The following is a 72,089-nucleotide window of genomic DNA, read 5'->3' on the forward strand; positions in this document are numbered from 1 at the left end:
AACGTAACTCCTGCGAAAGGGATCACCGTTTACGTGTTTGTTTAAAAATGACAAAAGACACCACAGTGATGCTGCCGTAAGTAAACTGCGATATAGCGAGAGAGGCCTGTGATGTGCTGGCTTCTTCTGAGCAGCAGGCAACCAAGAGGACAATGAGTGGGAAGCAGTTTGCACTCTACAGCAACCACCCAGCATCTCTCCATTTCTGCTCTTGCTGGCAATCTCTGGAATGTTTCTCTCCTCTTACTTGCTTTCTGGCCAACCAGCTGATGAGGAGTAAGGACAGCCTTTAGGAATGCTTGTTTCTCAAGAATGTGAAAGAGGAAGCAATCTTGGAAAGCATTCCTTTATTCATGTAACATGCCGGACCCTAGGCTAGGGACTGGCAGTACATAGTGATTTTTTTTTAGACACGATCCCTGGAATGTCTAATGAGGAAGTTTCCAGAAAGAAGGAACACACTACAAAGCACAGAAGGGCAGGTTCTCCCCCCAGCTTTAGTCATCATATTCTAGAGCTTATACAAGTTCTTGTCCCTAGAAATACTGTATGTATTTTTAAATGTAAGTTGACTAATTGCCACTGGATTTTAGCTACCTTGACAGGTCTCTCAATCTACAAGTAAAAGGCCACTGGTGAAATCCGCTTGCAAGAGTAAGCAATTGAAACCAAAAATCTAATAAAAGTGGAATTACTCAGTATTCCTTCCATTTGAGCCCAAAATAGACAAAATGCAAATGTAAGAGTTTGGCTTTGTATCGCTGCCGAGTGGTTTTTCTCCAGGTGTAGCTGTACACCTGCTCAGGGCAATGCAACAAGTCCAGCGGTGAGCCGTCCAGACTACGCTCGCTGGTTTTTCACTTCCTCTCTCTACTAGTACCAGCACTAGCGGGTGAACTGCTGAAGAGCCAAGTACGGAAAGTGTTGCTTCCCAAACACCAAAGGGAATGGTAGAGGAGCTGCCCAGAAAGGAATGGCAAAGGTTCTCAGCCCCTCACTGGACTGTCACAGACGATACACACATTTCCACACTCACCCTTCACACCCATACCCATCCACTCTGCCATTCTCATCCATACATAGGCACCATGTTGTTTTATTTTGAGGTAGGATCTCACTAGGTAGCCCAGGCAAGCCTGGAACTTGTGACCCTCCCAAGTGCTGAAGTTACACGCTGCATCACCACACTCGCTGGGCCACAGTCTTTAATAGCAATACTTATAAGCACATAAAACAAAATGAGTGCCTCACAGGTATAAATATCCTATAAAACTCCATGAAAACATCAAGAGGCCCCAAAGAATAGAGGCATAAACAGATTATAGTTATAGTTATTGCTTAGTAGGAAACACACGTGAATAAAGGTTGTAGCTAGGAAATGGAGGAAAAGTTAGGAAGTAGAAAAAATAAAGCAGAAGAGAGGGAAAGGTGCTTAGGAAATAGCCCCTGGTGTTTATTAAAATCCATTGTTACCATGTAATCTTCCCAGAAGAGCAGAGGAGCCTTATGGAGTGACACAGATCAACTTGGCTTTCAAGGTTTCCATACCAAATTCTGCAGTATTTCACTTTGGTCAACTGAATAGGAAGGAGAAAAAAATAGCAAAATACAAAATACCAACTATTTGGATTATGTCTAAATATTGTAGAACTCCATATACACTCATTAAGCATATAAATAATTTCAGTAGGTAGGTGAGGAAGAATGAAAAATATGTGCAATGGTGGCTCATGTCAGCGAATCTCAGCTACCCAGGAGGCAGAGATTGGGAGGATGATGGTTCAAGGGCATCCCAAGAAAAAGGTTTGCTGAGATCCCATCTCAACAAATAAAGCTATGCTGGAAGACACAAGTAGGAGGGTCTCCCTCCCAGGCCAGTTCTGGGCAAAAACGAGACCCTACCTGATAAATAACTAAAGCAAAAAAAGAGCTGGAGATGTGACTCAAGTGTCAGAGGGCCTGCCTAGCAAGCTTGAGGCTCTGGGTTCAACCCCAGTAAACAAAAGAAAAGTATGTACAAGGCTCTGTATTCAACCCTCAGTACTGCAAAAATAATAATAATAATAAAATAAAAATAGTGATAACAGAATTTTGGCAAACGATATACAGATGTTAAATTAATATAACCCACTGTCCTCTGCTGTTACCTTATCTATTATGCCTGCCAGGAGGCTAATATAATATAACCCATTGTCCTCTCCTGTTACCTCATCTACTACCCCTGCCAGGAGGCGAAGCTGCAGTCTCCTGGGCATGGTGCAATTTCTGGTTAAGTGTCCTTTGCTATTTGGTTTTTACTCATTTTGTATGCCTGAAATATTAAACTGTTATAAACAAATAGTATGGCCTGAGCTCTGAACACACAAAATCCTGTGATCTTGACTCAAAAGAGGAAAAGGTATTTAATAGACATTTCTTCCATTTATGTGAGTCTGATTGTCTATAAAATAGTTCCTTTGACCCTTTTTATGCCTTTATCAATCTGTATTGAAAAAGCAACCATGCCAGGGGAAATTTTTTAAAGGGTAAACAAAAAAGACGTATTTAGCTATCTTTCCTTATATCCAACTACTGTGGAGAAGGCCAAACTCACAGAGCATTTCAGGCCTGCTCCCTCAACACTCTTTGCCGTGCGAACACAAATATCCTTTATTACTAACTGGTAGAGTATCCATCCTGAGAGGAATAAGCACATTAAAACCAGAACCTAAGTCCAGCTAGGCCCAGTTAAATCCTGCCTATGGATCCCATTAAGTATAAACGGTATTATTTCTCATCAACGTAAGGATGGTAATGAGTTATGTGAGGCTAGAGCCTATTTGGAGTTACCAGACTCCAGATATATGGCAAATAGCCCCTAGGGGCAAATTCTTCTATAAGAATGAGGGGGAAAAGTAGCTTTTGTTGTTTTCTTTTTTAAGAGGGCATTTAACACTCAGTATTTATAGCACCATCAGTCCAAGGAACTCTGTTTCGGAGCAATAGCTTTTGGAGTCCATAAATGGGTTCACATCTAATTCAGCATCTTTGAGAAAAATCACTAGCACTGGAAAGCAGTCAATGATTAGAACAATAAATCAGTCTGCAAACCCAGGGATTTAGGTGGAGAAATAGCATCTGCATTTTATCTAACAAAAATCTGAGGCAGTCCACCTGACCCCACTCACTGGGTTAATGGACACACCTCTTCACTGCCATTACTTTGACTACAGACTATTGTATCTCTGAACAGTCAGCCTAGGAGGCTCATAGAACACAGTTTGTACCCAGCAAAACAGGAAAGGCCTTTGTCTATACTTAAAAAAAATAAAAAAAAGAAGGGGCTAGTAAGTTTAGCTGCTGACAGAAGTCTGCAGTTGTGCAAGGGTAATGAGGACCTAGGTAAGCACCAAGGTCCATGCTCCATGTGCTACGCTGACAGTGCTCTTCTTTCTTAACTTACTCCATAGAGGAGAACTAGACTTTGAAATGATCAGCAGAGAGAGGCATGTTCCTACCTGTACAAAGTACATACAACTTTTCTGACACTGACCAACAAGAACATTCATGGGGGGGGAAAAAGGGTAAATTTCAACTCTAGTTAGGATTTGATCTGCTGCTTGTGTCACACACACAATACATAGTAAGTCTATCTCTCACCTGACTAGTGATGACCCCCAAAGCTGCCAGGCAGACGTTTCCTGGTTATGAACTTCTCACAGCCTCACCTACCCAGTTGGGGCCTGCATCCTGGGCTACAGGATGTGACTTTTGGGGTGCTGAACAGGGCCGCTGTACTGTCCAGGCCATCATCCCTATCTTGTACTTCCTAATCCACACACAATCTTCCTTACTAATTGCCAGGAGATGCTGCAGGATTGCTCTAAGCAGAGAAAGTGATAGACAGGGAAAACACCTGACTTTTGCCTGAGGGAGGGGGAGCTAGACATGAAGCGGGCCCACCAATGAGCTCTGGGATCACCAGGGCTCGGCTCATGCAGCACCTGTTTCTTTCCCAACACACCGGAGAAAGTCCAACCCCATTGGGGTCTTGGTTCCCTTGACCAGTGGGTTTCTCAGTGGCCGGTGGTGGCTGGAGTTTCTGATGGCCTGCACAGTGCTGCTGAGGAGTGGAGGGAGACGGGAGGAAATGGGATGTGGCCAAGGATGGCCATGACTGTCATGGGAGAAAACTGTCAGAATAGTAACAAAAGCCACCACTTCTCTGAGGCCACAGACATAAAACTAGAAGCCCTGGGGCTCGGTATTTAACAAGCAAATACAGCTCTAAATCTTTTGGTAGATGAAACAGAAAAGCAAATGTGAAGGCTGTCTGATAGAGTAGAACTAGGTTCTGGGTTGGTTTTTTTTGTCTACTTCAGCGTTGAGGGATGTCTACTCGGTCCACAAATGTGCAGACAGCCACAAGGTCATCTCACGGCTGTGCCTTCTACTTCTGAATTCCCCTGGAGCACACTGCTTCAGTACTGGGAGTCATTCCACTTAACCCAAGTGACACGGTGGCCAGACCACCAGCAGGCCTCCCTCACGCAACACTGCTCCATCTTGCAGGCGGACCTCAGTCCTTCTTGTCATCTTTCTGTGGCTGACTTTTCATAGTCCCTAGGCTGTTCCACACTTCTGTATACAGTAAGGTCCCACAGAAGACAAACGAGGTGCCCAGCCAGTGCCACCGCGTGAAGGGGTTCTGGAAGTACCAGATGGAAACCAGGAGGCTCACAAACTTGCGTAGAGTTACAACGAGCGTGACAGTGAGGGAGGCGCACTCTGTTGTGAGGATGAACACGCCCCGGATGCACACGTACCTGGAGGGGTGGGGTTAAGGTAACTGTAAACTGTACGTGGAGACATGGGACACCTTCTGGAATGAATTCTCAGCTTACATGATCCCATTTGAAGAAAACACGAGTCTCTTCCACAGATCATCCTGTCTCACCATCCCCTTCATGCATCCCAATTCAAAACTACCTAAAACCCTCCCGTTACTGTTCTGGGTTCGAGGGTGACTTGCTCAGCAGGGTGGTACCGTCCAGCATCACATGTCTCTCCACCTACTTCTCCTGAAAGAAACCATATGGCACTCCCATGAGGTGACTTCAGAAGAACAAGGTCCCTCTCAATCTATTTCACTATTCAAAGACTTCATAATTTTGATAATGAACTTAAGGTCATTCAAAGTAACTATTTAAAAAGATTCAGTCTTGCTGGGTGCTGGTGGCTCACGCCTATAATCCTAGCTACTCAAGAGGCTGAGATCTGAGGATCAAGGTTCAACAAAGCCAGGCAGGGAAGGAAAGTCCGTGAGACTCTTATCTCCAATTAACCACCAGAAAACCGGAAGTGGTGCTGTGGCTCAAGTGGTGGAGTACTCGCCTTGAGCTGAAAAGCTCAGGGACAGCGCCCAGGCCCAAAGTTCAAGCCCCACGACCGACCCCCCAAAAAAATTAAAAAAAAAAAAGTCAATTAATTTGAGATTTCTTTCAGAACTTCTTGGCACTTATGACTGATTTTCAGAAACATCCTAGGACACCACAACACTGCAGGTAGAAATGACAGGTCATTCAGATCGCTCACAATAAAACACTAGGTTGTTCTTTTTTTTTTTTTTTTTTGCCAGTCTCAGGCCTTGAACTCTGGACCTAAAGGTTGTCCCTGAGTCTTGTTGTGCTCAAGGCTAGCACTTTACCACTTGAGGCACAGTGCTACTTCCACTTTTGTGTGTGTTGGGGGGGGTTAGGGGGGCGCGGAAGATAAGTGTCTCATGGACTTTCCTGCCTGGGCTGGCTTTGAACAGTTATCTTCAGATCTCAGCCTCATGAGTAGCTAGGATTATAGGTGTTGTGCCACCAGTGCCTGGCTTAGACTCTAGTTTTTAACAAAGCAATGGGCTCTTCACTTCACTCCTTTGTGTGACTTACTGGTCTACTGCACCGCTTCTATCTCTTTTGCTTCTGCAAAGAAGTTCCCTGTTTCCAACTGACGGCAGCAAAAACCAAATTCATGTGCCACACAGTTAGAAGATATAGCACGAAGGTGACACAAAGATGACAGAGTAATCCAAAGGATACTGAGTGATGACATTCATGAGGAGGTAGAACCACATGACAGGCATTGTCACACCGATGACTGGAACTTGATATAATTCTGCACAGATTAAGAGAGGACATGGTCAGATCACTTTTCTTTTTTGTGGGTCATGGGCTTGAACTCTGAGCCTGGGCCCGGTCCCTCAGCTCTTCAGCTCAAGGTTAGCACTCTACCACTTAAGCCACAGTGCCTCTCCCGGTTTTCTGGTGGTTTTTTGGAGATGCGTCTCTCGGACTTTCTTGCCCGCCCCGTGGTCAGATTACTTTTGGACAGCTGAACTTTGCATTGTCTGAACAAAGTAACACAGACAAAGCGTAACAAAAATGGCAGCATTATTTCCCTTGCTAGTCGATTTAGACCAAACATCCTTTTACTTTCCTTGATTTCAGTCTGCATCAGCCACCATCTGGCTATGTGGGGACTTGTGGAGCACTTTACAACTATGAGTAATACAGAGCCTTACAAACTTCCTTACACAGTCCCTACTTTTACCATACAGAATTTGGAAAATGGCAGAAGGCACGCTGCCCAGGCATAGAGCAGTCATAACTTCATAACGTTCTTAGATGGTCACTACCATTCTTCAAAATGCACTTATCCCTGAAGGTATGTGGAACATAAGCTTGATTAGAAAAGTGCTTATTTGTTACATGTGTGTTCGTTTGTCTGTGAACCACTTTATGGTTATTAATTAAACATCAGAACACCTAGTTTCATTTGTTGACTGACCAGTTATAGTTAATCAAATGGCCCTTTAAAAAGTAATAGCTATGCTGTGCCAGGTGACCCATCCCCTGGGACTCACTGCACTGAAGAGGCTCTCAAGAACATGGAGGCCAAGGAAGTTCCCCAGGCTCCAAAAGCCATTGAAGATGCTCAGCCTGAGATTAAATGGATAGAAAAAAAAAAAAAAAAGACCTATAGGAGGCTCAATGGCAAGGCCAGGCTGGGGCTCAGCCCTCTCTTAGCAAAAGGGCCCTATGCCCATAATATACTCCTCAAAAAAGGGTAGTAACTCATCTCATGTCACCTCCAACCTGCCCTCCCCCCCCAAAAAAAAAACAAAACCAGTAATAGCTAGCCTGGCACCAGTGGCTCACACCTATAATCCAGCTACCCAAGAGGCTGAGATCTGAAGACTAAGGTCCGATGTCAGCCCAGGCAGGAAAGTCCATGAGACTCTGATCTCCAATTAACCACCAAGTGGATGAGATGAAGAGCTGAGGGATAGAGAGCAGGCCCAGAATTCAAATCTTACCACCAACAGAAAAAAAAAAGTAATAGCTAGCTTATTCTGTAGATAATTGAAGCTAATTCTGCATAGCCTTGTTGCTAGTCTAACCTGTAACTAGGAAACAAGGTCTGTCATCATTTGCTACTGTCTTGTTTGGCAACAAGGCAGTGGCGGCCTGTGAGCAGCTCTGCCTTGCACAACAGAAAATTATGTCCAGCCCCTCAGAGCTGGGCTGCTGCCCAACTTTGCAGGGCTCCAGTCTCTGCTGGGTACTGTTATTGACCCTGTAAAATCTCATTCTATGTTCAAAGGCAAACAGGTAGGCTCCAAAGCAAAATAAAAACTAAAGATACTCTCTTCATTTGCAAATAATGGAGAAAGCTTATAAGAGCTTCTGCTGCTCTAACTACAAATTAACAGCACTATCTACACTTCTGGAAGTTCAGAGGGGGAAAGATAACTGACAAAAATGTAAAACAGACAAATGAGAAATCCCTGGAAACTGGGAGGCAACTCTGCCATATAACCTTAGACTCACCAGACTTGTTGAACAGAACTGCATGGTCGTAAATATCAGAAGCCAAGAAAATAAAACCAGGAAGTGGAAGGGCATGCTAGAGAAAGAAATAGTTTACAGAAAGTTAAATTGAAAAATAATCACAGTATTTGAGAATAATCACAGTAGCTTTACCTACTATGTTGAAAGCTAGAAAGGTGATAAATATAAAGCACACCTAGTTAGACTTAGTGTCTTTGTCCCTTTGACCCTGTACATCACCCCCAAGTATGGACGTTGCTCTTAGCATTCTGAGGGTTAGAATGGACAAAGCCAAGCAAGCAAAGAACCAGCATCCTTTTGTCTACTAAAGGCGGGGGAGAAATGTAAACAGTCTTCTGCCAAAAGGATTTGCCACAGTTTACTATTTTTAAGAAAGGTTAAGCAAACATACTATAAATAAGGAGTATGTTGGCAGCTTTTAGAGAACTTAGAAATGAGTGGGAAAGAAATCTGAGATCAAGCTGAGGTGAGGGGAAAGGCCAGAGTAGGAAGAGGAGAAAGAAAGGGACAGTAGGTAAGCGAGCTAATGTGCTTGACCACAAACATCTACCCCACTAGGACAGTAGTAATGAAACTCGGGTAATACTTCCCGAGCAGTCACTATGTACCCCAGATTTTCTAAACCAAAGGCGCAAACAAAGTAGGAGGTTCAACATTAAGCTCTGGGCATATTCCAATAGCAAAGAGGGAGAAAGAAGAGGATAACTCTAAGAGGTGTTAGTTCTGTACTTCATGTTCTCAGGCACACATAATTAGCTCATTAAACTAGCCTATGAATAAATCCTTCTGGGGCGACGTGGGCCTCTGGACTCTCCCTCCCTAAGATGTCCAGATATGTCCCGCTGGCCTGCTGCTTTTGGAACTGATTTTTCCTTTCCAGGTTTCCATGTTGGGTTGAACCTGATTTCATCCACAAGAATGCTGAGTCTGGAGCAGCTTCTCATCCCTTTGTGTTGCTCTTGGTTAACAGCCATTTAACCTGCAGATCCTGAGCTCCTCCTGTAGACAACTATGATTTAGCACCCTACCTGAAGTCTTTAGTCTGTGGCTCTGGAAGCTGTCCACTGAAAATAATCTGATCTTCCAACTATATCAGAATCTCACCCAAGCTAGCATAGTGCAGGGTAGGAGTTTCATCTTGTTCAGATTAAAAAGTTGCTTACATTGTAAAATAAAGCCTCCTTGGAGTGTTTCCCAAATTGTTTGTATAGTGTTTCTTGAAATATACCCATCCTGGCTGACATCAGCAGAGCAAAAGTCAGTGCTCCAATACCTAGAAAACAAACATTGGTTAGAAGACACCAGTGTTTGTTACTTTCCACATTTTCCTACTGAAGGGCTGGGGAGTGGGGATTCACACATGTAATCCTAGCTATTCAGAAACACAGATCTGGAAGGTTGTGGTTTGAGGCCAGGCCAGATAAAGTCCCTATCTCAACAAATGTGCCAAAGGTGGTGGCATACATCTGTAACCCCAGCTTCACAGGAGGCACAGGTATGACAAACCCAGTCTGAGGCTGTCTCTGGCAAAAATGATAGATCCTATCTGACAAATAATCTAAAAGCAAGAAAGGCTAATGAAGTAGGTCAAGTGTCAGAGCATATGCCTAACAAGTGTGAGGTCTTGAGTTCAAGCCCCAGCATTGAATATAGATAGATAAGATAGATAGATAATTATTCACAGCTTGAAAATACTATAAACTAATAATAGAACATGTACAAAAACTTAGAATTAAAAATTAACAGTATTACCCCCCAATTCTTTATAGTTTTCTATATCTCTCCTACATACTTATTTGTATATACTTTTTATTATATTTTCTTGCCAGTCCTAGGGCTTAACTCTGGGCCTGGTCACTATCCTTGAGCTTCTTTTTGTTCAATGCTAGCACTTTATCACGTGAGCTACAGCACCATTTCTAGCTTTCTCTGAGTATTTTATTGGCAATAAAGTGTCAAGGACTTTCCTACCAGGGCTGACTTCAAACTGCAATTCTCAGATCTCAGCCTCCCAAGTAGCTAGGATTACAAGTTTGAGCCACCAGTGCCCAGCTTGTACATACATTTTTATATCTTGCCTTTCCTACAACTTTTTTCCTTCAAATCCTTTATTAATTTTTCAAAGTATGATTTAATGACTGTATATTATTCTATTACATGATTGTACCATACTTAAATATCTTACAATAAGAGTTAATCCAAATAATTATACTGTATACAAACATTTAAATGCCAATTATTTTATTCTTTAGCATAAATTCTCATAAACTACTGATTTGAAGGTTGTAGACGTTTGAAAATCCCAATGCCCAGGGGCTGGGAAGATGGCTCAGTGGTAGAGCGCTTGCCTTGCATGCCTGAGGCCCTGAGTTCGATTCCTCAGCACCACATAAGCAAAAAGAAAAAAGCCGGAAGTGGCGCTGTGGCTCAAGTGGTAGAGTGCTAGCCTTGAGCTGAAGAGCTGAGGGACAGCACCCAGGCCCAGAGTTCAGGCCCCATGACTGGACCCAAAAAAAAAAAAAAAAAAAAAAAAAGAAAGAAAATCCCAATGCCCAATGTTTTCCTACAAAGGCTATGCCAATTACACTTCTACAGTTCATACAAAAACAGTTGTCTTACTGACCCTTCAGCAGCAATGAAAATAATCACTTATCATCTTGCCAATATGACTGGGCCAAAGTAAAAAGGTATTTTTTTTATTTTAATGTGCATTTCTTTGATTATAGGACTAGTGAGGTTGATGTAAGATTAGTAGACATTATTTCTTCCTTATTAATTGAGTAAAGTATGCTTTCTAATAGCTTACAGAGATCTTTCTATGTTAAGAATGGTCATCTGAAGAGCTAAAGCTTGAAGCCAAGAGTAAGAGGGACATGGTTCTTTCATTGATATTTCACTTCCATTGGGTAAGTTTTAATCTATTCTTGTTATTACCAAAAACACCAAGAAAGACATGGATTCTTTTGTTAATAAACACATTGCCATGAGGTGGGCATTTTTCTTTTTTATTTCTTGAATACTAAAGTTCAGAGGTATATGGTCTCAAGTGCCCTCTCTTTTATGGCATAATTTGTTTAGCCTAAGTTTCTCACCAACAGACATGTCCCTTGCGAAATCTCAGCAAACACAACTGCAGAGGCCGTGGGCTTTGTTTTAATTAGTATACTTGCCTAGTAACCACCATGCAAATGCCCGGAATCCATCGTTCTCACTCAAGGTGGACTGGGAAGTCTAGGACAGAAGAAAATACACTAGGTAGAGGCCAGAACTGTATGGAATGTGCTGAGATGTAAGAGGAATATGTATGTGACCCATTGCCTTTCTACTCCTGTCTTTCAGAGATTTGAGCCCTTGCATTACATAAACCTTTAAGTCATGTTACAGTCCATAAATGCTTGGTCAATGGGCCCAATGGCTAGAAGTGACTATGGATGATTTGAGAACCGATTCTTACCACCTGTTTTGCTGACATGAAGGTGCAAATAAATATCCCTGTGGATACCAATGCAATGGAGGTATATCTGAAAATGCTGTATCTGAAAAAAATAAGAACAAAAACATCTTAGGAGAGTACACATATAAAGTTCCAAATAGTTACAGTCAGATGATACATGCAAGTATGAATCAATAAAATATCACTGCAAGAAGTGCTTCACAGTTGTTCACACGAATATGTACCTTCATGAGGGAAACACGATGCTGGGAGGTTACATTTTTCCTTGGTGTTGTTTACAACAGCTTATAGCCAACCATGCCAACAGATGGATTGTTTCATCAGAAAGCAACAACAAAAAGACTGGGACCAGTGGCTTTTCTCGCTGTACTGGGGCTCAAACTGAGTTATAACACACATGCCACTCAAGAGGAACAACAGACTATGAAGCTCAAGGAGCACGATTCAATACTTATGAAATCATTAATATTCATTCTCTGGGGAAGGCATTTCTTTAATGTAAGTCTCTGAATAATTTAGGTGTTTTTTGGAAACGCTGATATATACTGTAGTTAAAGTGATACGTGTATGGGGGTAAAACTATTAGCAGCAATTATAGTAACATGTCACAGTACAAAAATACTATCATTACCATCTTTCTTAGATTTTTAGTGGTCAGTGAAAGGTCTCAGGAAAGTGCTGGAAGAAATTAAAATTTATAAAGGGCATGCTTAAGATTTGGTGTTTCAATTCTGGAATGTGGAGCACAAAGTATAAACCCAAAGGGCTGTTGCCCAAGACAAAAAGACAAGATGCTAGTTAATTACATTAGATAGTTAACTTATATAAGTTCCTGCTCTGTGGTTGATAATACACAGAAAGAGATTATAAATGCTTTTTATTCTTTTCTTTCTTTTTATTTATTTTATCCTTATCTTAAGTAGTTATACAAAGGGGTTTCAACTCAACAAATCAGTTTATAAGTATAATGCATCTTGATCAATGTTACTTCTTCCATTACTTAAGATGACACACTCAAGTCACTAAAGGAAACAGATGTTTGAGAAACGCTAATGGCATTTTAAGGAACTATCAAGAGAACCAAGTTCCTTTGGGGATAAGTTCTTTGTATCCCTATTAGAACTAAAATCAAAGGTTGAGAAGGACAGTTCCTTCTCAAAGGGAATTCAATGCTGCAACAAGCACAATGGTCATTTCCAGTATCTGATCTTCACAAATGTTTGCTCAAATACACAGAACCCAGAAAAGAAAAACTGATCTACAGTGGCACTGATCTGGGAAATGAGAAGCCTCAGGAGAAAAAGCACCCATGATAAGGAGCCTAGTAACATGGGACAATGGTCCCTGTCATGACATGGCCTTGGGTAAGAGCTCCAGGTTACGACATTTTGAACTAACAGCCGATATAGAGTTCTAATACTGAGGCAGAGTACTGAACATATTGAAAAGGTGGCACAGCTTACACAATTTTGGGCTTAGCAAGGATGGCAAATTTCTTCCTAAAAGTTTCTATATTGTATGTGCTGTCTCTTTTGGCAGTGAGAAGCAAGACTCAGAATGAAGATACATCGAAGAAGCATCGTTGGTACTTCTGCCTTTTTCCGCCTCTAATACAGAGAGTGGCATTGGTGGTCATTACAGAGAACCATCCTGAACCTGTCCTTCCATCTTCATGCCTACTGGGCCTTTGCTGGGGATTCTCAGTACATGTGACTATTCTCCAGTCATTATGTTATACCAGTAAGCATCTGCTAGGACAGGAGTGTCCCACAAGACAGATGTACTGCAAGAAATGTTCTGTGATCTGGGTTTTCCAAATATGGCCGCCACCAGCCATGTGTGGCTACTGAGCCTTTAAAATATGACAAGTCAAATGGAGAAACTAAGTATTTCATTTTGTTTTATCTTAAAAAAACTTAAATGTAAATAGTCACATGAGGTTAATGGAAGCCATATTGGACAGCTAAATTCTCTATCAATTGGTTCCACAGACTAACCTGGCACTAATGCTTTAGCTCTACACCGAGTCACAGGAAGGGCTGAGACCTCAGGAACCTTCATGACTATGCATCATTTTAGAGGAAAGAACTAAGAAAAAAGGTAGATGGCCAAGAGCAAGCTTATACACTGAGGGAAATGAAACCCAGCATTCCTAGTCTATGGATATACAGCTTACCTTTTCTTCAAAATGATAATTCCCAGAATCATGCTAGCAATTAGAGAACCCTATAAAAGGAGACAAGAGTAAGAGTTTTAGTGCACCAGGAAAAGAACACAGCATAATTCAACAGGAATACCAACATGAATAAACATGAATACTGGGAAAACATGGGATGAAGGAAGTTAGTACAAAAAAATTAATGAGGTTCAGATGTTTTTATGATGGCAAAAAGTACAGCCCACAATGCTTTTCATTAATCACATATTTAGGCCTGAGATCAATAAAAGAGAGCCATCCACTTTCACAATTCTTTTTTTTGGGTCTGGTCGTGGGGCCTGAACTCTGGGCCTGGGTCCTGTCCCTCAGCTCTTCAGCTCAAGGCTAGCGCTCTACCACTTGAACCACAGCGCCACTTCTGGCTTTTTTCTTTTTGCTTATGTGGTGCTGAGGAATCGAACCCAGAGCCTCATGTGTGCAAGGCAAGTGCTCTACCAATGAGCCACCTTCCCAGTCCCACTTTCACAATTCTTTTAGCCTTGTTCTTAGATAAATGCTCAGCATTCACAAACCTATTTTTCTAGCCTAGACTTCATTTATTAGAAGACATTTCTGCTTCTGCCATAAATTTGGTCTACCTGCTTGCTTTTGCTTTTCAGAGGAGCACTTACGGATCGGAATATCATGTGCAGGGGCATGGCAATGTTGAGGTTGAGGGCGTAGTTGTTCACCACACTGACAGTGAAGAACATGGTCACCATGATGGCATAGTACCTGCAACACAGAGAACAGGACCTCACACAACTCTAACATTTCAAGATGATCAGTTAGAGGGAAAGAGGTATGAGAGGGTGGGGGTTCAAAAGCATTTTGCTCATTTCTTCTCTGTTAAAAGACCACTAACTTGTGAATCAAATACTAAGGCATATAAAACTATTCCACAAAGTCAGAGAAACATGGGAAGAGCTTGAATCACCAGAGACTTTGCAGAAATATTCGTCTAATTTGCTAAGTACACAACCTGAAAGGAGGCATTAAAAATGTTACTGGGCCCTGGTGACTCATGCCTATAACCCTAGCTACTCAGGAGGCTGAGATCTGAGAATCACTGACCAAAGGCAGCTTGTGCGGGAAAGTCCATGTGACTCTGTATCTCCCCAAAAAGCTACGAGTGGAGCTGTGGCTTAAGTGGTAGGCCTAAGTTCAAGCCCCAGGGCCACGCACACACACACAAATGTTACTTAATAGTTATCTATAGGGTTTTTTCAAGAGGTGCCACGGCGGCTGGGACGGTGGCTCAGTGGTAGAGTGCTTCCCTGGGTTCGATTCCTCAGTACCACATAAGCTGAAATAGCTGGAAGTGGTGCTGTGGCTCAAGTGGTAGAGCGCTAGCCTTCAGCTGAATTGCTGAGGGACAGCGCCCATACCCAGACTTCAGGCCCCATGACCAAAAAAAAAAAAAAAAGGTGCAACAATACTACTTAGCATATCTTATAACTATACCATCACAGGGAATGGGATACACAACTACTACAAATTTGTGTTCACATCAGACTTTTCCTCTTTTTCTGTTTGGTTGTTTTGCTACAATGTTTCACTATACACTCCAGTTGGACCACAAGATCCTTTTGTCTCCACCTCTGAAGAGCTGGAATTGCTGGGATTACAGGCATACACCACTGTGCCCAGCTAAATTATGCCTTCTGACTGACCCCATTACTCCTCCCGTCCCCCCAACACACACTATTATCTCCATCACAGTTATTTTACCTGAAATGGGCAGGATTTTTATCCTAAAAGTGGGCTCCCCAGAGTCTCAAAATATATTAACTTTTAAATTGAATTATTCTGCGGATATCTTTGATGTAAGTCTGAGAAAAGAATATCACATACAGCCATAACCTCTCAGTTTCGTTAAAAAAGACCAAAAGCTAGACACTTCACCTTATTGGGATAGCTGGAGGCTTCCTTCCCAAATCAGCTTCAAAGAAGAACCCTTCTATAGCAATAAATAAGAATTGTGCAAATGTCACGATGTTCCCACATCCTGGATGCTTCCTGTACAGTGAACAACAAAAAGAAAAAATAAGGCACAAAAAGTGAGATAACTGGCATTAAAATGTGTTATATTTATAATTCCAAAATAACAGGAAGGCTAGATTGCTGTGGTCCACTGTCTTTCCTTACCTTGGCTTCTGTATGGATCATGTGCATTCAGCACCATGCTTCCTCACGTCATTCTTCCTTGAGTATGGCAGGCCCTGAGTGATAATTACTCGGCCACCTTCATTACTAAAACTGTGGTACAGCTCATTTAACCAAAGGCCTGTAATCAGAGGCCTAGTCAGCTTAGGTAGCAAAACTGAAGTTGGATACATGCTGGAATTTCTCCTGGAATGTTCATATATCCCTCCTGACCAGGTGCTGACTAGCAGCTTACTTTAGATAGTGTCCCCAAGGACTCAAAACTGGCCCCTGGGATGGGGGAAATCCCACTGTTTTAAAGTGAGGGAGAGATATACTTCTTTGCATATAAACCAGCAAATAGTACATCAATGGAGAGGTAACTAAGATAAATAGGTCTAGAAAGGGTCCTAGAGGTTTGGGAACAATAAATTAAGGACTGAGAAACATTGCTAGAACATACTCCTCTCCACAACCCTTCATGCCATATTTCAGATCCACTAGGCAGTCAAGAAACAGTTGTGTAATTCAACTGCTCCTATTCAGTGATCTATCTAACAGCTGGGGAGTCTTCCATGCTATTAGGAACAAGATTACAAAGCAGAAATATTCCTTCTAACATCCTCCCTGAGGCACCCTGTGAAAATGAGTTTTGTGAGATGTTGCCTGTTTTGTTGAGCTTGTCCTCCATTCAGCCAAGTTCAATCACCAGAAATTGCCAGCTTAAGCCCCCTAACTGGGTCCTTGGTTCCTCTAGGAATTGGGGAACCAATGATATGAGTTAGCAGAAAAGCAGCCAATCAGGGAACTGCAGCTTTAAAGAACTTGCAGATGGCAAGGAAGCTGATGAACCAATACCTGCCTGGTGGCAGGCCGCCACAAAAGAATAAGTAGAAAAAAATGAGGAAATAAGGGTGGGCAAGACTCAACCTTACCAGAAACAGGAGACCACCAATCAAGAAAACCATCCAATTCTTACTATTTAACTCAAAGCGAGCTGGGAATGTGGCTTAGTGGTAGAGTGCTTGCCTAGCATGCATGAAGCCCTGGGTTCAATTCCTCAGTACCACATACATAGAAAAAGCCAGAGTGGTGCTGTGGCTCAAGTGGTAGAGTGCTAGCCTTGAGCAAAGTAGCTCAGGAACAGTGCCCAGGGCTTTAGTTCAAGCCCCAGGACTGGGAAAAAATAAAAAATATATAAAATAGCAATGCCAAAATATACAAATTATTAAACACACTCATCAGGCATAAGCCATTTTGTAGAAAGTAAGGTTTAACCACTGGAAGCACACTGTTGTTACTCTTTCTTAAGCTCTTTGACTAGGAACATGTCTTTGAAATCTATTCCATTATATGTAATTCAACATTTTTTTCCCCAGTGTTTCTTGTGTTCAACAGACAAGGTTACATTTTGCAGGAACCCATAAATAAGCATGTAAGACCTTTATCTCATCTAAGGAGCTAATTAAAACCATTAGCCTAAATACCAGAGACAGAAGGAGAAAAAAATCTAATGCTAGGTGGTTTGTAGCAACAGTGCTTTCCAGTTCTGTCCTGGATGCTCTTTATAAACTCACAGGTGCCTGAAGATGTGCCCTCTCCCAGTTCTGATTCCATTGATCAAGGGAAAGACCCTTGCAATGAGAACTTCAAAAGCTTCCCAGGTTGAAAGTTACTGATATTGATGTGGGGGAAGGACCAATGGTGTGTGTGTGCATTTGCGTGTATTTAAATGTGCTGGTACTGATCTTGTGTGGTTGGATGGCTGAGACCTACTGTGCTCCACAATGGTTAAATTTACTGACAGGCAAGCTAGGTGCTGGTGATTCATGCCTGTAATCCTAGCTACAGAGGAGGCTGAGATCTAGGATCAAGGTTCAAAACCAGCCAGGGCAGGAAAGTCCAGGAGACTCTTATCTCCAATTAACCATCTGAAAAGTGTAAGGAGAGCTGTGCCTCAAGAGGTAGAGCACCAGTATTGAGTAAAACAGCTAAGAGACAGTGCCCAGACCCTGAGTTCAATCCCTAATACAGGCACACACACACACACACACACACACACACACACACACACACACACACACACATACACACACACTCACACACACACACACACACACACACACACACACAATAAGCAGGCAAGATTCACCCTGTTACTATATGAAAATAGAAACTAATCAATTTATCTAAATTTAGTTTTCTTATCTTTAAAATGGAAACAGTATTAGTATTTAAATGGAATTATATCACTAGTTTTTTAATTGCTGAATAAATAAGCGAGTCTCAGAAAAGCACTTAAACAATGTGTGCTACAAGCACTGAGAGAGGCAGACTGTAAGCCTAACTACTTCAGAAAGCTGAGATCTAGGGAATGCTGTTCAAAGACAGCCCAGGCAGATATATCGAAGAGACGTTTTGTTGTTGTTGGATGTGGGGCTTGACTTGGGCCTGGCTACTATCCTTAAGCTCTTTTGCTCAAAGATAGCCCTGCACCACTTTGAGCCAGAGTACCACTTCTGGTTTTCTGCTAGTTAAGTGGAGATAAGGGTCTCATGGATTTTTCTGCCCAGGCTGGCTGTGAACCGCAATCCTCAGATCTCAGCCTCCTGAGCAGCTAGGATTACAGGCATGAGCCACAGGTATCCAGCTTCTTAGTTTTTAATAGGGTCTCACATTTATGGTCAGTCCAGTTTGGACTTAAGTGTCCTATTTATGCTTGCCCTGAGGCTGGGATAACAGGCATTGTGTCACCACAGCCAGCTGTTATCTAGGAAAATTTTTGCCCAGCCTGGAACCATGAACCTCTCAATCTCAGACTCAGTGGTTAGGATTACAAGTATAAACCCCCTGCTCTACCCAAACCAGTATTTTAAAAACAAGCTAAACAAGTTTTTGTACTGTTGTATAGTTAGCTCTCAGGGGATTTATTTTAACTTGAATAATTCAGTTTAAAGCTTCAGAGTAAGAACTTGAAATGTATTTTTTTGCAAGTCTTTTGCACTCCCAAACCTACTCTTCAGAAACTGAAGACGGCATCTCTTTGATTCTCTTTGGCAAGAATCCAAATTTATTTACTTATTTAAAATAACTTGAGAGATAACAAATTGGGCAGATAAGTTTATGTCTTTTGTAATTATTTTCTAGATATAAAAAACTTCCTTAGTCGGGCGCTGGTGGCTCATGCCTGTAATCCTGGCTACTCAGGAGGCTGAGATCTGAGGATCATGGTTCAAAGCCAGCCTGGGCAAGGAAAGTCTGTGAGACTCTTATCTGCAATAAACCACTCAGAAAACCGGAAGTGGCACCGTGGCTCAAGTGGTAGAGTGCTCACCACTTGAAGAAGAGCTGAGGGACAGAGCTCAGGTCTAGAGTTCAAGCCCCACAACCGACAAAGAAAAAAAAATTCCTTATTCAATTCCACATCTGCCTTCTGGATGAAAAGTTATGTGGGAAAAATAAAATAAAATGCTTCCAACTATTTTCCTGCTGTAAGATATGCAATACATTGCCTAGTTTGCCTAGTTAGCTAAAGTGTGTTTATCTTATTTGCAGGGTAGAATATAAACTCCTCGGTGAGTGAATAGGCCTTCATGCACTTCTGTGTGTCTGCCTAGTACAGTGACAGCTTACAATTTTTTTTTTTACTGGTCTCAATTATACAATTAGAAAGGAAAAAAAAACCTAAATTTGTTTTCTACTTTGGAAAGATGGTTAAAACTGTCCTTTCCTTTCAGCCAGTCACTTTACCCTTTACATTTAGAATTCTGCTTTGTGCTTATAATGGCGCCTAAGTGCTCCAATACCAATACACAAAGCACAGCTCCAGCCCTATAAAAATTTATAAGTTTCCCATGGTGATGGCCTAAGATTAAAATCACAAATTTCAAGGTCACATTTAGAAATTAAGCTTAGAGACCATCTGGCTTAAGCAGGTCTTACTTTATTTTTCTGTAAGAGAAGCAATTGTGTAAAGCTGCTGTTCAGTCTGATGTAAAGTTGATTTGATTAATCTCAAATCAAGAAGTTTTACTTCCTTTACTTTATGAAAACCTACCACTGTATATAAAAATACAGATTTGCAAAGAAGATAAATAAGGAGTGATGATTCACTTGAGTGGTGATTTACTTATAAGTTATTTGAGGATTCTGGAATAGAAGTACCTATAAACATTTTTAAAATGTAGATTTATCTCCAGTTTTCTGAAATATATCATAAAACAAAGTATACCTGTGCTGAAACAAAGATGCAAGAGAGAAAGGTAAGCCAACTACCAGTGTACCTCAGGTGATCCTCACACAGCTCATTTAATCTTTCAAGACCCTTTAAGACCGATAGAGCTCTGGTTCCCTTTGACAGCTTAAGTTAAGTAATTTAGCCAGGGGCCCATAAACTAGTAAAAGGGGGCTTCAGTTGTTAGCATATTCTGACATTCTACAGTCTTTCTCAAGATTTAATAGCATACTCAACACAAATATTACACTATTACTTTCTGACTTCCATTTCCACCTGGTGTGATTATATCACTTTAAACTATATAGTTATGACATCATATTATATATAATATGTATTATATAATATTATATATATACATATTTAGTATATTATATACATTTCCAAAGTGGCATTCCTTTCAACTGTATCAGAATTATAGCCGGATATACTTGTTTCATTTCATATCCGTCACTATCTACTCCCAAGACAAATAATAAATCTCTATCAACATTTCCTGCATGATAAAATTTCAAGCTCTGGAAAAGCAAAACTTAACCCTTTACAGAGCAAAATGTATGTCAACTGGTTGCTTCAGAATAACTTTAGTCGATGATATCAATGAATAATAAAGTACATTTCTTCTAGATACCACATGACAAATTGGATGACCAAAAGCTATGGGCTGTTCATGTTCAAAACAGTGGAGAGGGAAGTGGAGGTGTTGTTCAAGTGGTAGAGGCTAGCCTTGACTGAATAAAGATAAGGGACAGGACCCAAGCCCCATTACTAGAGCGTGCACACATGTGTGCAGGCGCATGTGCATGCATGCGCACACACACACACACACACACACACACACACACACAGGCACACACACACCAAATGACAGGGAAATGGAAAAAGGTTTGTGCTAGGAATTTAGACTCTTGTATTCCAGTTTTTGCTTTGTCACTTCCAAGTTGTCAAAGGCAACCTAAGTTCCCTTTCTGAAAAGCTAACTATAATTCTTTTTCTTGTTTTTGCCAATACTAAGGTTTGAACTTGGGTGCTGTCCCTCCCCTTTTTCACTCAAGGCTGGCACTCTACCACTTGCGTCACAGCTCCACTTCTGGCTTTTTGCTGTTTAGAGATAAGAGTCTCACAAACTTATCTGCCCTGGCTGGCTTTGAACAGCAATCCTTAGACCTCAGTGTTCTTAGGATTACAGACATGAGACACTGGCACTCAGCTAAGAACTGTAATTCTTAAACATAGATTTGTTCACATAGTCAGTGGAGATAATAAATAGGTTCAGAAACATGGAACCTGGTATTATGTTATAGCTGAGGTTGGGAAAGAAGAGCTCAGACAGGCTAGGTAACTTGAAGGCCACAAAGCCAATGGATGACGGAGCCAAGAGTGAAATTCATAACTTTGAACTTTTAAGTCCTGAGCCTTTCCCACTCCACCTGCTGTCTTCTGTAAAGCTTCTGGCCCTGAACTTTGCACATTCTTACTCAACCTTATTTCCCAGACACCTCCACAAAGCCAACCTGCTTCTCCAGGGGGAAATGTCTCAGTCATTCTCAATGTAAGGCTCCTAGAACATGCTTCCCAATTAAAAACAAAACAAGAAACAAAAAACCACATTACGGAAGCTGGAAACGCGCCTGGGTCATTTTGACCTATCCTCTACATACAATTATTATCTTTCTATATTGTTGAGATGTGTGTATGGGCAAAGTGCCTTAACACTGTTGAAGGCCAATAAAAACAGATCGTTCTGTGGGGCATTTGGAAGCAGATGAAACTGCAGTGTGTGCAAACAAGGATGGCTGTGTACTACTGCTGTCTGAAAGTTTTGCTCAAGTCAGGCATGTGCTATTATTAACTGGCCCCAGAAAGGCTTGAATTTGATAGGAAAGGGGGGGGGGAGAGAAGGCGGGGAGAGGGAGAGAATAGAGATGGGGAGAGGTGAGAGGGAAAGAAGAGGAGAGGAGAAAGGGGGAGAGGAGAGAGGGGGCTTGGCAAAGGAACATAAGTTCTTGCCCCCCCCCCCGCCCCGCTGCTCCCTACTGACCTTGGATCAGTCATCTGAAAAACTTTCCAGACTCCTTCCAAACCCCTACAGTGTTGACGGGGGGGGGGGGGGGGGGGGCGGACAGCACTACCCAGAGTGTCGGCCTCACTGGGATGCTGTGAACCCGTTGGGCGGGATGGGCAGCACTGCGCAGCACAGACGACCGGGCAGCTCCCGCGGGGTCCCAGGCGGCCAGGCGCGAGCGGGGCTCGGGCTCCGGCGCCCCGGGGCCCGCACGGGAGCGGCGCGCTGGGGACCGGCGGGGGGCGGCTGAAGGCGGAGGGGGGGTCTTCAGAACCGCCCCGGGGGTCCCGGGGGTCCCAGGCCCGGCAGAACGAGTGGCTCACCGGACCAGCAGCTCCAGGAAGACCACGTTGCTGCAGCAGCCCGCGAACACCAGGCCCACCGCGAAGGCCGGGCGCATGGCCGGTGCAGGCCCCGGGGAGCGAGTGCGCAGAGGAAGCGCCCGTCTAGATCAAACCGCTACCCCCGGCCAGCCGGCGCCGCACATCGCCGGCGTCCCGAGCGCCCCTCTCCGCGGGGTCCGCCGCGGTCCTCACTCTCCTCCCGGGACACCGCCCGACACTCGAAGCCGAGGAGCTGTAGTTCGCCGTCAGTCCCGGCCCCATTCATCCGAGGGGGCGTCCGAGCCTCAAGAGGACTACAAATCCCAGCATGCCACGCGCCCTTACGTCAGTAGGGGACAAGTCGCGCCTCTGCTCGGCGGCCTCACTAGAGGAGCCGGGACTAGCGCTTCGTGAGTATCGCGTGATCAGCTGCCTTGACGCCTGCTGGGAAGTGAAGTTCCACGGCTGTCAAGGTCCTTGGTTGATGGAGAACTACAAATGAGAACTTTTTGTTAACTAGGTCGGTAGAGGTGCATGGCATCTGAAACACGAGCTCACTAGTCTCCCCAGCGTAGAAATGCCTCTGAATTCACCTCTAGGAAACCAGGGTTGGGCCGAAAGTTCTGAGGTTGGCCTTGGCTTATCAGCACTGTGTCTCTGAGCCTCCATCTCAAGTGAGGTAAAGATGGGAACAGCCATGCCCACTTCGCCTGGTGGTTGTAAGAGTTAGACAAACAAAGATCAAACATGTTCTGTGCCTTGCTCCACCATCCTCCTCATCTCAAATACTGGGAGGAGCCACTATGATGCCCCGCTTAAGCAAAGCTTTTAAAAGTCGTTTTTTACTTAAATTCTGTAAGTGTGAACTTGGTTGTTTCATGCTAATTACAAGCTTTGACAGCTCTCGATTTTTTTTTTTTATTAGAAACTTAAAATACACTGCGTTTGGGGGCAGCCTTTCAATAATGGAGTTGTTCTTGGTGAAAAGATTGGAAACTATGGTACTCGGTGCTTAGTGAAGGTCGTTTGAATGAGTGTATGTCTAGGTTATTATCACTTGTTTATTAGATTCAAAACTTATCGGCTAAATGAACAATAATTATCTTAAAAGATATATTCTATAAAAATACTAGCACAAGAAGTAGATTGCTTTGTATTCAATTTATTGTTGTTGCATCCAGCAGGCTAGTTGATCCTGTTAGACCCTTTAAGGTAAGGATTTTCTTTTAGTCATTATTGTCCTTGGCCTATCTTGTGCCAACTTGAAGTGGATGCTCCTTAAATATGGAATTTAATTGGTAGTGCTTATTTTATTCACTTTAGCTTATGTTCCTACTGGCCTTCTTACTGCACACACACATGAATTTTAGAATACATTAGGCTTATCAGATGTGTTTGTGGAAAATATCACTTTCTGGACCCCACCCACAAGGATTCTGATTCAGTAGGTCTGAGGAGAGATCCAGTAATCTGTATTTATAGTTAGGACCCCAAATGATTCTAATATTGTCTCTGGGTCACAAATTTGGAAACATACACACACACGCACACTATTTTGAAGTATATTGTCCATCTCAGGGAAGACTTCAGAATACTTATGACTCACTTGAAATTAAAGCAAATGCAGCATGACATTCCAAAATTCTACCATATACTTTGCTACTGGAATTAGTTGTAACTGAGATGTATGATGTGGTACAAACTCAGAGCATTAGGGATCATATTTTATACTAGGAACAAGGAATAGAAAGGAAGTGTAAACACTTAACTGCCATCAAAAACTAGTCTTGATGGGGCTGGAAAGGCTCAGTGATAGAATGCTTGCCTTGCATGCATGAGGCCCTGGGTTTGATTCCTCAGCATCACATAAGCAGAAAAAGCTAGAAGTGGTGCTGTGGCTCAAATGGTAGAGCGCTAGCCTTGAGACCGACAAAAAACAAAAACAAACAAATGAAAAAACCCAAAACCAGTCCTGCTGGATTGACAAGGTGTTCACGTGTATTTTACAAATAAAAAAGCAGTGCAGCACTATCCTATGTACACAGATTTTAACAAATACCATTTGCTGCTGCTGACTGAATAGGTGGCTGTTTGGTTTGTGATGCTATGAGAATTCAACTGGTAGAAAGAAACATGCCTCCCTTGCACCATTAAAGGTATGATTAATGAAATAGTCTTTTTGAAAAATGTGCCTGGATATTGGTAATTCTCAAAGTCTCCCAGATTAACTATGAAGCTAAGGTTCAGAGCCTCTTTACTTTCTTTTCTTTTTCTTTTATCTCTTAGTGGTTCTCAATTCGAACTAGCAAGTAGAATCACTCATGGGATTTTTAAAATTATTGAAACAAAAAGAAATACCAGTCCTAGTTCAGAAAAAAATAAAGCAGAATATCTGGGTTTGAAGCTCGAGTAATGATAATATCTTCACCTTGACTGTAGATAATCCTGCCTTTTCCTCTGATTTCACTAAAGATAAATTCTTATCCTACAAGCCTTTGTTTCCCATATATCTGAATATTTGGGAGCATATAAATAATATTCTCAACATCTGTCATCTTTTCCCATAAAAGCAAAACCATACCTAAATAATTAAACCAAGAGATAGCTTTAGTCCTGTCAGGTTTATATGTGATATGCATCTTCCCCCTTCTCTTACACTTCAGCCTGTTCCAGGGCATAGTTAATAGGTATAATTATTACCTGAGATTTTGTTAAAATTCAGACTCTAGATCACCAGGCTGAAGATGGGGCCTGAGATTCTAATAAGCTTCCAGGTGATGTTAATGATCCTGGACCACCTTAGAAGAACAAAAGCCTGAAAACTTAGATCACTCTGGGGAGCCTCTATCTCTCCCTTCTCATTGGTTCTGGGCATGCGGGCAAACCCATCCCGTATTCTTCCTTTCCCTTAGCTTTCAATTGTAGAGTCCTGGCTCCTACAAATGCATTTCCTGTACATATATCCACTAACTCAGATAAAAAGGGCAAGGAGCCTTTATTAGCCATGGCGACTATGCCCCACTTATAGAGTAGTGGCGCATAGCAGCCATGCTGTCTCACATTATGGCTTATATAAGGAAGAGGCCATGTGCAGGTGGTGGTGTACAAAAAAGGGCCTTAAGCAGGTGGCCAGTGACAAATAGCAATTTCCAATAAGACAAAGCAATACGTTGAAAACAAAGACCACATTCTAGGTTTTCCTTTTGTTAGGGGTTTAGCAGATGTTTACCAAAACATGCTCCAAACTTCCTATTTGCAAAAACACCTTTCACACCTCCCCCCCAAAACATCTTATTACTAAGTCTAAGGCCAAAGTACCTTCTTGGTTTCTGGGCTTTTCCTGAGTCCTGCTACTTTTCAGTAACCTGATGTTTAACTTGTTTATTATTTAATTGTTTACTTTGGGTCTTCTGGAATTTCCCTTTAATGCTTTGCCCTATGTTTAATAATTAATACCTTTTTTCTATCTCTGATTTCACATTTTACACAATTATGCTAAAAAAAATGAACTTTCCTTTCTTCTTCCTTCACTTGAACACCAAATATTGTTAAAGACTCATCTCTATTAGCCATCTGTTTTAAACCTCCTATCAGCTTCTTTAACTACTCATCCCAAAGCCAGATTATTGAAAATAGTCCCGTGGGAGGCCTAATGACCATTTAACAGTCAATTGCACAGTCTCTTGATCTTCCAGTGAATTTCTGAAGACAAAATCCCCCTACTTCTTGACAGTCCCTTGCCCTTTAAGACAGAGGTCTGTGCTTCTTTTTCCACTTCACTTTTCTCTTCCCTTTGTGAAAAGAAAAGAAAAGAAAACAAACAAACATAACTTTGGCCACTGTTCTCTTCAAATTTTGACCATTAACCTCTGCCTTTTATTGCCTGAGCATTTCCTCCTGGTGATTTGTGCCCTGTGACCATCGTTGTCACCTAGCCAACTGTGAGCTTGAGCTTGTGTGTATTATATGTTTAGTCCCAACTCGCTTGTGTCCTAATACAAAAGTTTACGATGGCTTTGATATCAGTAGCTACATGGATCATCATCTGCCTTCCCTTAGGAAGAACATTAACTGCATGAGAAAACCCCATTTTTCTCTTTTGGGAAGACAAAAATCCTGAAAGATTTTTCAGTCTTGCTGTCCACTACCCCACCATATATGTGTTTGCTCATTATAGTCTGTCAGTCTGCCTCACATGTAGGTGTCTTTGGATTCCAACTTCTCCTTTTCATTCCTGTTGGAAAGGAATAAACTCTTTCCAAATGTATTCTTTCGAAGGCAACAACAAAGCAAAAAATATTCCACAAGCCAAATTGAAAACACCACCACCACTTTTCTCTCTCATAGTTCTGTGTGTTGATCCCACTCAGCTCAGCACCCTGCTGTTCTATTCTCTTTTTGCATCAGATGTGGACTGAGGTTGGTGTCATCTTGACTGGATTGATACCAATTGGCTGGAACATGTGGTCTCTCTTTTCTGCTTTTCTCTCACAACATGTTGGGCCCACAGTAGGTAGATTATTATTACTATTTTATTACTAATAATAATCTACCTATATTATTAGAATGATGATGATGATGATGATGATGATGATGATGATGATGATGATGATGATGATGATGATGACTGGCTTCCCTCACAACAGGATTCCTAGAGAATAAGGCAGACATACAGTGTCCTCAGTAGTCACCCAGAACTACCCTCCCCATCTTCTATTTGTTCCAAAGGTTACCTGGATTCACCGTGGGAGGGGATGAACTAACCCATTGGTTTGGGGAGGGAGCACCTTTGCAGACTCGTTCCTTCATGTGGAAGATCCATACTCGATAGAAGGCGTGCAGGCACGCCACAGACCTGTCTACCTCCAGCTTTATGTTCTGTTTCTCCCTCCTGATCCTTGGACCCCAGCTATTATTGAACACTCTCTGTTCGGTCAATGATTTTACAGTGACTTTCAAAGTTTGTATCTGTGTGTATGCATGCTGTTTTGTCTGCCTCAGGTTGTGTCTCTTTATCCAGCCAACTTGTATTCCTCTTTTTATGTCCCTAGAGGACAGTGGAGGGTGGAGAAGTTCCTACACTGTGCAGTGTAAGACGCCACATTCAGACGTCACCGTTCTGTGTAGCTTTTCACTGTACCATTCATGGCTCCCTTTGTATACTTCCAGTACCCCATCCATTAACCCACAAATCCATTAATCATGTCTATTGTCATTGTCTGTTGCTATATCAATCTCCCCCTTCTAGACTTTGACCTTTGTGGACAGGCAGCGTGAGTAACAATTTTATCTATAGACTGTCACCTTATGTAGTGACTGCTACACAATATGTGCATATATTTTGTGTTGACTATATGAAGGAACGGAGCTAGACTCAGCTAAATCACACTTCATAAATATGCATTATTCGCCAGATTGATAACATTTTATGACATCAAAAATGGACAGCTCAATGAATTTGCACAACACTCAGAACAGGGAATTGGACATTGCCACCATTCCAGAAGCTTCTTGCGTCACCTTTCACTCACTAACCTCCTCTCAGGAGCCACTATGTTGACTTTCTAGTATTAGAGATTAGTCATCCTTGTTTGGGAACTTTCTGTAAATGGAATTATGCCGTACCTTTTCTGTTGTTTCTACTTCATTCATTCAACATTATGTCAGTCATCCACACTGTGGAGTGTGCATTTGTAGTTCGTTTATTATTACTGTCCATTCCTGTCTTTTACAAATTTACCATGAGTTTATTCATGATGGACATTTTGACTAGTATCAATGGTGCTTCATTTCAATGAACACATTTTTGCTGGAAATCTATACACGAATTCCTGTCTGTGTCAGGGGACGGGAATCATACAGTCATTTGAATAGATACATCTTATTATTAAAACAGATTAACTAGTACCAGAGCTACTGCAAAGAGTTAGGAGAGCTGCCAAGATTATAGGCCTGGCAGGTACAGGGACCGAGGCTTTGTGCCCAAGGGCAGAACAAATGTGGATGAATTCTTCTCTTCATTTCCCCAAATAAGGATCTCACCTTTATTGAAGAGGGTGGGTATTAGCCAAATGAGCTCCCCTCCCATAGTTTAGTGCTCCTTCCCCTTTCCACAGCTTAGCATGCTCCCTTCCTAGGCAGCACTAGGCCCATGTAGTAAAGGCAGTCAATAATCAGCCTCCACCCCCCTTTACCTTGGGATGGCACCCCTCTGGGGCAGCTACCACCATAGAAGGCAGCAAGAGCCCCTTAGAGTGACCTTGAGGGCTGGTCAGCTGCAGGGCCCCTGACCTACTATTTGGGCAGCAGCCATGAATCCTAGTCCTCCATGATGAAGCCCTTGGTCCTCACGTCCACACGGGTGTCTCCATCTCCTAGCCCCTCCTAGCCTCAGTAGATTACATAGGTGACCTCAGACAATAGCCGGTGCTGCTTCTCACTCTTCTCTTGTGAGAAGAGGCGTTGCTCATCTTTACCGGCAACAACCCTTTCTTTGTTCTTTGTACCTGGATGTCTAGTTTTCTGGCAACGTCTAATGTATTCTAACATTGGGGCTGTAGTGCTTTGGGCAAAGAGCTCTCATCAGACTTGCTAGGCACCACCCTCCAGAGCCTGGCTTGGGCCTTGGGGACTTCCTGCTAAGGCAGTTGTCTGGGCCTCTGATAGAATTTTCTAGATAGCATCTGTAAAAGTACTACTACTAAGTTCACTAAGGTGAATGCCTTAGGGTCTCCCACATGCTGAGCAAGCACTTTGGGAATAAAAAGAGAACATACTAGAAGCAGGTGGAGAAGAGTCCCCTCAGCTCAGCCCATTGTAAAGCCCCGTATCTGACCAGCAGGTAGAGGAGAGATGTGCGCCAGTTCCCCTCCAGCATCGCTAGGAATTGGGGCCCCAGAGGATGGATGTGGAGTTTAGAGGCTGTAAATTAACAACTGGAACCTCCTGGAGATTTTTTTTCTTCTGGTCCTGGGCCTTGAACTCTGGGCCTGGGCGCTGTCCCTCAGCTCTTCAGCTCAAGGCGAGCGCTCTACCACTTGAGCCACAGCGCCACTTCCGGTTTTGTAGTAGTTTATTGGAGATAACAGTTTCACAGTCTTTCCTGTCCAGCCTGGCTTTGAACTGCAGTCCTCAGATCTCAGCCTCTTGAGTAGCTAGGATTACAGGCGTGATCCACCAGCACCCAGCTAGGAGTTTTTTGTTTGTTTGTTTGTTTTTTAAAGGGTCACATCAACTTCAACATGAGCTACCAGGCTCTGGTAGCTCATGCCTATAACCCCAGCTACTCAGGGGGCTGGGATCTGAGAATCAGGTGATTCTTATCTCCAATTAACTACCAAAAAGCTGGAAATAGAGCTGTGGCTCCAGTGCTAGAGTGCTAATCTTGACCACAGAAGCTCAGAGAGACAGTGCACAGGCCCTGCATTCCAGCCCCAGGACTGGCACACACACACACACACATACACACACACCAGAGTTTTGAAGGATAATTATGGCATCATCTCCTGGATCTTTAAAAAAAATTCCTTTTCCTCTGAGTTCATAATCTAACATGTTTTGAATGAATAGCAGCTTCAGACAGCTGCCAGGCTCCAGGGGTTTAAACCTCTGCACAATGTACCTGTCTTGTGTGAGAGAGACCTGTCTCTCTGGGACCATTGATCATCTTTGCTCTAGGGTTGTAGGGGGGGGGGACTGTCAAGGTTGTTTTAAAAGCCATTTTGTTTCTCATTTCAGCCACTCAGACATATTTCGAATCATTTATAAAATCCACTTAACCAAGTTGTTGACAAAAAAAAAATTAAGTAAGATGAGTCCCATGGGAAACAGCTTGATAAGTCTCAGCCTGCCAATCCTACAGAGATCTGTCATTTGATTAAAAAAAAAAACCCACCATATTTTCCATATCTATCAGGAGGATGATTTCCTCATCTCTGCAGCACATAAATCTTGTGATGCTTGAAGCTGGGCACCAGAGAGACACACTATAAATATACTTAAGGTATTATTTATAAAGTCAAAATAATCTTGTTTCTTGTTTCACAGGTCATATTCAAGCAATGCCCTGGTGTATTGGGAGATGTGTCGACTTTAACTTCTTCAAGGGCATTGTGCAAAGGCAGGTTTTTCTCTTTCAGATTACAAGAAACCAAGGAGCAGAGAAGGAAACCTTAACCAGAAGGACTCAAGCAAAGGACGTTCTTGTCTTCTTGGCCTGTGGCAACATCCTTTCTCCTCCCTGCTTCTGTGATCTTGTTTTGGGCGCCTCATAGAAATGGGATTGCAGTGTGTCTTGTCATGGCTGATTTGTTTGTTTAGCCTCCTATCCCCAGGGTTCATCCATGTTCCCGCCTGTGTTAGAATTTTCCTTCCTTTGAAGACTGAACAATATCACCTTTTATGTGCAGGCCACATATCCGGTCATGTGTTGCTATGGTTGACATCTGGCTTGAATATGTCTCTCGAAGATTCATGACCTTGGTCCCAATGAGCTGGAGGTGAGGCGTAGTGGGAGTCGATTGTGTCTTTAAGACAGAGTAATGCTTTCTCTAGGAAATGCAATCCTTTTCTTGTGGTTTGTCTTGAGAGAGTGGGTTGTTACAAAGCACGGCTGCCCCATGTACTTGATCTCTTCTGTTTATGCTGGTTTACTATGGGGTTTTTGTTGTTGTTTTTTGTTGTTATTTTTTTCTGCCTTATTGTGGCACAGTCTGATGCTGGCACCATTCTGTTTGTATCTTCCTGTCACTAAGATCATAAACTAAACAGACCTCGTTCCTTTATAACAAAGCCTCAGGTATTGTGTGATAATAACAGACACTGGACTATTCTATTCCATCCATGGAAGTTGGATTGCTTCCACCATTTTGCCTTTGGTGAATGAGTTGGGACTATGGGTATGTAAATGCCCCTTCAAGACTTTTCTGTTAGTTGTTTTTGGGGATAGAACAAGAACTGAGATTCCCGAATCACATGGTAATTCTATGTTGAATTCTGGGAATAATCTCCACTCTGTTCCAGAGCAGCTGTGCCATTTTATACTTCCATTCTCAAAGCACACAAGTTTCCAATCTCCAATCCTTGCCCATACTTGGCCTTCACCCGTGCTGGCCACCCCCCCCTCTATTTCTTGGTACTAAGCAGGAGGAGATATATCATTCTGGTTTTGATTTGCATTTATTTGCCTAGTGATTATTGGTGCTCAGCATCTTTCCATGTACTTATTAGTAATATGTAGCTTTTCTTTGGAGAAGTTCTTCAAACTCCCATTTTTAAACCATGCTATACAACAATGGTGGAGCCAGAGTCCCACCACAGGCTACGTGCTTCTGAGCCCTAATCATGTCCTAAGCAACAGAGTCAGAATAAAGGAGGATCCCTTCCAACACCACTCACGCAACACCTGCTCAATTAGTTCTACCAATCTGATACCAAATATATATTTTTTTAAATAGAAAGACCAAGCAGATATTTTTGTTTTATCCAATATTTTAAAAAGTGACATAATGTCAGGTGTTGTAATCCTTGCTACTCAGTAGGTTGAGATCTGAGTTCCAAAGCCAGCCCGAGCAGGAAAGTCTGTGAGACTTTTATCTTCAACTAGCCACCAAAAAAAAAAAAAAAAAAAAAAAAGTCAGAAATGGAGCTGTAGCTTAAGTGGTAAACTGCTAACCTTGGGAGAAAAAGCTCAGGGACAGTGCCTGGGCCCTGAGTCCAAGCCCCAGGATGTGCATCTGTAAATATTTTTAAAAATCACATTATTATATCTCATGCATCACCTGAAAATTACAGCCTAATATTCACACCTCATAGACCCATTATCACTAGAAAATAAACATTCATACTGAGCAAGAAGGTCCAGACAATGAATTCAGTTTTAAACTCATCAAGATGCATTGTACATAGAAATTGCCATGTTGAATTGAAACCCCTTTGTGTAACTAAATAAAAAAAAAATGTGCTGGGAGGAGGGAAGAAGGGGCTAAAATTGGTGGTAGTAAAATAATTTTGAACGGAAATTTTCATGTAACCTTCTGCCTTGTCAATGCTACTATCCTGTGGTCTCAATATTATGATTTTTGAGCTTCTATTATTATGCTGGTCCTTACTTAGCCACGGGACTATTCTTACCAAGTCTAGCCACAAAAATGGTCCAATTTCTCCAGGAAACCTTGGATGGCCAAGGTCTGATTAGTGCTCCTCTAGTGCCCTCTAGTGGCTAGTACTCACCTTTGTCCTGCCACCATTGAAAACCTCCCTCCACTCTATCTTAAACCCTGAGGGTGTAAGGATGATGGTCTCATCAACTTTTATGCTCAGCTCCTAACATAAGTGCCCAGTCTGCAATCGTCACCCCTAAATATCTGTTGAGTGGATGGAAAAAATAAAGGGGAAACGAGTTCGCTCTGCTTTCTGTAGCTTTTATTTCCATCTTCTTTCAAAATGACACTGTGTTTGTGCTTAGCGAGTTGCACTATGGCCACGTGTCCTCTTCCAATTCAATGCAGCCCAAGGAGCCTGGAAAGCTAGAAAGCTAGGCTTACGGATGAATAAGGGGCAGAGGGCTCTTCACAACTCGAGTTCATAAATTAGTGCTTAATCTTTCTGACGGGTAGCATGGGAATTCAAAGACATATTTTGTTTCCCTCTTGGCTCTGAATTGAGTTGTTAATCTGCTGCTTGCTGGGTTCAAAAGTTCTTGCTGTTGCATACATCTGCAAAAATTCACTGAAAGTCTATTCATTTAGCCAACTCAAGGTTAGGAAGTAGGGGTTTAAACATCACAATGCAGGCAAAGAAAGAGCTTCATATCTATTTCCTAAAAGGGAAAAGAATTGCTCAGAGCAATGTCCTCTTATGTTTAATAGTAATAGTAACTGAGCACCCAAACTATCTCATTGAATCTTCATAGAAATCTAGCAAGACAAGCACTATTCATGAACTTTAAAAAAATGATCATTAACTGGTTGTATAAAGAGATTCAACTCAACACGTCAATTGATGAATAAAATGTATCTTGATCAGTGATACGCCCACTGTCATTCTCCCATGTACCCATTTTATAGATGTGGAAGCTGAGCTCTTTATCTCTCTAAGTTGTTCACAACTTGGGAACTTGTCTTAACACCTAGATCTGTCTGATTCTAGAGACCAATCAACACTGCTTTACTCCACTGATCCAGGAGAATTTCAGGAAAAGAAAAAGATGATCTGCTGTTATCTACTTGTCTAGAGTGGAGGCCAAGATGAGTGCTCCACATCTGCTCATGCTCCTATCTTAGCTCAGCAAGCCCTGCACGCAGAGATGAGAGGATAGAAAGGTTTGTTCATAAGACACAGACTTTTTACCTTCAGAGGTCCACAGAGATGACAGGAGAAGAGAGATGCTTTGATGGTGAGATGTTCTCATAGTAACTTTGGGATTGTAGTACAGCCTGGACTCTTACAGTCCACCTTTCTCCTTTTTGGTATCCTCCAAACTATCCCTTCTAGTCCCACCTGGGAAAGTTGTAGACCAGCATTTCAGGAGGGCAGATTTCATGATTGCCACAGTCCCTCATCATCCCATCTGCTGGCCGAGTCCCCTGTTGGATGGAGGATCCTTCCTATCTGGAGGTCATCTCATCCAGACCACCATTCTCCTACCTTGAGAGGCAAGGCGCAGACTCCGTGGGATATCCTTTATCTCCCAGACCAGATCTGCCGCAACAGTTCTTACACCACCATATCGCCAGAAAGATCTCCACATACTTATTGACATTCCAGAGATGCCTCAGTGACACTGTTGAGCTGATAGAAGGGTCTTATGCATCATGAATATGAATATCATTATTCAAATTATGCTGGTAGATGTTGAAGATAAAAGGCAATGTTTTATTTTGTGTTCATTAAGCACTAGAGGGTATGTTTCCCCTGGCTGTCGACTTATTATGCCTGTTACGGTTAATGGGAGTTAAATCCCAACATCACACCAAGGGGGAGCAATGGTCTCTCAAGTATTGGGAAAATTTTTCCTCTAAATTACAGATCAAAGCTAGGTTATGAACTTCTATGCAGACTTGCTAATAGATGAGACTAACTGTATTCTTTGAAATTTTTTTCTTCCGTAAGGAAGGATGATTATGGAAATGTTGTAAGCAGGAGACTCACAGCCTACCACAGTCAGATGCCATAACTGGTTTTCTCCTCAGGGCAGAAAAAGTAACATGGCCTAAATGGCTGTTTTAGATCAGGGACTTGGATCATGGCCTGTTACTTACCCTTGATAAAGACCCAATGATGTATCTTATATATGGGGAAACTGAGGTAAAGGATGGTTAAATCACCTATCCCAAATCACTTGGCTAATAGAAACATACAAAACCAAACCCACAGCTTTCTGGTTTAGAAGAAGGCTAATCTACTACATTAGATGTTCTCCCAAATGTCTACCTACTATGTCACAGATGTTGTATGTATAGCTGTAGTAGACATTCAGAAGCAAATTTTAAATTAGCAAAATTGCCAGAGAGTTGCTAACTGATTGATATGATGCCGTTCAAGATATCTGCTTATGTGGCTTTCTCTTCCTCCATAAAACTGCTAAGAAGAACATTAATTAGCCAGGTGCTAGTGGTTCACGCCTATCATCCCAGCTAGTCAGAAGGCTGAGATCTGAGGATCGTGGTTTGAAGCCAGCCTAGGCAGACCTAGGCTGAGAGAGTCTTACCTCTAACCAGGCAGCAAAAAATCTAGAAGTGAAGCTGTGGCTCAAGTGATAAGAGTGCCAGCCTTGAGTGAAAAAGCTAAGGGACAGCTGGGTGTCAGTGGCGCACGCCTGTCATCCTAGCTTTCAGGAGGCTGAGATTGAGGATCGTTGTTCAAAGCCAGCCAATTAACCACAAAGAATCCAGAAGTGGTGCTGTGGCTCAAGTAGTAGAGCACTAGCTTTGAGCGCAAAGCTTAGGAAGAGGCCCAGGCCTCCGAGTCCAAGCCCCAGGATTAGAAAAAACAAAACAAAAAAGCTAAGGGACAGTGCCCTGGTCTTGAGTTCAAAGCCTAGCACTGACACGTGTGCATGCACATGTATGCACGCACACACGTGCGTGTGAGCACCCCCCCAACCTGAATTGATTCCATGTCACAAGGGGTAAGGGATGAATCCTAGGAGATGTTCCTTTCTCTGACCTCAGAGGAGAAGGAACATTTGAGGAGGAGAGGGGCAAGAAGGAGCATGGTGACCTCACCATGCTTGTAGTAGGAGAGACTCAGTGTAGAGGAGGCTTCTAGTAACTTCCAGAAGAGAAATCCTCACAAGCTCAGCCCTATGCAAGTTTTCCAAACATTTAAGACAAACTATTGACACTTGCCTAAGGTCCCCCCACCGAAGATGGGGGAGAAGATTAACTTCCACCCTTTATCTCCGTTGCTCTGGACCCTGAAGAGAATGTGGCTTTGTCTCTTCTTCTCAGGCCTTGTGTGCAGGCTCTATCTAGGTAATCTTTGTTGTTTTGCCTTTTGTGTTCTTCAGCTTGGCTCTGGCTGGAGTAAGATGTGAGGCTCCCCAGAGGAAATGGAAATGGATTTGCTCAGCAATACTTGGAGCAACAGATGACTCTGCTGAGACCCCACCTGGAAGGCTCCGCTCCGAGCATCTCATTACCAGCCAGGTACAGACAAATGGGCTGAGTGTTGGGGGCAGGGGAGGTGGGGGGGGGAGCAACAAGAGTGAAGGGGGAAGACAGCTTGATTTATGAAGCAAGATGAAAAGAGCTGAGCAGGTAGAGTGCAGTAAATGATGATGGCTGGGAACTGAGGGACCATCTCCTTGGATGTGAAAGTTGTAAACAGTCAGCAGAGTAAGAATTATTTTGGTTGGAGCTAAGAAGTATAACAAAGAGTAATGAAAAGGAATTTATAATAATGGGCTGTAATTTTATACCTATTCCCAAACCAAGAGCCTTCAAAACATTTTATAGCTAAGTATAAGATACATGCTGCTACGGGGTGTTTTCAGACTGTAAAGTGGCTGGTAATTTAGCTAAAGCCTTTACAAGAAATAATATTTAGTGAAATGATAACGGGCACTTGGTGTATAAAAGAGACCTGGCTTTGCTTTGCCTGCTACCCTTTTTCCTGGGCCTGGCGTAGGTGGAGAACGGTTTGGTTTTTGTAGGACTAAGAGGGCTTTCCAGGTTTTCTGAAGGATCACTCAGTTCAACCTGCATCTTTTGCTGAAGAAAAGGAAGAGGATCTATAGAGTCAGAGAAATGCAGGTCAGAATACACCATGGAAGGCTTAACTCCTAATCCAGTCTCAAGTTTTTGGCTGTGTGATCTGACCCCTGTGGACTGCTATGAAGACAAACCCTAGGCTGCGTGGCTTCGAAGCTACTGAAATATACTGCTCACCGTTGTGAAGGCTGGAAGTCCCAGATCAAGGAGCTGATGCATTCGGTGTTTGGTGGAGGCCTGCCCTTCTCATGGGAGGTCTTGTTCACCCTGTCTTCAAGTTCTCTTAGGCTTCTCTGATAAGGTTACTATTCCCACTGATGCTGATGAACCCACCACCTGCCCAAAGTCCTGCTTCTTAGTTGGGATTTTCAGTATATGAATTGGGGCACTGATATTCAGGTCACAGCACTGAGGGAGTAGGGTGCCACTCTACCCTATTCCTGTGCAGACCATAAAACTGTAGACTTAGCCAGAATCTTTCATACGTGTGTACTGCATACTTTCAACAAGTTCACTACCACCATTATTATTATTATTATTATTATTATTAGTAGTAGTAGTAGTAGTAGTAGCATTGTTACTTTTAGGTAAACTCAGGGCCTGGGCTCGTTCCCTGAACTTTTTCCCTCAAAGCTAGTGCTCTACCACTTGGAGCCACAGCACTACTTCCTAGTGATTAATTTGAGATGAGTCTCATGGATTTCTCTGCCCAGGCTGGCTTTGAACTGTCGTCCTCAGATCTCAGCCTCCTGAGTAGTTAGGTGTGAGCCACCAATGCCTGGCTACCACCTCTATTATATTCTTAGTTCTCTCCTCCTTCCTCTCCCTCTTTTCTAATTATAGACGTATATTTCTAATTATAGATGTATATTTATATTCATAATACCCATATAATTTAAGAGAAGTCTGAGGTGCAAAATGGCGTTTTGAAATAAATCAGACACGTCAGGACCCTGATTTACATCCAGAGTTCCTGAATTCTCAGAGCTTTGTTTGGTTCTTGGACCAAATTTTATGTCTCTAAGCTCCTTGTTTCTCAAAGTGCACAAAGTTATAGAAGTCATCAGGGGACTATAAAGAAACTTTTCATGGAGAATTGGATACATGTATAAAGTAATGATCTCATTATAGAAAAATCTATAAATCTGGGCCAACTCCCCTTGGCCACTAATTACAGGTAGCTGAAGCCAGTGGCAAGGGCTGTTGGTACAATGTATACTTCATTGGCTGTGAACTTCAGTGTTGCAAGTAGCTGGGAGAGGGAGAGAAGGGTTTTGTTGCTGTGCCTTTTCTGCTTTCCATCTGGTTAAGATGCTTAATGGCTATACACATGGCTGGTAAGGCAGTGTTCAACTTAAGTTCTCAATGATCATTTTCAACCTGTAATTTGCTGATGCATCAAGAGGATTTGGGAGATTTCCTCCTCGAGTTACCCGATTGGCTGGTGTCAGCATCATTTTAATTTTAATTTTTGTAATGAATCCACAGCAGCTGGGAAGAGCAATACTAGGCAGCAATATGAGGACCTTGTGAAGGCAGACATAGTCCCTGGCCAGAGACTGCATGAATGCTTACAGGGGGGTTGATAGCAGTCACAGTCCTGGGAAATGCGGTCAGAATGGGCTACCCGTTGGGCATTGGGGACTGTATCTTCAAGTTCAAGGTCATTTGATCAAGGGTGACTCCAAGGGGGGACCTGCCACAGAAAGAGCGTGCTGCAAAGCCTGCACGAAGAAGACAACATTTGGGGTTGGCTTTTCCTCCCTCACTAACCTGACACGCATTCCCATTCATTCACTGCTTTACTCTGCCTGGTACCTCAGTCCGTAGCAGCCCACATCCTCCTTCTTATGACCGTGAGATATGGCCATTGGCCACTCCCCTTTGCACTTATTTTTCTTATAGACCTGGACGTCCTTTGGGAAGATCAGATTAGAAATGTAACCACCCCCCACCCCTGAAAAAAAAAACAACCAGCCAGGGTCCAGCTAAGCAGCGTCTGGCAAGAAAACATGAACCAACTCCACCTCAGACTCTCGATGTAGACTTCCCAGAACAGGTGGGTAATTGGGTAAGGACCCCATCTCTGCTTTCTGGTTAACTGGGGACTTCTTTCTTTCTTTTTTATCTTTTGCTTCTCAACAAGGAGAGTTTACAAACTCAGTGAATGAAAGGAGCCCATGAAAACCACCACCACAACAACTCTAGTCCATTCTAGTGCTTGAATTGATGGCTCAACAGCTGGAAAGAGCGATGCCATTCTGGTTTGGTTTGAGCTTCTGGGGCCCCGTGCATGAGGCTAGTCCCAAACGATAGCCTGCTATAAATGGTCTTTCACAGATGCTACATGTTTGGAACACAAGCGACACATACAGAGTTATTTTGGCTCTCCAGTTGTGGAAAGACGGCGTTTGAATGCACAACTATCCAGCATGATCTGAGCATGGCCGTTTCCTGAGGTTGGCTGCCAAGGTGACACGTGACCACCATGATCTCAAAGAGAGAGTGCTTCCTCCCCCTTTGGCAGAAAGAAGTTACATTTAACCCATCTATCAGATAACACATTTATTTGTCCATCCTAATATGCCCAGGAAATAAAGAAAACCAGAGATTGAAATTGGCAAGGTGTCTTTGAAGTTTGTTTTGCAGCAATAGGGTAAGTTGATGATTTTTGATTGAGTTGCTGTGAGTGGTTTACGTTCTCTCAAAAAATGACTCTTTAATTTAATTGACAAATAATACGTGTATGCATTGAGGAGTTCAGTGTGATGTTTTGATAGGTGTATGCGCACGGACTGATGAAATCAAGCTGATTCTCACATACCTATCTCTCTATCAAGAATCTCTCTATCAAGCCTTAATTTAGGGCTGTATGACATATAGTATTTGTGTATTATGTTTCTCCCTGTACATACTTGAACTTAAACAGGCACAGTAAGAGATAAATAATGATACTAATAGGACAATTAGAACAAAATGCTATAATGAAAATTATATGAATATGCTTTCCTCCTCCTCAACTAAAGGACATAATCGTATTTTTCACCTTTGAACTTTTATGTGTAGTACTGGAGTTTGAACTCAGGGCCTTGTGCTTGCTAGACAGGTTTGCTTGAACCACTCCTCAACCCTTTTTACGTCAAGGCCATTTATTTACTTATTCAATAACTTATACAAAAATAATAAATTAATTATAAAAATGAGTAAAGAACTTAATAAAAATATTTGCCCAGGGCCTTCCTGGACCTCAATTCTCCTACCTTTGGACTCTCATACAGCATGTGCTACCATGCCCAGCTCATTTGTTAAGATGGGATCTTGCTAACTTTTCCCCTGAGATCCGCTTGATCTTCATACCCTGTGTAGCTGGAATGAAAGGAGTGAACCATGGCTGGCTTGCATTTTCATTTAAAAGAAGTACTGTATAGCCTCTCTTTGGCATGTCTCAATTGCCAGCATCATAACTCTTGTACTGTGGAATCATTATGAAATAAGATTGGAGTTGCTTGAGCACTAACACTGTGGCACCCCAACAGTCAATTTGAGAATGGAGAGGGCTATCAATTGAGGCTCAGTGAGCTCCTAGCAGATAGTGCATACAATGAGGAGACATTGGACAAAAGGATGATTTGTGTCTAGGCTGGGATGGAGCAGGATGGCTCAAGATCTCATTGTGATGCTCAGAGCGGCACACAATTAAACCTTGCAGATTGCTTATTTCTGCATCTGCCTAAGAGTAACTGCAACAGTGGACATCAAAACCAATACCTCTTCTTGCCTCCTAATGACATCTTCAGATAAGACACTTGTTCTAAATCTTCCTCTGGGGCCAATTGACCATCTGTTGAGTACAGTCTTGTGCCAAGATGTGCCTTCAGCAGGACAGTCCAGCTCAGCTCAGGAGGAGCAGTAAGTACCTGTTTCATGTGTCCTAGACACTGCTTCAACACTTAAAGAACACTTCATGTTCACTCACTCAGTCTTGCTGAGATCTTACATTCAACCCTATCTCACCAAGGAAGAAGTGGGGGCTTCGTGTAGGTCATGTGGATGTGGGACAGGGATGCTGGGGTTGGGTGAGTGCCAGGATCTGTCTGCGTTCAGAGGCTAGGCTCTCTCCCTCCCTTCCTGGAGTGCTCTTCCTCCTCTGTTTCAGAGCAGGTGATGTCTTTGGAAGGCAGCTATGCTGATACCCCTAAATGCTGGGACTATAGGGGCTCAGCACATAGCTTGGCAATGCTCGTGAAATGGGAGGATTGCTTGAGCAGTGTGTGCAGTTATGCCATCCGTCCCTGTGCTGAGCCAGGGGATGAGGTCAGTCTTCTCCAGCTTTGGAATTCAGGAGGCACTGGAAGAATGCACTCCCAGCGCAGAATCCCGCAGCTTCATTATTTCTCCCGAGACTTGCAATGTCTCGGCAGAGGGCCTATGTGTTGAAAACTTGGTACGATGACCAGAAAGCCAAGAAAAGGAGCAAAACTAGTCCCACGTTCTCACGTGCGGGACTAGATAAATAACTGTCATTCAGAGACAGAAGTAGAAGGGCATCAGGTTCATAGATTGAGTACGTACTCCAAAGAATTCTTCAGATAACTTTTTTTTTTTTTGCCTATCCTGGGGCCTGGGTGCTGTCCCTGAACTTTTTGTCCAAGGCTAGCACTCTACCACTTGAGCCACAACTCCATTTTTCCCCCCTCCTCTCTCTCCCTCTCTCCCTGTCTCTCTGTCTCTGTTTCTGTCTCTCTCTCTGTCTCTGTCTCTCTGTCTCTCTCTGTCTCTCTGTCTCTCTCTGTCTCTCTGTCTCTCTCTGTCTCTCTGTCTCTGTCTCTGTCTCTGTCTCTGTCTCTGTCTCTCTCTCTCTCTCTCTCTCTCTCTCTCTCTCTCTCTCTCTCGGTTATTAATTAGAGACTTATGTCACAAACTTTCCTGCCTGGACTGGCTTTGAACCATGATCCTTAGACCTCTACCTCCTGAGTAGCTAGGATTACAGGTGTGACCCACTTGCCTAGCTTCAGATAACTTGATGAATTTACAAGAAGTCCCCGCATCCTGGAGTAGAGAGGATGGGTACAGTCCATCATGGACACAATTGCATCCACGTTTCTAGAATCAGAGGGTAGTGTCAGAGGGAGATGAATAGTCGAAACTACACTGGGAGGAATTTTGAAGCTCACCTAATCTGTTCCCCTCAGTCATCCGAGGCAGGTTCATTCTATTTTCAGGGACCTTCCCCACCCCCATCCTGGGAAGGACATTCTGCAAGCTCTCTTTTGATAGAGCTATTGCAGTGTTAACAGCTCTCACTGGCTGGAAGTTGAATCTCCTAATTCATCACCCGCCACTCCAAACATGAGTTGATGCATGCTGTTGGGGAAGAATGGATGCCCCTTACCTTCCTCCTAATGAGGTAGTCTGCTGATAGAGTTGGCTCGGAGTTTAGGAAAAAGAGACTGTAGGAAAACTGAGTGCGAATAAGCTAACCTAAAGAAAGGTCAAAGATGACCTCTGCGGTGAGAGGTTGGGCTGGACTGAGCCTCAGTGGGGCAAGTAGGGGCGGAGATGGGCTGAGAGATTGTAGCTGGGGCAGGGCTGCTTTGAGACAAGTAAGGGGAATTCTCTGAAAATGGAAATTCTGACCCAGCGGGGGATTGAGGAAGGACTGGTAGGGTTTATTTACAAACATGCAAACCTAGCCAGGCAGGCTGCCGGCTTCTGCTTACAATCCTAGCAACTCAGGGGGCTTAGATCTGAGCATGGGAGTTCAAAGCCAGCTCAAGCAAGAAAGTCTGTGCCACTGTTATCTCCAATTAACCATAAAAAGTCAGAAGGAGGTGCGTGGCTCAAATGGTAGAGCATCAGCCTTGAGTGGAAAAGTCTAAGGGATATCACCCAGGCCTTGCGTTCAAACCCTAGTACTGGCACACACACACACCCCCACACACGAAAAGAATATGCAAATCTATGTAGGGGAATTGTGTTTCCAAAGCTAGATGAATATATGACATACCAAAGGTGAGACCTACCGTAGCAAGAAGGAGGAATTCACTGGGAAAAGGGAGAACTTGTGGTAGAAGTTAGGGAGGGAACTCATCCTGGGCAGGGAGACTAGGTGAGCAGCACAGGCAGCAGTTCTAAGATGGGAAAGAGGCCCACTCTCAAGCAGGCTTGTCTTGGAGAAAATAGTCTCATCCGTCTTTGTGAAGCTACTATGCTGACCTTTAAGGCATCACTACATAAGAGTTTTTCATGCTGACAGGCTGAAAGAAAATGCAAATGTTGAAAGGAACTGAGTTAGCGGAAGGGAAGTGGCTTAAGTAGGTTGAAAGCAATCAAAGCTGTGACACTCAGTGTGGGTGATTTGGAGGCATATTCCTTTTCTTTGTTAGAAGGAAGATTGTTCTAATCATGGTGTTGCTATCATTACTATTATTACTGCCACAAACTCAACATAATTAAACTGGGATCTGAGATGCTTTGCCAAGACCAGATTCTAGAATGGATATCATTGTGTTTACATGAAGAAATCTCACACAATTTCCTTAGAGCCAGAAAACAAAATCCAGGCTGGAAAAGAGGTGGGAAAGAGAAAGGAATGAGGATCATGGATTTCTTTTTGTATGCTTTTGTGTGTCCTGCCCCTTAATGGAGCCTCTGGGACTTGGATGGGTGCATGGATGGATGGATGCATGATGTATACATGGTGTATGTATTATGTATGTATAATGCATGCACAAATTGACAGAGGTGTGATATATGGGTGCATGCATGCATGAGTGTATTTGCGCACGATGGAAGTACGATGCATGGATTAATGTATGCATGTCCTATATGTATGCATGCATGTGTAGATGAATGGGTAGATGTCTATAGATAAATGGGCAGATATATACATGCATAAATGGGTATATAGATGCATGCACACATGAACACACGTATGCACACATGTATGGTGAACATATGTGTTTGCATGGACAGCACATGGCTTGACATACCTACGAGCAGACACATGTGATGCATGTATACATTCGTGTCTATAGAATGCATGGGTGGCCATGTGCCTGCATATGTGCCTGCATGTGTCTGGATACATGTATTCATGGATGGATATTTGAAGGGAGGAAGGGAAGGGATGGATGGACGGGTGGGTAAAAATAAATACAAAGATGACTGGGTATTTGTCTTAACAACTAGAAACTTGATTAAAAAGCTTACCTGCAAGAGTTAACCAAAACTAAAGGAGGACTGAGAAGGAGAATAGGGTGAGTGCCATCATTAACAATGCCTAGTGCATGCCTTCCAGGTCCTTACCAGCCTCACACCTTTGCAAGTAAGTTTTCTGGGCCAGTGTTGGTTTAACCAGCTAACTCTCCTAGCACTTTTTGCTTTCCTTGCTGTCTGTCTGTGTGTCCCATTTTCTTTCTTCCTCCTCACCTAGGCCTCTCCCCGACTTCCCAGCTGATCTTTCTCTACCTAATCTCTAAATATTGGAGTTGTCCAGGCATTGTTCTGGGCTGGGCTTGGTTCTCATGTCTCTCTGTACTTTCTTTCTGGGTGACCTCACCCATCCCCATGAGTTTTGGTAACTCTGAAATTTATTATTCTCAGACACAGCTCCCTTTGGAACCCTGGATTGCTATATACAATTGCAGGCTCTTCAGCTCTACTTTGAAGTCTCTGAGGTGGTTGAGGCTTAATGAGTCCAATAACAGAGGCAGTTTCCCTGCTACTCCACCTATACCTGCTCCAGGGCTCCCTCCCTGCCCTGTGTCAGTATCTGCCTAATTGTTCAGACCAGAAACTCAAGGAGCATTCTCTCTTCTCCCCTTTATCAACTCACTACCATCCCATACACATAAACTCTATCCCCAACACCTGACTTTCCTAGTTCCCAAATTGATCCTGAATCCTCCTCTTTTCTCTGTCTCCACTGCTGTTCCCTCTCCATTCTGTACTCTTTCAGGATTCACTTTGCATCTGCATAGTTTCTCCTCCATTCTCTTGAAATAGGCTCCCCGGCCTGGGATGTAGCTCAAGGGCAAAGTGCATGCCTAGCAAGTGCTACATCCTGGGTTCAATCCCCAGTACCAACAAGAAAAGACAAAAATAAAACACAGCCAAAACAAAACCCAAACACAAGAAATGGGTTTTCTCCTCTTGCATTCGTTGTTGCTTCCTATTTGGATCAGTTCTCACGGTAGACAGAATGCTATTTTAAATCAAACTAGCAAAGTGATGCCCTGCTTAGAAATGATTTCCTTGCTTCCCATTGCACTTCCAACAAAAATCCCACACCCTTAGTCTGGCAAGAACCAATGCAAGTCTGGTTCCCAGGAGCCTCTGCGGCTCATTCCAGCTCACGCTCTGTCTCATTCACCACACTCGGGCCACACTGGCATGGAAGGCCCCCAAGAAAGATTGGTTCTTTCTCTCCCCAAAGCTTTGTTCATGTGGTTTCTGACCTAGAATAGTCTCCCCTTCTCACCACTTTTTTTGGGGGGGTTGGTCATGGGGCTTGAACTCAGGACCCGAGGGCTGTCCCTCAGCTCTTCAGCTCAAGGCGAGCGCTCTACCACTTGAGCCACAGCGCCACTTCCGGTTTTCTGGTTGGTTATTGGAGATAAGTGTTTTACGGACTTTCTTGCTTGGGCTGGCTTTGAACCGTGATCCTCAGATCTCAGCCTCCTGAGTAGCTAGGATTACAGGCGTGAGCCACCAGCGCCGGACCCCTCACCACTTTTGAATGACTAATTCTGTTCCTTTTCAGGATTTACCCTGATAGCATTTCCTAGCAATCTCAATCTACATAAACTCCCATACATCATTGATCAGCAGTCTGTATTTTGATATGTGATCTCCTCTATTTTATGCTTTATCTATTTGTGTGTGTGTGTGTGCGCACACACACATGTGCAAATAGGACTTGTACTTAGGGTCAGACACATTTCTCTGCCCTGCCATCTCTTGAAGACCTGTAGTGTTAAAGGTAAACCTTGCAGCCTGTGTTATTTTCTTTTTCTTTCTTTCCAGTGACAGGAGCATAAAGGAAGCTGTCCAGGCAATGATGGATTTTTGTGTTTTTTCCTTTGAAGGACAAGGCCCAGCTAATGCAACACATCCTTCCTGAGAATAATGTATTTCTAGGCTCTGGCTTAAGGGTATGTGATTTCTGAAGGGTAAACATGGCCTTAAAGGGGGAAAATTGTTCTGCTTAACTATGCAGAGAATTCCCGGCAGCTCCTTTAATTTGGTTTTCTGAATAGGGCACATTTGCATTCACTGACTTGTGGCTTTTTAGAACAGCAAATGCATCTCTCTTCTCTATGTTTCATTAAATCACTAGGCGGACTCCAAGCTGCACTAACATTCTCTAGTACCCCTGAGATTTGGAGGTACATTGACCTAGCTAGCTCATTTTTTCTTTCCTTCCTTCCTTCCTTCCTTCCTTCCTTCCTTCCTTCCTTCCTTTCCTGCCTTTCTTTCCCTATCCCTTTTCATTTTCAATTCCCTTTCCAGTGATAAGGCTCATACATGTAACCCTAGTTACTCAGAAGTAGAGATTAGGAGGATCAAGGTTTTAGGCCAACCAGGCAAAAATGTAGTGAGATCACATGTCAACAAATAAACCAGGCATGATGGGATGTGACTATGATTCCAGCTATAAAGGGCTGAAGGTTAGGAGGATCACTGTCTGAAGCTAGTTCTGGGGTAGGGCTGTGGCTCGAGTGCCTGTCTAACAAGAGAGAGGACCAGAATACTGCAACAAAACAAAACAAAACACAATCTTTTTCCTCCATGAGGACTGGATCTCAGAATTATATGTGTGTGTATGTTTGTGTGTATAGGTGTGTGTGTGTGTGTGTGTGTGTGTGTGTGTGCATGCACACTTGTGCAAAGGACATACATACATGCAATACAGGAGGGTTAGGAAAGCACATTGAATCTTGCTTACCCCTCTCTCCTTTTTATCCTTTTATCCTTAGGATAAAATATCACTTTGGTCTTAGATAAAGTTAGAAAAGGGAAAGGGAAAGTTGTTTTTTATCTTTTATAATTAACTTTTTATTATTAACGTATCCCAATGTGGTAAGCAGTATTTAGTGACACATGCCCTTAAGTGGCTGCTCCCCATCAGCCAATGGGGAGGTCAGGGCTTTGTTATTCTCTGGTCACAGTCCCCAGTATGTAGGTTGTCCTGGGCTTGGAGGTGGGAGATGGGAGGCCCAGTCTAGCTGTCTGGGAGCTCACCTTTCAGAGTTCCCAAGGGTGAACCGAGGAGAGAAAGGTTTTCCATACTCTGGTAGAGAAGCCAACACATCTTCTGTGGTTGGCCTGGTGCTGGTGGCTCATACCTGTGATTCTAGCGATTCAGAAGACTCAATGGTCTGAGGGATTGCTGTTCCAAGCCAGCGTGGGCAGAAAAGCCCCTGAGACTATCTCTTAAAAATAACCACCAAAAAAGCTTGTCTGTGATCAGGAAACTCCCCGAGACTATTACCTCCAATAAACTAACCCCCTCCCTAAAAAGGCTGAAGTAGAGCTATGACTCAAGCGGCAGAGCACTAGCCTCGAGCAAAAGAAGCTCAGGAACAGCACCCAGGCCCTGAGTTCAAGCCCCAGGACTGGCACCAAAATGAAAAACTGGCTGGAGACATAGCCTGAGTGGTAGAGCACCAAGCAAGCAAGCTCGAGGCCCTGTGTAATGTAGTTTGAACTGGATTTTGTCAGGCCTGTGGTGTGTGAGACACAGTGTAGAATAAACAGTCCTGGGAGACTCTTTTGCCACAGATACGAATAGTGAAGATATGCCTTCACCAAAACAGAGGTCTGGATACTGTTGCTGCTCCTGGGAGGGAGCCTCTGGGCCTTGGGGATTTCTCCTTAGTAATTCCTGGAAGACCCCATTGATCATAGCAGGTCATTTATGCTAATGGTGACAGCACAAGGGACAGGCTTTCCAAAGAGATCAATCCTGTGATGTCAGGACTGGAACAACCAGGAGAGGAAGGGCAGGAGCGGCCGGGCTGAGTTGCAGTTGTAGTGAGGGCACTCCTAAACAACAGCAGCAGCAACAACAAGACTATGAACACTGAAGCATGCATGAGCTTCCTGGGTTGGCAATACTCTAGTTACATAGTCACACATTGGTGTACCCCTAAAATCTGGGAAGCTTACAACCCCCAAACTCTGTCCCGTGTCTCTTCCTTTGGCTCATTCTGCCTTATATCCTTTTGCTAGAATAAAGCAATGAGCAATTCTTTTCTGAGTTTTACAAGTCATTGTAGTGCTTCACCAAAAGAAAGTGCTTTATTTGGAGTTGGTATCAGGAGTCTTGGGGTAAACATGCACAGTCTAAGATGACCTTGTGTCCTTGACCTTGAATTGGCCTAACATGTTTGCATTTCTCAGCTTGGATTGCATTACATCATGCCATGGACAGGGCAGCCTAAATAATGAATTTATTTCCTCACACTTCTAGAGGTCAGAGTGTCAGCATAGTTCAGTTCTGGCTGCCTTCATGTCTAGCAGATGGTGACCTTCACATCGTTTCCATCCATGAAGACTGAGTGCGCTGTGGGTGTCTGGCTCTCTGGATCTGAGATGTCAGAGACTAGTGAAATTCCCATGGCCACTTTTGGGGCTAACATAGGCTGGTCATTATAGAAAGAAAAATCTTACCAACTGATCATAAAAAATAATGAATATCAACCCACCTCCCAGATTTAGCATCCTTTCATAAAGAAAGGTCATTTTGATACTAAAAATAGTAAAAAGGGAATAATCAAAAAATAAAGGAGAAACTTGTAAACTTTCTCAGTATTTTGCAAACTCTCCATATATATATATATATATATTATATATATATATATGTAAAATGTGAAATCAGAGACAGACAAAATTATTGATGATTAAAACTAGGACAAAGCATTTAAGGCAGAATTTCTTTGTAGAGAGAAACTCCAGGTTAAACAAGTTAAACATTAACTTACTGAAATGCGGTAAATAACAGCAGAATTCAGGAAAATCCCAGAAACCTGGAAGGTGGTTTGGCCTTAGACTTGGCAAACAAGAAGCTTAGGATGTGTGAAATGTGTTTCAGTAAACGAGAATTTTAGAATGTGTTAAATGTGTTTGAAATGTGGTTTGTTTTTTTTTTTTGCAAATAGGAAGTTTGGGATGTGTTTTGGTAAACATCAATTAAATCCCTAATAAAGGAAAAATCCAGAATGTGGTCTTTGCTTCTGACTTATTGCTTTGTTTACTGGAAATTGCTATTTTGGATTATTGACGGTTTCTGTCATGTACACCCATGTGTGGCTCTGTCATGTATTCTGCCACCTGCGTGTGGCCTCTTTCCTTTATACGCGATGCTGTGAGAAAGCTTGACCACCATGCTTCCCTACCTGATGCGTGGCTCATAGTTGCCATGTGGCTAATAAAGACTCCTTGCCCTTTATATCTGAGTAGGAGGCTATATTTGCAGGAAGTGTATTTTTAGGAGCTGGATTCTACACGTGTGTGTGTGTGGGGGGGTGTCTGTTGGTATTGGCTTTGAATTCAGAGCTTGGGAGCAGTCCCTTGGCTATTTTGCTCAAGGCTGACACTCTACAACTTGAGCTACCACTCAACTATCCTCCTTTCTTTCCTGACTTCCTCTTGCTACCTGGCAAAAGTGCTGTCTGGGCCTAAGGATTCTTCATTGTGTAATGCTCACTATTCATAACCACAATTGAATCCTGAACTTACCATCCTTGCATTAAAGACTGACATTAGTAGCTCAGATGAAAATATTAAGTAAATACTTACACACATGGGTAAGTGCATGAAGGCATACGTTCACATGTTCATACGTTCACTTGGAGATACCACAGAGAAATGGATTAAGACAAGTAGCTTTGCTGTAACTTAGCAGAGCAGGCAAGTGACAGACTCAGCAGCCAATCAGGAATATTCAGGAGAACTTGGCAACCAACCTCCTTGATCCTAACCCTTTCTCTCATCCTCTTTCCCACAGATTGTCCTCCTCAATCAGCAACTGAAGCCAAAGGACCCCAGAGGAGCTCCTTGCAGTGTGAGTCTGTTGAGAGTCTGCAGTGAGGCTTTCTTGGTGTGCCACATGTGCTGCCAGCTGTCCTTGGTCCCATTCCATCCCAGCTGAGCCTGGGTAATCACAGCCATGTGCAGCAAATCCTTAGCTAATATGTCGTGACCTGACGTAAGTCCAAGCAAAGACACTCAGCCTTTCTCAGGTCGCCGCAGAAGGTCTTGGCGAGCAGAAAGCCTTGTCGACCCTGGCTGTTGTTTGGTGTAATATTGATTGAGAACTCTAGATTTGTGCTTCAAACATTGTGAGGTGCCTAACAAAATTGACCATTTTTAGCCATTTTAAGTGTATAGTTCAGTGGTATTAGACTCATTCTGAATGCTGCACAGCCATCGCCACAATTCACTTTCAGAGCACATTAAACACTACCTCCCTCCCCCCTTCCTCTCCCCATCTCTGGCTAGCACCACCTTACGTCTGTGCTGCCTGTGGATTTGCCCATTGGAGGCTCCACACGTAAGTGGGGTCATACAATACTGGACTGGCTTATTTCACTCACTGTGAGGTTTTCAACTTTTGTTCAGGTTGTAGCATGGATTCGAATTTCATTACTTACTAAGGCTGAATAATATTCCATTCTCTGCACAGACCATATTTGTTTACCTGCTCTTCTCCTGGGGGCCGTGTGGGTTGTTCTCACTTTTGGCAGAGGTGAATGATATGAGCGTGGTGTGCAGGTGTCGGAGTCCTTGCGTTCAGCTCATGTGGGTATAAGCAGGATTGCTGGGCTCTGTGGGAATTCTGCTTAACTCTTGGAGGAGCTAACATACTGCTTTGCTTGGACACTTCCCCCAGTAGCACATAGCTTCCAGTCTCTTTTCATCCTCACCAACACTGATTTTCTGTTTGCTTGGTGTTATCATAGTCATCTAAGTGAACATGAAGATGGTGAGATTTTTATCCTTTTCTCTTTTTGCCTCTTTATCTCAGGATTGGCAATGCAGGCAGGCGATTATCATTTGCGTTCCGATGTATGGGGGGAGGGGGTCTGGCATCTCAAGAGGCTTCCCTCAGGGGAAAATCAGCCCCTTGTAAAACAGAACTTCCTGGCATGGATATTCTTTCCTGGTTTGTGCTCTGTGGGATGTTTAGCAGCTTCCCCGGGATCCCATTGTCAATTGCGACAATCATAGGCACCTTCAGACGTTGCCAACTGTGCGTTGGGGTGCAGAACATCATCCCGAGTCATAAACTGGCTAGAGTCAGCTTGACACGCCACAGGGGATGTAGGCCCTATCTAAATTACTGAGAGCTGAGACTTTGGATGCTCAGTTCTAACTTGCTGCTCACCCTCTCAGATTAATATTGTGTTATCCTCCAGCATCTAGAAGTTGAGCTCAGAGAGCTGCTTTATTGCTGTACCTCAGAGAACTGCAATGTTTGAACTGTACCACTAGGGGGCCTTGCTTATCAACAAAGGCTTAAGAGGTGTGTGTGTGTGTGTGTGTGTGTGTGTGTGTGTGTGTGTGTGTGTGTGTGTGTGTGTGTGTGTGTGTGTGTGTGTGTGTGTGTGTGTGTTGCTTAAAGGGATGTGTTGAAGGAACAATTACTGTTCAAAAGACGCAATTTCACATACCTGAAAACTCTTGGCATCTCATCTAAAGCTACCTTACCACACTCTTGCAGACACCAAGAAAGACCTTTGCCTTCCCCTCCACACATGACTTTTAGGTTACAGCATGTCTTTCTGGAACATTTACTTCACTTTACGGATGATTATGAAGTCCATGACTAAATGTAACTAACTGAAAAAAAATGTCCAGCCTATACTCATCCATACCTGGCTGAGCCTACTGACTGTTCCTGGTTGTCTCACAGAACTACACAGTCTGGATTCGGAGTGATGGCGGCCCATAGATGCTCTGTGCCCACACTCATTCGTGGACTGAGCAACATCTGTTGCACTTAGAATCCATTCTCATCCTTTGTGGGATTCTCCTCAATATTGCAAGGGAGGAGAGGACCCTAATCTGCCTTTCCATTCTTTGTTAGAGCTAGGTAGAGTTCAAGATACAATGTAGATTATGCCATTTGCATGCACAGCCATTGAGAAGTATGCAGAATCCACCTGCACCCAGGAGGAAGCAAGGTCAGTTAGAGGTGAATGTTTGTGGTGGCTCAACCTCAACCATGTCTCAGGGTCTGGCCCTCACTTTGGAGATTGGAGGCAATCATGTGGTTTCCTTAGTAACGGCAGTGTTCCAACTTAGGGATCACAGCTAGAATAACTTGATCTGGAAACCACTAATCTACAGGTGCACTCTTACTTCTAGCCACTCAGTGATCCCAGGCATGCCTGATTCTCTAGAACAAGCTACAGTTCTGCTTCCTGAACTGGACTCAGGTGGATGTACGTGTGCTCACATACGCATCTACACCCTTGTGTGGCTTAGCTATCTTTGTCACCCTTCCCACCCTGTTAATTTAAATTTGGCAATTGTTTGTTTATCAGCTGCTGAATGGCAAAAACCACGAAGGGATGCTAGGTGTTGACATCTGAAAAGCTCTTCTATTGATCTTGTCTGAGGAAAATAGACTCTACAGTTAGGGACTAACACCCACGGAATAATATAAGGCCAGTAAATAAACAGCTGGTGAATTGTGTAGTGTTGAACACCATCACGGGAAGTAAGAAGAGATCTGGGCAATGGAGTTCTTTCATTCATACATATCTCAAATAGACTTGAAGGAAAAGTCATCTCTTGGTAGCTGAGGAGAAAGGCAGTGGTGGTCTAAGAGGGGACAGAGGGAAAGGATGACATCTGTCAGTGTAAAACGGCTGATGTCCTTTCTCTGCTTAATGATTTCACCTCAGAGATGCCAAAATGCTGTGAATGCTGATATCCAAATCTCTATCTGCATGTGTGTCTCTATCTATCTCTTCCAATAGAGGTACCTATTTTCTGAGTCTTCTCCATTTGCCCCCGAGGTCTAGTGTGATCCTGGAACTTGGCTTGAATGCAGAGTACCCATAGGCACCCTGGTCCTCTTGCTTCTTGCTAGAAGTACCTGAAGGAGATTGAAGGATATAGAGAAAGAGGTCACAGGTGTTCTTCTAGCTACTTCTGTTGCTAGCAGAGTGCATTCCTTTACTGAAGGCCATAGCTTCTAGCCCATATGCATCCACGTCCAAGAGAAGGGGCTCTAGTAGTGGCTTCAGCTCTGGTTTTAAGACTAGCAATTGCCAGTCCTGAAGGCTTACAGTCGCCCTTGCTGTCTTCTCTGTACTTTGCCCACACCATCATACATAAAACTTCAATAGTCTTTCTCTGATGCCCTTTTGTAATGTGCCATCTGTTTCCTACCATGATCCTGACTGATAGAAAATACAAACTGTTGTATTCAAGTTTTCCTCACTATGAAGAACCTGTAACACTCCTCCATTGCTTGTGAAGGCCAACCCCGATTCTATTTCAATAACATGAAAAGTGTAATGAAAGGAAATCTACATTACGGGAGGTGTGGATTTCGTGCTTCTGTTTCCAGCATCTATAATCACAATGTAGGTGTGTCACTGGGTGTTGGACATGGGTAGCTCCAGGAGAAGCAGCTATCTCTCTTGAAGCTAGACCATTCCAGAACACACCCTTTGCCCCTTTCTTCCTTTTTAATTCCTTTTCCCCCCCAATTCTATACTCCATTTTTCTCTTTTGAAATACACAGAGAGGGAGAGGCCTGATTTGATGTGGAATGTGGACATATTTTTCCACAGTAAACCAATGGAAAATTTCTCAGCCATTGGAGCTCAACAGTTCACCGGACAGCTAACCCATCAGACGAAGGCAGTGGCAGATGACTCATGGGGAGAACAGGAAGCCAGCGAGGGGAGAGGGGTAGATAAGGGACAAGTCTCAGAGTGGCTGTATGGTCTCATTCTGACTCAACACCTGCCTGGCTTTTGTACATTCTACCTCCTTCTGCCAAAGTAAAAGGTCAGAGAGTAAGTCTCCACTATCGTGAAGTAATAGCAAGGCCTTTTGCAAATGGCGATGGTAGGCTAAAGTGACCTTTAAAGGTATTAATACTAGTGACATCACAATGAAAGGTACTAGCTCTTGAATAAGATATCGCAGCCAAGGATGGTGCTGAAGGATAGGCTGGGCATGAATGCGATGCACCCTCCCCCACCCCGTCTCTTCCTACTCATTTCACTGAGGCCCCATTCCTCGAAGGAACCTTTGGGACTCTGGCAGGGGAGTGGTTTTATCACACAAAGCCTATACTTCGGCTATGTCTCATGCACTATTTCTTTCCTGTGGCCTTTGCTAAAATAGTTGACTTCAAGCACCAGTTAAAATCTCACTCCTTCCTTTTTACTCTGAGTATGGTTGCAGCCCTTTATTGGACATTTATTCATAAGGCAGAATGAGAGAACCCCTACACTCTGTCTTGTCTTAAAAGCATTAAAATGTGTGTGTGTGAAAGGGGGGGGGGAGAGTTAGTGATACCAGGTACTAGTGACATGCTAGCTGCTCAGGGGGCTGAGATCTGAGAATCCTGGTTCAAAGCCAGCCTGGTCAGGAAAGTCCATGAGACTCTTTTTTTTTTTTTTTTTTTGGTCCGGTTGTGGGGCCTGAACTCTGGGCCTGGGCGCTGTCCCTCAGCTCTTCAGCTCAAGGCTAGCGCTCTACCACTTGAGCCACAGCGCCACTTCCGGCTTTTTTCTTTTTGCTTATATGGTGCTGAGGAATCGAACCCAGGGCCTCAGGCTTGCAAGGCAAGCGCTCTACCACTGAGCCACCTTCCCAGCCCCATCCATGTGACTCTTATCTCCAAGTAACCACCAGAAAGCCAGAAGTGGAGCTGAGGCTCAAGTGATAGAATGCTAACTTTGAGTATAAAAGCTAAGGGACAATGCCCAGGCTCAGAGTTTAAGCCCTAAGACCTGCTTGTGTGCACGCACGTGCATGTAACACACACACACCACAGAGATGTGCGCTCACGTGCACAGAAATGTATATGTGAGTTGAAAAGTTTCTCAAAAAATGGTTTGGCCTCAAACACTTCAATTTCTAGTTGAAAAACTGACCCAGAATGAAATAGACTCAATCATGTAATTATAAAACTTGCACTTGAACCCAGGTCATCTCCTGTCTAATCTTGAAATCTTCCACTAGACTTCCTACAGCTTGTAAAACTGCCGGACCTTGAGCTGGTTTTAGCCACGAATCACCTCAGAGGGTGAGAGGAAACAGGGACAGCTCACAGAGGGCTGAGTCACTCTAAGCCTATCACTCCTCTAAAGATTCCAGAATGTTCTGGGAGCTCATAACTCTGCCTTTGAAAAGATGGTAGAACAAAATAAGATACTGATTCACAGACTTGGATATGCATGTGAAGATACTTCCCTTTGGTATCTGGAGGGTGGATAGGGAAGATCTGTAATGTCAGCTCCCTATCCTCTTAACTCTCTAGCCATGAAGGGATCCAGTCTTCATATTGTGTCTGGACTTTTAAGGAAAGAGTCATTCATCCATTCTTGCACTGCTCATGCATGAGGCTAGAGATGTCCTACTTACAGTGAGCATTTAGATCTACTATATGCACTTTTAGTTTGATGAGGAATACATTTCTCTCTACTCTTCAAAGTTCCCCATTAGCTGGATGCCAGTAGATCACACCTGTATTCCTAGCTACTCAGGAGGCTGAGATCTGAGGATCAAGGTTTGAAGCCAGCCTGGGAAGGAAAGTACATTAGACTCTAATCTCCAATTAATCATCAAAAAGCTAGATGTGGCTCAAGCGGTAGAGCACTAGCCTTGTGCAAAAAAAGCTCATTGTCTGTGCTGAGGCCCTGAGTTCAAGCCCAGGACTAGCATATGTGTGTGTGTGTGTGTGTGTGTGTGTGTGTGTGTGCGCCCATTCACAAAATTCTTGCAAACTTGGCTTTGAGGTCTTGCCATTTCTCCTGAGATGTGTCATTTTCTAATCATGGAAAAAATTCTTTAAGAAAAATGGCAGCTCCTTCTAGATCTCTAACTGTTTAGCCCTTGAGTACTTTCTCCGGTTTGTTCAGAGCAGGTCAGCATATCACATACTTTAAGCACAGATAGCTTTCTATACATTCAATAAATATCTATTCCTTGCTTACCCTATGCCAGGCCTGCAGAAACAGTGGAGGATACAGTCAGAATGAATATAGTCAGAAGACAGCCTCTGCATACAAGAAACTTAGTATCTAGTGAAGGAGGTGATTCTTGTGATTTGCAATGTTCTTGTGATGGGTTTCTTCAAAAATAATTAGTAGGGCTGGGAAGTTGGCTCAGTGGTAGAGTGCTTGCCTCACATGCATGAGGCCCTGGGTTCGATTCCTCAGCACCACATAAACAGAAAAAAGCTGGAAGTGGTGCTGTGGCTCAAGTGGTAGGGCATTAGCTTTGAGCTGAAGCGTTGAGGGATAGCACCCAGGCCCAGAGTTCAGCCCCCACGGCTGACAAAAAAAATAGTATAAGGGCAGAACCTGAGAGTAGGAGTTCATTGGGTTAAGTAAAGAAAGCAGTCCAGAAAGAATATGAACACTGAATATGTAACATTTTGAAGACCTTCTTGAAGGCCTAGGAAATCACAAGAGGTGTAGTGGGATGTGATTAGGGGCCCGGGTAAGAAGTCATATGAAGGTAAAAGTTCTAAGGATGAAGATGATCATTATTAGTATTTGTGGTCCCTCTACTAAGTGAAAGGAAATGTTCCCAGCCACTCAGGCAGACAACAGCTAGCCTAGAATCTGGGTTTACAATATTAGGAAGTTCTGAGATAATCCTCAAGGAATTTTCCCAGGGGTAAAAGCAAACAGAACTTCAGGCATAAAGATATTTATCAAAGCAATATAGGAATATTCAAACTTTATGAAGAGAAGAGGATTTGACCAATTATAAATGAAATGTCAAGCAGTCATTAACATAAAATCATATAGAACTGTGTGTGTGTGTGTGTGTGTGTGTGTGTGTGTGTGTGTCTGTGTCTGTGTCTGTGTCTGTGTCTGTGTGTGTGTGTGAGTACGTACTTGAACTCAGGGCCTGGGCATTATCCCTCAGCTTTTACACTCAAAGCTGCTGTTCTATCACTTGAGCCATGTCTCCATTTTTGGCTTTTTTGCAGTTAACTGGTGATAAGAGTCTCACAGACTTTCCTTTTCTAGGCTGGCTTCCAACTGAGATACTCAAATCTCAGCCTCTCAAGTAGCTAGGATTACAAACAAGAGCCACATCTGTCTGAAAGTCAAACTGTGTCAGTCCTGGGACTTGAACTTGGGGTTGGGTGCTGTCCCTGAGCGGAGCTTTTTTGGTCAAGGCTAGCACTCTGCCACATGAGCACAGCTCCACTTCTGACTTTTTGGTGGTTAACTAGAGATAAGAGTCTCACGGACTTTCCTGCCAGGGCTGGCTTCAAATGGTGATACTCAGATCTCAGACTCTTAATTTGCTAGGATTACAGATGCCTGGCTTAAAAGTCAACCTTTTACTTCTGTGTGTGTGCACGCACACACACGTGCACACATGTGGGCAAATTACATCCTACTATTTATTTTATATTTTAAAATGTCTTACAATTTTATATAGTTAACACATTTTCTCTTTTAATTATACAAATATGTTCTAAATCTGATTTAGAGCAAAAAGCATTTTGATGACAATGACCATCCATGGACCACCAGATTGCTGAGAGTTGTGAATCCCATTTGTAGACTATTTAACAGAACATTTAACATATACCAACTTCTTTCTGATTGGCGTAGGCCCAGCCATACTGGTGACTACATGGTTTGGATATCACCCCTAGAGAAGAGTCTGTGTCATCAGAAGCTTCATTTTGAGATGCGTATCCTCTTTAGAAGGTGTTGAGCAGAGAAGTCATGGGTTTTATTGTTGTCAGTGATTCTTGCCCACTGGGTGAGTTTTGGCAGAATATCTTTGTCTTTCTGAGTCTTATGTATAAACACGAGAATAAAAAGTCCCAACCCAGCTTATCCAAAGTACTTATGAGAATGAATGAATGTAGGTCAAGTCACTCACCCTAAGGAACATGAGTTAGCCGTCTGTTTTTGTACAGACACATGGAAGGTGCCATCATGTACAGCTAGTCTCATAGTCATGGGATCTGGAATTAGACCACAGCAAACATCGAATTCACCTAGTAGCTGTGAAGTCTGTGTATCTTTCCATGCCTCCCAAAAGCTGGTGACTACTTCTCCAAAAATTGCTGACTGCACTGTTGTTTTGCATGGTTTTCCTGAGTTAGGCCATTGCTAACCCAGTACATTCTTCATCTGACTGATGAAAGTTCCTTCAACTGAGGGAACTTTCCACTGGGACCCACCACCAGCATGCCTGCAGCATGGATGACTCTGTTTCTGACAGGACAGGTGTGACACCTAGAATATCCATGAAAGTGGAATTTTCTCGGGATTTTCCACGGAAGCTGCTTTCTTGGTTCTCTTTCAGCCAGAACAAGCTTTTTTTCTGGTAGGGATTTGATATTCACGAAATGATGTGATGTCTCAATGCATTAAAACTGAGACTGCTGGTGATATCTGATGATTGAGCTCAAATTCCCCATGGGAGCAAGACCTGTTGTTCACTTTTACAGAGTTATTCATTGTACATGCAATGGTAACTGTGCCATTGATCGCTGTGCCAGTGATCGAGTTTGTCTGTGGGAAAGAGCAAACATTTAAATATACACACATATGCATATTTATGTTCATTTAAAGAAATCTGAATGCAAAATTGAATGCCAGAGTAGAACATGGGTTTGCAAGCAGTTTTCATAGTGGATATAATATGGCAATCTTAAGTAGCCTGTAAAAAGGTGATGGTCTTCTTACCTGGTGTGGGGAAAGCTTATGCTATTCAGTAGATATTTCTGAATTTCAAAGAAGAGAGTTCTCTCATTCATTCATTCATTCTAGTCTTGGAGAGATGGAAAACCAGGGCTAGGAGTGGTGTTGTAACTGTACTCACGATCTATCGCTATAACTCACTACAGTCACCACAGTACACAGGAAGTTTTCATAACGACTTTCAGATATTAATGAATTCCTTTCTTTGCATCATTTCACACGGAGCAGGTCTATCTGTGCTTTCCCCGGACCCTCCAGATGTAGGGAAGCTGGCCGTGTGTACTCATTAATCCCCAATCTGGAGATAGGAGGGACTTGGTCTCTGAACCTGAGATATTTCTATCACAAAACTGCTTTTCAAAGAGCAGACATCTGTCTCCATCTACATCTCAAACCAAACCAGATCTAGAATATTGGATTTCTAGCCTGTTGCAGATTGGAATCTGGGAGTGGGGAAGGGGTTTGTCTTATGGAGGGGGAGGCGTTGAAGGTGTGTACTGACCATCCATCTGACACCGGAGGAAGAAGACAAAAGTGTAAACTCAGCCCAGAGCTGGGACAGTCTACAGTGCTGTCAGTGACATCCAGGCTCACCAACTCCTTTCCGGAAAGAGGGAGAGAACTTTATAATATATTCCAAAATGTAGACAGTGTTCTTATCCATAACACGGAAAAGTCTTTTATAGGAAAGGCAATGATCAGGTCCTGGGGGATGTGTGAGGCAGGAGGCCGGCCTGGAAGGCTGGATTTTGGTAGTAGGAAAAGGATTTCAAATGCAAGGTGACTTCTGCTAAGTGCCAAATAAATGACTTAGGGGATAATGGCCTTAGAACTGAAAGAGAGGAAAGTAATCAATGCTCCCCGAACTACCCACTCCCACAGACCAACTTCCTGTGTGTGCGAATGGAGGAAGATATTTATTACAAACATGATAGAACTGTCAAAAATCCAAGAAATCAATTGCATGGATTGTGAAGCCACAATTCTAGTTGTTCTGGAAGAGTGTAAAACTTACCTTTTTTTAAAAAATGAAGCTAGGAAATAAGAACTCTCCACTGTTTCCTCCAAATGGCCACAGCCCTCAATCCCCTGTGACTTTCCCTTTCCTTTTAATCATGCTATCATTGTGAGGGTGGTTTTGTTGCTAATAGTTATTCTAAGAGGTGTATATGAAGCCATGGGTCCTTAGATTAAAGGATGGTTTTCTTTATGTGTGTGTGTGTGTGTGTGTGTGTGGGTGTGTGTGTCCATGCATGTGTGTTTGTGTGTAATACTGGGGTTTGGGTGCTGCTTTCCTTAGCTTTTTCACTCAGGGTTGGCTCTCTGCCACTTGAGCCATAGCTCGACTTCTGGCTTTTGGTGATTAATTGGAGATAAGAATTTCATGAACTTTTCCGCTGGGGCTGATTTTGAACCTTGCTCCTCAGATCTCAGCCTTTTGAGTTGCTGGGATTACAGAGGTGAGCGACCAGTGCATTTTTTGCATCTTCTGATGAGATTATTCTTTCTGCATTTTATTTAGTGAAACACTGAAATGGGAGGAGGGTGTAGAACAGCTCTAGAGAAGTCAGATCATGAACTCCACCAGGAACTTGCAATGACTTTGTCATACTGGCCCTTGTGGGTCTTGAACACCTTAGGCAGAGGAAAGTTCAGGAAAGTCTCCCAAGGAGAAAGGGGATTGCAATGAAGGAGGTGTGGTGGAGGTTGGGGGGGGGGGCACCGAGAGCATAGGGGAAAGGGGTGACTTTGGCAGAGGCTTCTTTCTAGGATTGGGAGTTGATCTGGGCTGGTAGATGACATGAAATTCGAATGAATTGTTATTGTCTGAGTGCTTTTTTTATGGGGGGGGGGGATGGTGACCTAGGAAGGATGGTGAACTAGTACAAGACTTGTAATGGGAGTGAAGAAGCCATCAAAGGGATAATGGGAGATTGGAATTGTGGGTACCAGGACTCAGCCCTGTGGGAATTGTCTGAAGGACAGGAGGAAGACTCCTTGGGACTTTTCCACTGAGGTCAGAGGCAGCTGAGAAATTTTTTTTTTTTACAATTTGCATAAATGGATCATATCAGGGAGTTTCATATCCAACAAGCTTTGTCTCCTATGGGCTCGAAGGCTGCCTTTAGGATTTTAACTCCCTGGACTTCTGACATCCATTTCTGCCATGCATTTCTCCCTTGCCTTTAAGGAAAAAGGTGCTTCTTTAATCACAGGCTGGTCCTCTCTCTCTCTCTTTTCCTTTTGTATTATTGTTTAAGTAGTTGTCTGAAGGAGCTAACAAAGCAGTTTATGTATACCGTGCATCTCAGTATCACCCCTTTCCTCATTCACCCATCTCTCTCCTTCCCACTCCTCCCCCTCTTCTGAATTTTGTAGGATATACGTTGGATTCTTGACTGCACTTCCCTCCCCTGCTTCTCCTCTTCATTCATCTACCCTTTTCCCCTTGATCCTACCCCACTGATTTCCCATATCTGGTCACTTTCTCTTTTGGTATCCTACATGTTTTCCCCCTTGTTCCACCATCAGTGTCTGCTGTGTATCTTTACAGGTAATTGGATGGGAATGGAGGCTCAGAGGTAGTTCTTGCCTTTCAGCAAGTCACCAAGCAAGGAATATTCAATTGTGAGTTTCATTTGATTGGGAAACATATGTGGGGAGAGAAAAAGCCTTAGTTACCTTCTAGGGTTTTGCCAGATAAGTCATAACCCTGAGGACCGGGATGTTTCTTGTTCCCAAACATATAACACCAGTTTATTTTCTGTAAGGCTGAAAACCAGGAGGTAAAGTGTTGGCACACAGAACTGCGCCACTGGTAACTTGCCAGTGACTGTCATCGGGCACTGTCTCCATGGATGGAGAGTAGGTAAAGGACAAAGTAAAAAATATTAATCTAACAGATTCCCTTTAGCAGACCTTTTTTACTCTCACGAGAGTAGCAAAAGAACCCAAATGATCACAGAAACTATAGGCTCAGGCTTGAGTAAGTCATCCCTCACCTGAAATTATGAAATTGTCTATTCTTGACACACACAGTCATCACCACAGCAACTGCTGTCATGTCACGACGCAGACAAGAGTAGGAACACAAAGAAAAATGGCACGAGAGGATGAACGGCGATTCCGTTTCCATGCAAACAGCCAAAGTCAGAAATACGGAAAGAAGAAAATCCCTTGGAAAGTAGAATTCCCCAGGAATTGATTTCCCCCACCTCAGAGAGCATTTCTTTCTGCACAGATCTTTTTAAGTTGATTGAATGACTGATTGATTATTATTATTTTAGGATAGAAAATGACTAGCCTGCTAGAGTCCAGAATAATAAGAATCCTAAGTGTGTAAGGAGCTCAAGGGTCACCTTGCTGAGCCTCTGGTTTCTAGACAGAAATGACCGGTAGCAATGGCATCCTCCCAGAATCCATGGGAAAGATGATTCCCAGCTTGCATGTTTTAACCCGTCCAATACAACAGCCTCTTCTATCAATCCAGTGTCTCTGTGCTGAATTTTAAGTCCATGCTTTGTATTCTGGGCTCGCTGGCTCGTTGAGAACAGCTGGGCATGGAGAAGGTTGCAGTCCGTAGCTCTCATCATCTGTCTGTCCTGATTCTCTGCATCCCTGCCCCTTCTGAACCAAAGGCTTCATGAAATTACCAGGGAGATGGAGAGTAGGGATGAGGGTCTGATTATGGGAGAAGACTGCAAGTTGTTCCCTCTATGTGACAGAGCTCAAGAGAAAATCACTCTTGCTGAATGTCTCTAAGCTAGATTGTGGGTGTGGTAGATGGTTCAGGTATGGCTTGTCCCTCAGAAGTTCCTGTGTTGGAAGCTGGTCCTCAGAGTGACAGGGTTGAGGTGCTGGGAGGGAATCAGGCCCCGGGAGCTCCACCCTGGGGAGTCGGTCAGATCTAGACGGATCTTGAGAGTGGGTTGTTACAAAGCCTGGCCAGCACTTGTGTCTGTCCCTTCTACATGTGGGCAGTTCCTTTTCTACTTTTCCACCACACTGTAACTCATTCAGGGCCTCTCTCCGGGATGCTACGCTATGCTGTTTAGATCCTCCAGTCTCCAGGATCGTGAGCCAGATCAACCTCTTTATGTATACATACCAAGCCTTGGGTATGTTGCTATTGCAACACAAAATGGACAAAGACAGCTAGAGGGGCCCAGTGTGGACTTTCCAGACCCAGCCTTCTAGGGAATGGTAGAACAATGAAATGGAAGCAACCGCATGGAGCAGAGCTGCTTCTCTACTCCAGACCTAACCCTGAGAGAGAAAAGCACTTCCTCAGGCTAAAGTCTGCTGGCGTGAAGCTTCCGGTGCCTTTGCCACGCCCTCACTGGTGGTGTGGCAGGTGTTTCTCACCCTGACCAGACAGGAGACTCCATGTCAATGGCCTTTCTCAAGATGGAGGCTCCGGCATTATAAGAGGCAAGAGGAACGGCATTCACATAGTTGACACTCTCATGGACAGACTCCGATTTTAAAGAACTTCTGACCCCCCCTCGCCCCAATTTAGGGGTCACGTAAAGCCCCACAAATTGTTTAACCTGCTTGCTTTCTGCTCACGCTCTTTCCTGTCTCAGGACAGCGTGTTGCTTCTTCATCCATCATCTTACATCTTCTAGAAACTTACCTGATGATTTTCCTATTTGTACTGACGCATGCTGAAATAGAAACTCACTTTCCTCAATTAGCCTTTTCCAGAAAGCTCAGCTGGATAAGGACCTCTGTGGGAATGAATTGTCTTTTGAAAGGCAGCAGGGATGATGGAGGAGGGAGAGGGGGGGCGGGGAGGAGGGAAGCCACTTGGAGTGTGTCCTGCTGCTGGTTATCGCTGTAGCAGCTGGAGCTCGGCCTCTCTGGGCATTCTCTGAGGAATCTTATAGAAGGTCGCTGAGATTTCTCTCCCCTAAATGGCAGCTGAGGCATTTATTCTTTAACTGCTGCCCACCGCTAGCTGCAGATGACCCACAGGGCTTCAGTGCCTCTCACTTGTTCCTCCAAATGGGTTGGGACCCTGTGGCTTCAGCAGGCTTGATGCAGGGAGTCCTATGCGGGTGTCTGAGGTGGGAACTCTAGCATCAGGGTGCCACATGGTGGTGGCTGAAATCAGAGGTGAGCTCAGGGCATAGACCTGATGTGGTGCCGTGAAGCTCAACCGAGCTCATCAATGTACACCAAGGGCTTTGGAGGCTGTGAGGTGGTATGCATAGGCAAATCGCCATCATTATTAGACAAGGTGATGGAAGGGCTACTTGGACACTGTCTCCTCTCCTTACTGTTCCCATGTCTAAGAAAGAACCCAATTTTAACCTACAAGGTGCCAACACTCTGTGCCGAGTTCTGCTGACTTTCGTTACTTCATTTATCCTATGTCGGATTGCTTTGAACATGCTTGTTTCGTCTTCTAGCATTGCTGCAGGGAGGAGAAAGTGGGAGAATTCTTATGAAGAGCAAGTTAGCAATATTTATCGAAATGAGAAGCGCATTTTACCCTTCGGGCCAACAGTACCACTTCCTAGAATTTATTCTCCTGATTAGCCGAACACACATAAAATACTTAAGTATGAAATTATTTATTGCAGTGTTGTTTGTAATACTGGAAGACTGGAAAGAGCATACGTATTTACAATAAGGCATTGGCTAGATGGGTCATGATGTACCCAGTACAGTGGAATCCCACATGGCAGTAATAACCACAACACAAATCCAAACTTTGAAAAAATTAAATCCCCCAACAACAAATCCTCAAAGAAATAACTGTCCAATAAATAAGTGGGCTAAAGACTTAAAGAGAAACTTCTCTGAAGAGGAAAGAAGGATGGCCAATAGACACATGAAGAAATGCTCAACCTCCCTAGCCATAAAAGAAATGCAAATCAAAACAACATTGAGATTCTACCTCACCCCAGTTAGAATGGCAAAAATCAAGAACTCTAATAACAACAGATGCTGGAGGGGATGTGTACAGAAGGGAACCCTACTTCATTATCAGTGGGAGTGTAAACTTGTTCAATCACGTTGGAAAGCAGTATGGAGGTTCCTCAAAAGACTCCACATAGAGCTCCCCTATGACCAGCAATCCCACTTTTGGGCATTTACCCAAATGATCACAACAAGGTCACACTAAAGCTACCAGCACAACTATGTTTATTGCAGCATTATTCACCATAGCTAAGATATGGAACCAACCCAGATGCCCCTCAGTAGATGAGTGGATCAAGAAAATGTGGTATATATACACAATGGAATTCTATGCCTCCATCAGAAAGAATGATATCCCCCCATTTGTTAGGAAATGGAAAGACTTGGAAAAATTATAATAAGTGAAGTAAGCCAGGCCCAAAGAAACTTAGGTGAAAACTTAGTGAAAACTAGAAAACAGACCTAGGAGATAGAGGGTGACCTGCTTCACCAGATGATGACCTGAAACTACAAAAAGAGCTCTTAGGAAACTCACAGCTGCCCCATGACCTGCTTGCCCTGCTGTTATTAGGAACTTTTGAAACAAGTAACCAGTAAGTGCTCTAGTCTGATGCATTAATTATGCAGAGAGGATCAGGGGAGAGATGAATAACATTATCATAGTTTATTATTATAGTTTATTTATCTAGAGCTTTTATCTGCAATAGTCCCTCTACCCGCAGAGAATGTGGCCTAGACTCCCAGTGAGTGTTTGACATCATGTAATTCTATATTTACTCTTTTCTTCTATACATGCACTCCTATGACTAAGTTTAAATTAGGCACAGCAAGAGATAAACAACACTAACAATAAACCAGCACAAGTATAACAATCTGCTGTCATAGAAGTTGTGTGTAGATGATATCTCTTTTTCTCTCAAAAAATAACTCAGTGCTCTTCTCAGTCTTTCTTGGGGTTGTATGAAATGACCCAATGCCTGCAGCCCAAAGTAGTTTAAGTAGTCACGGTGTGAACCATCTCACATGACTAGGGCTTTGTGAGTTTATCTCAGACTATGCAAGGCTGATAATAGCATGGGGCTATTATAGTATGGGTCATTACCACATCTGGATGTGGTCTAGATGAAATCTAGAAGAGACACTGCCCCATCTTGTGTATTTCACTTAAAAACAGATATTTCCCCCCAGAAGCCACTTGTCATTGGTTAGAAGAGGATCACATGACTGATTTACCACAGATGACAAAAACAAGAGGCTGTGACTGGTTTAGAACCACCATCAAAAGAGTAGGGCAGCCATGGTTGGGTGGAATAGAGTGCCGGAGTCACTCTCAGGCTTTAACTGTTTCCACTCACACAGTCAAGATGTTCCGGCTTTTATCACAGATTTTTGTAATCACTGCTGCAGCCCAGGCTTTGTCTATGATGCTTTGTAAACTCCTCTAGACCAGGATGCTTAAACCCTCACCTCATCTATCATCCCCCGTCCATTTAAGTTCAATGCTTTTGTCTTGCTTTTAGTTTTAGATTCTGAGCCGTTTTTCCTTTGTTTGTTTGTTTGTTATCACACTTCAGTATCAGTATGTTACTCATGCCCTTTCGATTGTTCTCCCCACTCCTTCCCCACCACAAACATCAATTAGTTCCTGTTGTCTTGATTGTTCTATTCCGTCTTCTCCAACTGCCTAAACCCCTCATTTCTTTAAATACTCTCCCCAAGAATACCTTCTTCAAACTTCAACCAACACCGGTCTTTCTCCTCATCAAGTCCTATTTTTGATACAGCCAATGCCACAGCTGTGATTCTTAACATATGCTAAGATGCTCTCCCCAAATGTATGGCAGAGTAGAGAGTCTATAGTGTATAGACAGTATGGAGTAGGCATTATACCTAATTTCAGTCCTGGAGCTCCATGTGCACAACAATTGGCATACTTTATTGATCTTTTTGTCCATTAGCAAACAACTACAGGGTCCCACTTCTCATGGTCACATTTAGCACAGATGGCATCTGACACTTTAACAGAACTAGAAAAGTATATACTTATTATGCAAATGTGCACACTCATATGAGACCTAGAAAAAAACCACCCTTGAGTAAATTGAGAGAGTAGGAATGGAATTTTGTATCTGGACATTTCCAGCCCACTCCTAACATCTCAAGTCTGTGGATCTGTTTAGAAGGTCACCTTTTTTTGGAATTACATTCAGACTACATGCAGAAGGTTAAGAAATAACAATCCTTACACAACAGAGTTCCAGCTACCATATATTCTTATGGAGGCCCTAATCTTCAGAAATTAAAAAATGAGACTGGGCCCTCATTTAGTTTTTCTTTTAAAATGAGGACATGCTCACAGAGACAGTCATGTCCACATGATCCTTTTTCTTTGTGATTAGTGATGTGCCTTTGCTGACCAGTCACTCTTCACTAGACCCGAAGACAAGCACCGTTGAACAGAGAGCAGGCAGAAGTGGCCCATTGAGGAATCCGAGCGTCACTATGCTTTGTGAAGCAGGACCTGTAAGACCCTCTGGACACTGGTCTGCTCATGTTGTGTGGGAACGTGATGGAATTAACACTTGATACTGTGTCTGGCTTTATTGCGGAGGTCTGTAATGAGTCAGGATAATTAAGCACCATTTGCCTGGTTAGTTAGTTCAGGTGTCTAAATCTGTCACAATAAAGTATGTGCTGTTAAACATGTTTGGATTAGAACCTTCTGGAGCCAATGCCAACGCAGACAGCTATATTAATCACATGGGAGGTTATCTTATTTGAGATTTTTCTATGCACCTCTGAGTTACAGTGTTTCATCCATCAAGGGCTTGCTGAAGACATCTGTAAACTTTGATTTATTGCACTGTTCCTGGCACAGAATTAAATAGCATTATACTCAAATATATTGGCTTAATTGACAGGTAGAGATTTAATCCCATTAATTATCTACCCTGCTTGAAAACTTCCATTAACCCTTTGCTGAACTGGCAGGACTCAGAAGAGGTATCTCAGCACCTCTTTGGGGCCCAAGGTAGATCCATCATTGTCCTTCTCTGAAAAGTATACTCCCATCCACCCCACATCACGAGTGTCCAAGAATACCCATACAATAAGTGCATTGGAGGAGTGGTCCCCTTGCTCACTCCTTCCAGCCTACCATAGTCTTTGACATCAGGAGTTTTGCAGTCAGAATCTGCTTTGGCTTTGGTTTTAGATGTGGGCATTTAATGATAATAGCATGTCATTCATTTATCCATTCAATTCATTTTCACTGAGCACTTACTATGTTTGAGAACTTCACTTGGCAAGGAAAAAAAACCAAAAATGTATGTGTGTACAGTTGAGAATCTCCGTCATTCCCCAACATTTATGAGCCATAAAGAACTATGCACATATATAGGACATTCATCAATGATTATCTGTCACTGTAATTGTGTACGTTAACAAGTTACCCACATCAGAAGACATAGTACCATTCAAATTTCTCCTTCTAGAACCAATACTGCACGTGAAGATGCTGATGTAGAAATTTCCACCATTGTATACAAAGGTATGGGAGACATTTCAGGGTGGCGCAAGTTCCTTTGAAGCTTTTCCACTCGGTTCTCACAAAGTAGCCATCGTCCCTGCCTTTCACCTGGCTGGACCCCACCAATGGGGTCATCTGACCAGCTTTTCCATCCCTCAGGTTAACAAACCTTCTCTCTGTTTCTGGACACAGACAAAGGGTGACTCTTCTGCTGTCCCGGATCACAGGATATGGTGGCGACACAACAGTGAGACATCAATGACAGGCTCCACCGGAGCTCAGAGTTGCGAAGACACAGGGAAGGGTTCCCAAAGAGGCATTGGATATCCGGAGTTTTAACAAATGATGAACAGTTACGCAGGAAAAGAAGGGCATGGGAGGAAGGGCACTTTTGGACAAAGTGAGTAACCTGGCCAAATCCAAAAGAGATCGGCAGTAAGGAGCCACAAGTAGTTGGGATTGTAAAATTGCAATGAGTAGACAAAGCTGGCACTGGTCAAAGGCCATGCACAGAGGCTCTCGCAGGCCAGACTGAGCATTTCGAACATGGTGTTATTATTCCAAGTAGAGTAGTAAAATGGGGTTTTCAGATAGGCCCATCCAATCTAGACATAGAGACATACTCCTATAATCTCAGCCACTCGGGAGGTGGGCAGGAGAATCATGAGTTTGAGGTCAGCCTGGGCTACATAGTGAGATCCTGTCTTAAAACAAAGCAAAGCAAAACCAAACCAAAACAAAGTTGCAAAAAGTACAAAGAAACCCCCAAAACACTGTTATCCAGATTCGACAATTGTGAACATGGTTGTTGGTTTTGCTCCATTTGTTCATGTACCTACCTGTGTTTGCACACGTGCCAACCTACACTCGCGTACGCGCACGCGCACACACACACACACACACACATACACACACACATGCAAGCAGGCATACTTGATCAGGGAACTATTTGGAGTAATTTGCAGTAGTTTATGCCTTTATTCATGTGCATAAATATTCCAGTATTTACTTCCTAGGAGCAAGAACAAAAGCTTTCTTTTACATAACAACGATAACATCAAAAATCAGGAAATGTGACATTGATACAACACTGTCTTCTAATCTGATTTTGCTAATTAGGCTAGTATTCACACTATTTTAAAGAACCATGCCTTTTAAAGTTCTTTTAAAACTAAATCTGATTTTATGCATATATGTTTCAACTAGAAGTTACTACTAGGACAAAGATTAAACTTTGTGCTAATAGTCTTTTTAATGTTATAGCAAAAGTAGAAGTGCAGAATTTAAACATTCTTGTAGAATTTGTAGATTGATGGGCCCACATTTGAAAAGCTTTGTTAGCAACAGGAAGAGTAGACCAACTTATTGGTCACACTAATCAGAAAAGTTGAATGCAAAAATGCCTCATGGAGGTAAAAACCATCCATACTAAATACAGAGCTCAAGGGAAATCTTCCCAGTACCAACTGGCTAGATAATAAGGTAAAAATTATGCCTACTGTCTTTCATCAGGAACCATGATCAGAAAGAACGAGAGATAAGTGGGAGAGGAGGTGGGACATAATTTCCATGGTTGGTGGGAGAGCAGCTCCCTGACACTAGAGAACAATTTTAGAAGGAAATTTGACCTTATCAGTAGTATATATAAAGTGAGGGCCTCTACCACAAAAGGATAAAGCAAAGAGAGAAGCAGCTGAGCTATGGAAGTAACAGATAAGATGATAAGGGAGAGAATAAAGAAGGGATTGAACAGGAATGAAAAGGCAAAAGAATTTTCGTTGTTGTGGTTGGTCATAGAGCTTGATCTCTGGGCCTGGGCACTGTCTCTGAACTCCTTTTTTCAAGGATAGCACTCTACAACTTTGAGCCACAGCTCCACTTCCGGTTTTCTGGTGATTACTTGGAGAGAAGAGTCTCATGGACTTTCTTGCCTGGACTGGCTTTGAACCACAATCCCCAGATCTCAGCCTCCTGAGTAACTAGGATTACAAGCATGAGCTACCAGTGCCCAGCTTGCAAAATAATTTTTAAAGCTGAGCTTTGCAGGAAGCAAAGGATAGATTTGGAACTGTGAAAAGTAGGCTAAGAATAATGGATAGAAATTGACAAAAGAACAATGATTATAATAGTTCTTACCTTTTAATCACATTCTTTTCCTATTATACCTATACATAAATAACAACAACAACAAAAAACCCTCACTATATCCAAAGTCTAATGGAAGGCAGCCAAAGCTTTACTAAATTGGTAAATTCATAGGCTTAAGCAATTTTTTTGGAAAAATAAAAGAATACTAAGAATAAAATAAGGCTTCAGGAGATAGGAAAAAATGAAATAACAGGGGTAACAGTAGAAATCATTTTTGAAAAACAGTAGAAACTTAGCATAATTCACTATCATTTAAAATTTAAAAAGATAAAGACACATGCCACATGTCTAGATAAGAAGACAGAACGCTGTAAAAAATGTTAATTCTCCTCGAATGAGTGTGTTCATTTTTCAAAACGCAATCAATATTCTGATGGGACTATTTTTTTTTAAATTTGGAACTTGGCACTCTAATTATAAGTTAATCCTGAGAACAGGTGAGGATAGCTAAGATCATTTTGAAAACATTCTAATAATATTAAACTCATCAGAACAGTCTAGATTCAGAAGAAAAGTTATTCTGAGAGCAGATTGGCATCACCATAAAAAGAACCTAAGGTATCATGCATGATTCAGCCTGATGGAAATACTAATTGTCATCCACCTACTCACCTCAGCTCTAGGTGTTTTTGCCTTTTTCACGCACAGTCTGATCAAACTACAGAAATAGAGGTTGAGACAAAATTGCTCTAAAATTGCCTATAAGTCTCTCCTCCCTCTACCCCAACAAAATCCTAAAGCAAAGTCATCTGTGAATCCTGTTGAATGTTGTTACTTATCTCAAAAAAAAGTCAAAAAATTTTGACCTTAAAAAGCATTTAAGGTCAAGTATTAGTCTGTAATATATTCAGGCCATAAGTTTTTCTCGGGTTCACGCTTAGATGCTGGGAAGGTCATGTTCAACTTTTGACTTTGTTGGTTAAGGACAAACACCCCTATCATTTATTTATAAAGAGTTTCTAAACTAACTGTGATAATGATTATAAATTTGGGTCAGGTTAATGCTTCGGATCCAAAAATGAAACTGATTGGCTCTCTAGGACATCTGAAAGGAGGAATGGGAGCTCTGATGATGAGTAAGGTAGCCCAGGATGATAGCTGACCAGGACTGGTTAGTCCCAGGATACCTGAGGTGGAAGAGGGTATACAAAGATTCCCCCCAACCAACAAAACACTACACAGATGGTGGGAAGAATAGGAGGAGGAAGGCAGCAGCCACAAATTGGTGTCAGGACAACCAGGCCTTGGTTAAGGGAACAAGCTCTGGAGTCAAAAAGGCCATGAATGAAATCCCACACAGACCCCTTTTCTAGCAGTATTCCCTGGACACTGGCTCTCAATTTCCTCATCTCAAGCTTAGGGATGCATGGATCTAATTTGCAGACAATATTACTTGCCATGAGAGACAGTGGTCACTGTAAGTCTAAGGTTTTCACGACAGGGTATAGAAAAAAAATGAGATAGGAAGTGAGTTGTAGTAGTAGATGGAGATATTTTTACTCTTCCCCTTTCTGTGTGTGTGTGTGTGTGTTGTGAGGGGGGAGGGCGTTTGTGCTTATGAAACAGTATAAGAATGAAAAAGATGAAAAATTGCATGGTACATAAAGTCAAAAACAGCTGCCAATACTGATGCTAGTTAAAAACACACAGTTAAGAACCCGCAGAAGGGAAAATTCACAGAGATTTGGTGTATAGAAAATAACGCAAGCTGGGTGCTGGTGGCTCACGCCTGTAATCTTAGCTACTCAGGAGGCTGAGATCTGATGATCTCAGTTCAAAGCCAGCCCAGGCAGGAAAGTCTGTGAAACTCTTATCTCAAATTAACCACCAGAAAACTGGAAGTGGCACTGTGGTTCAAGTGGTAGATAGTTAGCCTTGAGCTGAAGAGCTGAGGGACAGCCCTCAGACCCAGAGTTCAATCCCATGACTGGTTAAAAAAAAAAAAAAAGCAAGCAAGCAAGTGGATGGTCTATAGAGGTGTTTGCATTTCACCTTTGGGAGAAAGAAAAGATGCTGATGTCAAAGCACCCAG

General features: G+C 43.0%; 1 protein-coding gene and 1 long non-coding RNA gene across 2 annotated transcripts; one reads left to right on the plus strand and one right to left on the minus strand.

Annotated features, from left to right (window-relative positions):
• Nucleotides 1-1,188: 1,188 nt before the first annotated feature.
• Slc35b4 (solute carrier family 35 member B4) lies at nucleotides 1,189-22,605 on the minus strand. Its single transcript, XM_069996794.1, has 10 exons — nucleotides 22,299-22,605; nucleotides 15,437-15,550; nucleotides 14,164-14,266; nucleotides 13,511-13,560; nucleotides 11,335-11,416; nucleotides 11,051-11,111; nucleotides 9,044-9,153; nucleotides 7,860-7,935; nucleotides 6,069-6,144; nucleotides 1,189-4,805 (listed from the first exon to the last, which is right to left on the minus strand). The coding sequence occupies exons 1-10, from the start codon at nucleotides 22,373-22,375 to the stop codon at nucleotides 4,559-4,561; spliced, it is 996 nt and encodes a 331-aa protein (XP_069852895.1). The 5' UTR covers nucleotides 22,376-22,605; the 3' UTR covers nucleotides 1,189-4,558.
• A 13,214-nt stretch (nucleotides 22,606-35,819) lies between these two features.
• LOC138810143 (uncharacterized) lies at nucleotides 35,820-39,107 on the plus strand. Its single transcript, XR_011367042.1, has 3 exons — nucleotides 35,820-35,947; nucleotides 38,417-38,570; nucleotides 38,852-39,107. It is a non-coding gene; the product is annotated as an uncharacterized lncRNA (long non-coding RNA).
• Nucleotides 39,108-72,089: the final 32,982 nt, after the last annotated feature.

Source organism: Dipodomys merriami, unplaced genomic scaffold (genome assembly GCF_024711535.1).
Source record: "Dipodomys merriami isolate MVZ:Mamm:240054 unplaced genomic scaffold, mDipMer1.0.p SCAF_5, whole genome shotgun sequence".
Taxonomy (NCBI): domain Eukaryota; kingdom Metazoa; phylum Chordata; class Mammalia; order Rodentia; family Heteromyidae; genus Dipodomys; species Dipodomys merriami.

Coding starts and splice junctions, on each gene's coding strand:
- Slc35b4 (XM_069996794.1), bottom strand. CDS start 22,375: ATGCGCCCGGCCTTCGCGGTGGGCCTGGTGTTCGCGGGCTGCTGCAGC. Junction 15,551..22,298: donor TTCCTGGAGCTGCTGGTCCG/GTGAGCCACTCG, acceptor TTCACTGTACAG/GAAGCATCCAGGATGTGGGA. Junction 9,154..11,050: donor ATTTGCATGGTGGTTACTAG/GCAAGTATACTA, acceptor TTTGTTTTCTAG/GTATTGGAGCACTGACTTTT.